Source organism: Nicotiana tomentosiformis, chromosome 1 (genome assembly GCF_000390325.3).
Source record: "Nicotiana tomentosiformis chromosome 1, ASM39032v3, whole genome shotgun sequence".
Lineage (NCBI taxonomy): Eukaryota > Viridiplantae > Streptophyta > Magnoliopsida > Solanales > Solanaceae > Nicotiana > Nicotiana tomentosiformis.
Window position 1 is genome coordinate 3252016 of NC_090812.1, and position 72089 is coordinate 3324104.

Consider the following 72089-nt stretch of genomic DNA (forward strand, 5'->3'; position numbering starts at 1 on the left):
TAAGTTAATAGCAAGTTTTGTCTTTAATTGCACTTCCACAAACTTGATTGATTTTTCTACTTCTAACTTTACTCTAAAAATTGCAATAATTGAAACTAAGGACAATATTTTTGTTGTTGTTTATCAAATGTTTAAAGAGACTAGGGTAGTGACTTCTACTTAGGTGGATATCTAACGGGTAGCAAAATCTAGGGCAAGCTTGATTAGTTGGGATTGTAATATAGCTATCACACCCGGATACTCAATCTATACCTCTCGGTAGTTTGAGTGATTTTGCCCAGTTTGGCCTTTTCAAGTCCAAATGGGTATCCATGCAAATCAAGTGATATTAGCTCAAGTTTGGTATTACTATCTTTAGGTTTATCCCTTTAATTGGGGCTATCAATTGCTTGAGTTCACCCTAATTCCTTGTTAAGCCTAGTTTTCCTAGCCTTAGTCCCTCTTTCTCAAGTAGAGACTAAGTCATAAAGGCATGAATCAATGTTTGCAACCATTAATTCATGAGTTCTAGCAAGAACTAGGCTAAGTATCACTAACCCATTCACATTCAAGCCCTAAAATCAAATACCCATTAAATACCCACACTAGGGTTGGGTCACAACCATAGCTATGGGTCTAGCTACTCATGGAAATAACAGAAATTAAAGATGAATTGAAGATAAAATCCATAATATTAATTTATGGAATGAAAATCTAATGTTAAGAAGTAAATCTAGTACAAACATTTCTGGAAACAGTAAAACCAGCCATCACAGGTGCTCATACAAAACATAACATAACCTGACTCACCCTAAAAATGACAAAAAATTCTATTTATACTAAGCTGAAAATATCTGACAAAAAAGTCCCTGCGGAGGTTGTGCGGCCGCGTAATTCTGAGTGCGGCCGCACTCTTGCTTTAGCGGCCACATAATTCTGATGCGGCCCGCGTTCTTCTCTTTTGGATCTGGGAACTTTCGCGGATCGCGTGATTCTAAGAGCGGTCGCGCTCCAGATTATGCGGCCGCATAAAAGTGATGCGGTCCGCGTTCTTGAGTTTGGCTTGAAATCAACTCTCTAATTCTTCATCTTGCAGACCACATAATTTCAATTACGGCCGCACAAGGGACTTCCGCGGCCACGCATTTCTGGTGCAGTCCGCACTTCTCTCTTTTGCTCAAGTTGTGAGCTCTCTGAATCTCAGTCATCGCGGTCCGCGTAATTTTAATTGCGGCCGCACAAGAACTTTCGCGGCCGCACATTTCTGGTGCGGTTCGCGCTCATCACTTAGCTCAAAATCACATTCTCTGGATCTCCCTATTGCGGACCAAATAATTTTGATCGCGGCCGCGTCAAAGCTTTCGCGGCCGCACAATATTTGTGCGGTCCGCGCTACAAACCTCTTTGCCCAGCCTTGGTTTTTATTCAACTTTTGACTTCTTTGTGAGTTGATTTTGATTCATTTGGCTCATTTTGAACAATTCCTTCAAGCAAGCATATTTCATTAGTTTCCGGGAATACCTTCAAGCATTTTTGACCTAAAACACAAGTAAAAAAGAGAAAATAATAGGTTAAAATCCCTACTTATCAGGGAGTTAAGGAAATGCAGCTGAAGCTGCTGCTACTGGTGTAACCGTGCCTGTGGAGTGGGAACAGCAGGTGCGAGTTCGCAGAAGCGACGAAGGAGCCGCAGATGCGGCCAAGAAGGAACTGGGCAGGAGCCGCAGGTGCGAAGATTTTCCCGCACCTGCGAGTCTCGCAGATGCGGGCAGCTGGGCGTAGGTGCGAAGGATGGCTGCAGGTACGATGTATTCCCACACCTGTGATAGGCGCAGATGCGGTCTTGGGACCGCAGGAGCGAGGTCAGGATTTTTAAGTGAAATTCGCACCTGCGATAGAATATCCGCAGGTGCGGCGTCGCAGAAGCGACAAGAGGACTGCAGGTGTGGTATTTCTGGGCAGAAAAATACTAGCTCGAGGGTTGGACTTTCATTTTTGATTTTGGACTTGGGAAGCTCGGGAGAGAGGCGAGTTTTCGAGGATTTTCAAGGAAAATGTTGGGGTAAGTAATTCTAACCCGGATTGGTCTAAATTTCGTGAATGTATGGCTTTCTTCATCACCTAATTTGGGAATTGGAGAGTGAACTTTGAGGTTTTGGAGGGGAAATTAAGGTAGGATATTTATAAATTTGGTATGGTTAGACTCGTGAGTGAATGGGCTTTCGGGTTTTGTTACTTTCGTCGGGTTTCGAGACGTGGGCACGGGGGACCGGGTTGAGCCGATTTCAGATTTTAGGCTATATTTTAATAGTTTTCATGTGAAATTGATCCTTTTAACCAATATCGATTATCTCGTACTGCTTATGGCTAGATTCAGAGCGTTTGGAGATTGATTCGAGGGGCAAGGGCATTACGGAGTAAGATTTTTGCGTGTTTGAGGTAAGTAACAGTTTTAAATCTGGTTTTGAGGGTATGAGACCTCGAGGATTGGTATGATGTGAGTGCTTCGAGGTGACGCACATTCTAGGTGACAGGCGTGTGAGTGTGCACCATGAAGGATTGTGACTTGGTCCGTCCCGTGAGACTCTAAAGTCGAATAGCCATTGTTATCACTTATTTTTCCTTGCCTTTGAGCAATTGACTGCCTTTCATGTTAGAAACCATGCTTAGGCCTTATGATATAACTGTTGGGACCCGCAGCGGTCGTATACTTGTGGAATTGATTGCTAATTGCTATCTTTTACTCAGTCACAGTCTTACTTGTGTGTTATATCTCTGTTCCCTCTCATTTCTTGTTGATACTTGTTATATTCTCTGTTTGGGCCGATTATTATGATATTCTGTGAGCCCGAGGGGCTGGAGAGGTTAGTGACTGAGATAGGGCATGAGTGCCGAGCTATGAACTATGTGAGGGTATATGGATCGGGTTGCATGCTGCAACGAGCCTTATGGCTATTTATGGACTGTGGATCAGGTTACACGCCGCAACAAGCCTTATGGCTACTTATATGATTGGGTCGGGCTGCACGCCGCAGCGATATAGCACTTGGGCTGGAAGGAGCCCCTCAAGGAGTCTGTACACCCCCAGTGAGAGCAAGTACCTATTGAGAGTGTGTATTGAGGGCTAAGAGCCGAGAGTATGAGCTGATGAGATGAGTTGAGTGACTGCTGCCTTGAGAGGCTGTACTTGCTTTTATTTATTGTTGCACTTAGTTGCTATCCGATGTTGTTGTGAAATTTCTGGAAGATTCAAATCTGTTTTACTTGGGCTCGAACTGATTTGACTTATACCACCGGATTTGAAAGCATGTTCACACTTTACTGAAAACTTTTGAAATGATCTGTATTATTATAGTTCGTTACTGCTTCTCAGTTCCTTATTTAATTCTGTTACTTGCTGAGTTGGTTGTACTCATGCTACACCCTGCACTTCATGTGTAGATCCAGGTGTGTACGATTCTGGCGGTCGCTGAGTTCGTGCGCATGCTGATTATCGGAGACTTACGAGGTAGCTGCCGGCGTCCGCAATCCTTGTTTCTCCTTTCTTGTTATCTTTTCTCTCTTGTATTGGCATTTGGCACACACTGTAGAAGACTCTGTTTCTAGATTGGTTATTAGATGCTCATGACTTAGTGACACCCCGATGTCGGGCTATTTTTTCCTCACTTATATTTTATTTGGGTTTTACCCCCGTCTTTATGGAAAAACTCCGGTTATTTTAAATGTCTTAATTCATTTCTATTGAATTTTGAAAGTGTTTTGGAAAGGTCGGCTTGCCTAGTATCGATAGGCACCATCACGACGGGTTAGGTTTTGGATCGTGACAATGTGAAAGATTTTTTTTTCTCGAACTCAACAAGAGAGATATTGGTTTCTAATTGATAGTTTCTATAGCGATTTTTAAGTGTAACAAAGAGTATATGTTTTTTAAAAAAATTGGTATGATGTGATTTTTTTAATGTAAACAAATTATTTCGGAAAAACTCTTTACTTTTTTTTTTACTTCAAACATAATAAAAAGATAAGATATTTTTGAACATTAGTAGAGAGATTTTAAAATTATTATAATAGAAGTCATATCATGGATAAACTCAAAAATATGAAATCTTATGGAATATTTACATAAATATCCGGCCAGATTTATTGTTTACTTTTTATAGATAATATAAATAGATGATATACCGACAACACACGATTATACACATATTATATATGAATTATATATAAATTACACATCCTTCAATTCTTTAATTTAAGTAGTCGGGTGAGCACCTATTTAGGCTGACTAGATAAAGCCAAAAGAAAAATATTTTTGAACATTAGTAGAGAGCTTTTAAAATTATTATAATAGAAGTCATATCATGGATAAACTCAAAAAACTGAAATCTTATGAATTATTTACATAAATATCCGGCCAGATTTATTGTTTACTTTTTATAGGTAATATAGATAGATGATATACCGACAACACACGATTATACACAAATTATATATGGATTATATATAAATTACACATCCTTCAATTCTTTAATTTAAATAGTCGGGTGAGCACCTATTTAGGCTTACTAGATAAAGCCAAAAGAAAAATATGAAAGAATTTCAACCAAAGACTAAAAATATAAATAAATTTTTTATGTAGACAATTTCTATTAAAACTTATCCTTTTATAGTGAAATAAATTAATTTTTTGTAATAAAAGAAAAAATGAAATAAAAAATAAGATAAAAGAAAATAAATATTGAAATAAAATGTATGAAAGATCTAAAAACCACAAATAAGAGATGACAACGAATTTCTTCTTATGTTTCATCTTTGTTGAATATAAAAAATTTGGAAGATAATATCATCAATTTCAAATATTATTTTCAACTCAAATACATAGATTATAAGATAAGGATATATTAGAATATTTTTTTATTTACATTGTGTGTCGTTTTTAAAAAATCACTATTACTAACAAACTGATATGATATTCGAATTTGAATTTAAATACAATTTGAGTAGTTTGCATTGAGGTTAAGCCAAGTATAGTATCAAAAAATAAACTACTTGGCAATTTTAAGACAATATATGCAATGTTATATTTTTTTTGGTGCGAATATATGCAATGTTATATAATCACAATCAACTAATTTAACATTTAATGATTCAAAGAACAATTTTTTTTTTTGTATATATAGGGTATTAAAAATTCAAAATCTCTGGCTAGAGATATCGATAAACTTAAAATGGAGTCATACTGAAATAAAGTTTTTCCGGCTAAAGAATTATTTAAATTTTTAGATAGCCGATTAAAGTGAATTTTAAATTAAGGATAATATCTTCACTTGCATCATTATAAATATAATCATTATTGAAATATATATAAAGTTTTAAAAATTGAAATTTCAAAATAGAAATATTTTTTGAAAGATAATATCATACCAAATAAGAGTTCAAGTCGTAGTAAAAGCGTCACGTCGTAACCAAAGAATCGTTTATATTGTGTCAACCTTTGTGCTTTGAGATAAATATGAGTTATTATTTCGCTTTGTGCCTCTTTTTAGGTTCTAATGACACCAATGAGAATAGTGCAAACATAAAATTATCACTACGAGATTTGAGAAAATATTAATCTTTTTTCCTGTAGTGTTTCTTTATTAATATCTAACGATTATCTATAATTATTTAGAAGGCTTAAATTTTAAGGTTATTAACATATAATTCAAATAACTCAGATATTTAACATGGTTAATATCAAATATTAAAATGGAGTCATACTGAAAAAACAATTCACTGGCTAAAGAATTTTTTAAATTTTTAGATAGCCAATTAAAATGAGTTTTTAATTAAGGATAATATTTTCACTTATAAAAGTTCAAGTAGTAGTAAAACAGTCAAGGCTTATCTGTTGATACTTAATTTCGCCCTCATATTTTTTAAATATTATATATACTTTCAAAATATAATTTTGCAGTTTACAAGGGTTATATAAGTATTTTCTATAATTTTCTATAATTTGTAAAGCTTTAAAATTGATTTTTCTTGCATTTTAATTGTTCAAAATATTTATTACTCCTTCAACTTATTTTGTGATGACTTAATCATATAAATTTATTATTTACACCAACATGTATATTTTAAAATATTTTTACTTCATTTCACATAATTATATTTGTATTTTTGAGCTATTTACATAATTTTGCAATAATAGCCTATATTCTATACATGATCGTATTTATTATATTATTTATACTAAAATAGAATTTCTTATATTTTTATAATATTAAGCTATTATTTTTAAGTATTTTACTGCATAAATAATATTTTTTTATTATCTACTAATAATTTTTATAATTTATTTTGGATGCATTTCGTGTATTTAATTTGTAGCCCAATTTTGAGCTAATTTTCGGACCAAACAAACCCAAATCACTGACCCAGAGATCCCATATCCATGACCCAATCCCTTTAGCCCAAAACCAAAAGACCCTTTTAACCAAACCCGATCGCGATCCATTAAACCAACTCGCCCCGCTCGATTTTTAATCTTGGCCGTTGATCTCTCAAAATCAATGGCCCACAACTACCCTATCACTTTTAATTACCCCAACCCCAAACCCTAATTTTCCTCATTTTCCTAAGACCGCCGCCCCCGTTTCCCTCGTCTCTCCTCCTCCCTCCTTCAGAAACCCTAGCCGCCTTCACCAACCTTCTCCGAATCCAATTAATTCATGGATTCCTACCGTGATTCACATACCTTTTATGGATTATCTCGTTGTTCCTTACAAGACTAAGGTATTACATAGTACTTGCCCCATTTTTGGCAAGTACCAATCTTCCGAATCAAGAGAAATCAAACTTGCTCCTCAAGATTCAGACAATTTTTCGTATATATATATATTTATGGCAAGATTATATGGGTCTGATTTACCAAGATTCTTCGGTCTATCTGAGATTCTGGGCAAAAGTAGGGTTTGCCTGATTTTTCTCCTAATTTGGTTCTAAATCGATTTTGCATGCTCTCCTTTCCTTATTTTGTGTTTGATTGATTATGTTTCCTTGTTTGTTCGTTTAATTTTGCTACTATATAAACCCTTCCCCAATCCCCCTAAAACGGACCTCATTACTACGATTACTCTTACTATTCTCCTCTTTCACTCACTCACTTACTCTGTTACACTCGAATATTTTCTAAAACTGTTGAATGCTTGGCCGGCTGAAAGCCAAGGCCATAATATCATTAAACGACCTCCTCCGGTGCAAGCACTGCTCGGAGCCCTTCTCGAGACTCTTGTGAACTCTGAAGCATCGGGGATTTGGGGTTCCATTGTCCTCTTTCAATTACTGCTACTGAATCACTACTAATATTCTAAGTTCCTCACTCTTTTGCTCGCTTAACTTTGCTACTGGTTAGTGCCTCTGACTCTTACAGTTTTTACTGTTTCCCTTTCTGTTTGTCTATGACATGTGTGTTCTATGTGTGAACACTGTTTGAACTTTTAGACAAGCATGCCTTAAGCTTCTTTGTTATTTGAGAATTCCCAGCACTGTATTATTGTATGCTTTTTGTAATTCTATTGTCTCAATGATATTCTGCAGTTCCATGTTCTCTAGTATCGAACATGATAGGTTTCAACACGTGTAGTATACCTTCACTCTGTGTAATTGATTCAAATGGTTTCTGGCCTTCTTAGATTCTGTCTGATTGGTCATGCTCATGTTAGCCTTGATGTCGTGTCTTTGGCCTGTTATGAGTTCACATTCATACCTTGGATTTCTAGGACTTTTGTAGAAACTTCCTGCCCATAGTCTGCTTTAATGAACCCCTTCCTACTAGATCCTTCATGTGTAATCTTTTGTTTCATGCAAACTGATCCTTGACTTTCCTATATTATAGCATTGTCTTGATTTCTAGCCAAGCATGTTAGTTTGTGATTTGTAACTCTGATAATTATGTTCCTTGACCTGTCAATCCTGTACTCTTAGCATTTGATTCTAGGATAAATACCAATGTGTGGTTTTATCTCATGTGGGGTTGACTGACATGAAGTCTGCTTGTCCTGTTAGCCTATAATTGACATGTGAGTTCTTTAGAATCTTTGTGCTATAGTTAATGTCCATCATGTTAAGTTTCATGATCAACTAAGTGATATGTTTGCCAAATTGTGCCCACTAGCATGTTGTTATGCTTTTTGCCACCACATTCTCTCAAGGTTCTCATGTTAAAACCTTCCTATAGAGACTGCACTCCACCTGCTTCCTATTTATATTTTTGTTAAACCATCACCTAAAGGTCTTTAGGTTGTTTCTGATTCATGCTTTACTTTGAAACTCTTTGAAATGGTTTACTGTCCTATGATGGTCAATCTTATCACTATCAAACTTTGTTTCTGGAATTACAAAATATAAGCTTGCCTCATATGTGTCTTGTGTGCTTTTCCATTTAGTATAATCCTTTTTATATGTCTTGGCTAGATGGTTAAAGCTTTTAAGAGCTAAGCATTTAGGTTGTTTTTCTTATGAGTATTGTGTCACTTGCATAGCTCAATTTAGCATCCGTTTGGGTAAGTAAGTTATTCATTGGGCCTAGAAATGGGCCATGTATGTTGTTGAACCTGGGGCACTTGATTCATGTGCACTCTGATTGACTTGTGAGCCTGTGGTTTGGGCCTGCTATTTGTCTGGCGAGTAAGACTATTGAAGGCCTGGGATAACCCTGGTTTACTTTTGTGTTGGGCCTGTAATTGCAATTTAGCGGGCTTGTATTCGTTCCAGCCCATGTTTTGTCATTTTCTAGTCAGTATTATTTCATTCTTGGTCCTGTAATAATTTGTTAACAAATAATTGGGGTACTAGTGAAATTGAGAAAACGGGTATATTCTAATATTTGCATTGAAAGGGTAAAGAACCTGCCTATAGGGTCTATGTGTTATGTTTGGCTGTTTCGTTCAGCATGCCATGTTTTTTATTTTGTTTGGTATGTGATACACTCATAGAAATCATGCCTATAGGGAATCACGCACTTCACTTAACTTGTCTAATACTTGTACACTACTCAAAATATGTTAGTTTAAGCATTTGCTGTACTTGTTTCTCGTTGCGTATATTTAGACAACATGCATATAGGAAGTATAATGTATGCTTTGATGATCTAGATAATATAACTATAGGACTTTAAATAATCAATTGGTCAATTTCTTTCATTACTTTCAAGTGTACTGCCCATATAGAAATCATGACTATAGGATTCTAATCTTTTAATCAATTATTTTCGTTGATTTTATTACACTGCCACACTTAGACGACATGCCTATAGGGATAAAGTATATAAAATCAATTTCAATTATCTAGAAATCCTGCCTATATGACACTATCACCTGCCTATGAAACATGTCTATAAAATCAGTGTCTTAAACCCTGGGTTTTCGAACAGCCTTGCTGCCTCATCGCACAAACAATGTAGATGTCATGCCTAGAGATTTGTAATACCTTTAATCTGCCCATACGATAGTCCATAAACTGCAGCACTACCTATATAATGTTGGGATCCATAATCACATAGAAATCATGCTTATAGGACTTAACGACTATAATGCGTCTTAATCCTAAAAATTATCTATTATTGAATCTGCTCGCGTACATTTATTGTTTATGTGTGGAGGCTAACTTGGGCCTCTAATTGTCTTTATGTGAAGTCTTGATTGTTTTGAATGTCGCCTAATTTTTATCATTTTGAGTAACCTAGGAGAAGTCTAGAACCACACAAATAGAGGTCCAAAGCCTCCTGGACCATAGGTATGGGACGGGTAGTGCATGCATAGGATACGACCTAGAATTGAATTCGAATGCTTTTAGGTAAACAACTTCAACATAGTAATCGGGTAGCAGGAGATGATAGTCTGTGCCCGCTGAATAATATGAGCAACTCCTACCTAAAGGAAGTTGCGAAGTATTATTTATGTTGCACGGGGTGATCCTTTAGGCTTAAAAACTTAGGATCCCCCCCCCCCCCCTTTTTTCCCTTACATGCTTGCTAAAGGATTGAGTCATTAAGTATAGACCGACTGAGTTGTAACCCTTAGTGGTCTTTAAATCTGTACCAATTATTCATATATCTTATTTTCCTTGCACTGGTTTATGCTATAATGGGACTTTCAACTTTCATATCATTCTTTATGTGCTCGCCTAGCTTAATCATATAATCTACATATTATAAAATTCGGTCGGGACCCATAGTTGTGGACCTCGAATAGTGGTTAACACCTTCTCTTTGAGGTAATTTGAGCCCTTACACGATCTTTGGTGACGTAGATTAGTTAAACATAGTTACTTGCAAATAGGTGCCCTAACGCATCTCAAATTCGTTAGGTGGCGACTCTTCTATTTCAACACCTATTTAAAAGAGTTATCACACGTCGAAGCCCACTTTCGCGAGAAAATGAGGTGCGACACTATCCAAAGAATCATTCATAGTCTCAGCATTTGATTGATTTTTCATAAATATGAGTTATTATTTTGATTCCTAACTATTTTTAGGATCCAATGACACCGGCGAGAATGGTATCAAAAAAGAAAAATAGAAGAAATGGTTAATTGTTTTCATGTAGTGTTTATTATCAATATCCAATGATTATCTATATTTACTAAGAAAGTTTAAATCTTAAGATTATATACATATAATCTAAATTACTTAAATATTTGACATGATTAGTATCCGCGCATCCGCGCTGGTGCTAATACTAGTAAAACAATAAAGACAAGAATTAAATTCAGAAAAAGGTAAAAGGTTTCATTTCATTAGATACTATGAATACAATGGTTGGGGCTCTAAATAGCATAGAAAATGACAGTTAAGAATGTAACAACCGAGCTAACAAAATGACAATTGTCTAGTCTTTCTAGAACGTACAAGACAAAAGGACTTAATTGAAAAGTAAAAGACTATGGGACAAAAGTAATAATAACAAGACTTAAGGGTGTTCACAGCTGATAATAACATAGCATCGTCCGATGCTACGTTCCATCCCCCTTAAAAAGATCCTTGCTGCAATCAAGGATCAAAATTAGGAAATTGGCTCTTCTAAAATGAATACTCCTCCCAAGTAGTTTCTTCAGGTGCAAGATTTGCCCACTGAACTAGAACTTCAACCACAACTTTTTTTTTCTTCTTCACCATCATGCGATCCAAAATCTGGAGTGGTTCTGTCAAAATTTGTCCATCATTGCTGCAATATGGACGATATTGAATAGGAAGTACCTTTTCCCCGATTTTCTTTTTTAGCTGCAACACATGGAAGACCTGATGGATTTTTTATCCTTCTGGTAGCTTAAGCTCGTAAGCTACTGGTCCAATTTTTCGAGTCACTTCATATGGTCCAAAATAGCAAGCAGAGAGTTTCAGATTCTTACGAACGGCCACTGATGATTGACGATAAGGTTATAACTTTATGAATACCCAATCACCAATTTCAAAATTGTGATCTTTTCTTTTCCCATTTGCCCAGACCTTCATTCTTGCTTGTGCTATTTCCAAATTGTCCTGTAACACTCTGATCATTAGTTTCCTTTCACGCAACACTACATCTGTTGCTTTTATCTTGGATTGAGCAATCAGATCGAAGGTTGGCTGGGATGGATCGTAGCCGTACAAGGCCCTAAAATGAGTCATGCCGATTGTTGATTGAAAATTAGAGTTATACCAGTAATCTGCAAGTGATAAGTTGTGCTTGGCTTGAGATGAACCTTCAAACCCTTAAACAATTCTTTCCAAGAATTGCTCACAAAAATGGGGTCTCTATCAGAGACAATTGAGCTAGGCAGTCCATGTAATTTGCAGATATTATTCTAGAATATTTGTGCAATTTGGGTGGCAGTATATGTGTTAATGCAAAGAAATGGGCAAACTTTGTATACATGTCAATTACCATGAGTACTGGATCTTTCCCATGTGATTTAGGCAATCAACTAATAAAATCCATTGCTATATGTTCCCAGGCCCTCGATGGGATTGGCAAAGGCTGTAAGAGTCCCGGATAGGCTACTTTCTTCTTTATTTATTTAACAGGTTTCACAATCAGCCACCTGCTTATTCACATCTTGTAAGAGTGTAGGCTGGCATAATAATGCTCTTAGTCTATATTGTGTTCTATGTACTCCTGAATGACCACCACAGAGAGTTGGCTGAATCTCATTAATAAATATTTGGTGGAGGGAACCATGGCTCCCAACCCACACCTTATCATTCTGCCTGAGAATACCACACTTCATTTGCATACCTTAAATTGCATCAACATCAACACTCAATTGAGTGATGAATTCTTGGGTCACTAGGTCATCTTGGTAACTATTAATTACATCTTCAGCCCATCTTGGCTGAACCACTATGAGCCCATCACATTCCCTTTCATCAAGCTTTCTGGAAAGAGCATCCGCAACTATATTTTCAGCCCCCTTGCGATACTAGATTTCATAATTGAGACCTAGCAGCTTGGTAATTCACTTGTGCTGTAGCGATATAGTAATCCTATGATCTTTCAAATTTTTGAGGCTAAAATGATCAGTCTTGATGATAAAATGGTTAGGCTGTAAGTAGTGACACTATTTTTCCACTGCATATAATAGTCAATTAGCTCATTTTCGTATGTGAAAGTCCCAAGTCCCTAGAACTCAATGCCTGACTGATGAATGCAATAGGCCTATCATTTTACATTAAGACTTCCCCAATTCCTTTCCTGCTAGCATCAACCTCTACCATAAATGATATTGAAAAATTAGGTAATGCCAATACGGGTGCCTGACACATAGCTTACTTCAATTCTTCAAAGGCTTGGGTTGCTTCAGTGTCCTAGTGAAAGTTTCCCTTCTTTAATGTTTAGTCAGAGGTTTGCTAATAACGGCAAAACTTTTGACAAACCTACGATAATACCCAGTAAGGCCTAAAAATTTCCTTAACTCCTTGACAGATTTGGGCCTGGCCCAATTTAGTATGGCCTCAACTTTAGCATCATCAGTACTAACCCCTTTACTAGAGATAACATGTCCCAAGTACTCGACTTGATTTTGGCCAAAATTACACTTTGATTTCTTAACGAACAACTAGTTGGACTTTAACAAATTGAACACCATATGTAAGTGTTTGACATGTTCTTGTAATGATTTGCTATATACTAGTATATCATTAAAGAACACTAACTCCAATTGCCTAAGAAATGCCCCAAAAACCTCGTGCATTAAGGCTTGAAAAGTGGCTGGAGCGTTAGTTAGCCCAAAGAGAATGACTCTAAATTCCCACAATCCATGATGAGTGGGAAAAGCTGTTTTGTATTCATCCCACTTCTTCATGCGAATCTGGTGATAGCCCGACCTTAGGTCCAATTTGGAGAAATTTGAGCTCCATGTAGCTCATCTAACAGATCCTCTACCACTGGTATGGGGTACTTGTTTTTAACAGTGATATCATTCAACTTTCTGTAATCGACACACATTCTCCAACTCGAATCCTTTTTTTTACTAAAAGAATTGGGGAAGCAAAAGGAGAAACACTCTTGGTCACTATCAAGCCCCGAACTCGGGGAGCGCGACCGGTGCTCAACCGAGTGAACCCGATCAAGCAAGCATGTCAGATACTTTCTATCCAAACTCACTTATGAATAAATATAATATATATTTTCTTTAATTAGACCATAAAGAGATTATTTATACAATACCAATTCATTACCAGTAGTTACTTCCTTTTAAGTCTCAAATTACGCATACTTTCATAGTTTGAAGCGGAAGATGTAACACACATACAACATTACTATCTTGACTTTACCAATACCAATACAACCCATACAATGTCTACGGAGCCTCTAATAGATACAAAAGAGTACTATGATAGTGCCGGAAATAAAGCCCCGATATACCTCAAACACAATACATAAGGAACAAAAGATACATGACCCTGAAATGAAGTGGGGCTCACCAAGTCAGCTAGGAAGAGGTTGTACTGCTATCACTGATCAATGTCTCCTGCTGTGGAACCACCTGCATCTATTGAAGATGCAGCGCCCCCGACAAAAGGGACGTTAGTACATATGGAATAGTACTAGTATGAATGACAAAACACCAAACCTCAAGTTAGGACCAAGACAGTGATCAAATAGATTTCTATATTTTAAGTTGGGAGATATTTAGTACCAATATGCCACCTATCACAATACCAACACCACCGTACTTTTAGCACGGAGTCCGATCACGACCCGATCAGCTAGGTCATCTCATTCTAGATATCAACCACAATCACAATTTCAATTATAATTTCCAACACAATCACCACCATGTGTGCGGTATGGTATCCGATCATGACCCAATCGGCTAGGCCGTCTCACTACAATGATGTGTGTATCGACATCATCCTTTTCAACCAATCATCTCATTTCATACTACTTTCATATCTTTTCATTTTATTAGCACTAGTGGCTACAATAATAAAATCATTCTTGGTACGTCGGTCGTATTTAGTATTTCATGCTTAACTTTTTCACTTTCAAACATAATCATCATCATCAACAACAAGGCATTACAAATCAAGGTTTTTAATACACATGTGAGAAATTGAGAGTCTTAGGCACATAGAGATTTTTCATAAAATTTGGCATAACAGCCTTCGTTTGAACTTGACTTGAAGTCGAAACATATTTATTGCACAGCCCATACTTTGAACACATTCTCAAATGATAACATAACATGATAAAAGCATTTGGGATACATATTGAACATATATCTTTCAACACAAGCTTATTCGGAATAGCCAATTTTATAATGAACAACTCGGGACTTACATAAATTACATAAATACCGTGAGATTCAATTCAAAGAGAGGAGTTTAGCCAACATACCCCGATTTGATCTTTCCTTAAATTACTACAACGTTCCGAAAATCCTACCAATCCCAATCTATTTTTAGACATAACAAAATTGAACTCAAATTAGGAAGGTATTCATGGTTTCAGCTCATTTGAGCATTTTATCAAACATTAGGTGTGCAAATTTGGCTAAAAGGTTCTTCTACAAGATTTTCTTCATTCCACAACCCAATCTTTACTTATTTGAGCTCAACAATCTTTTGATAAACCTTATTGGTACATGCACATATACATAACACTCTCACACCCAAGAATCATACTCTCAATCACCCATCTCTTACCCCCAAACTCGAAATTGAAGAATTAGGCGAAGAAATTCTTACCTCTTTGAATCCCTAGCAAGATCCATGTGAAATTTTCAAGCCTTGATCAAGAATTGATGAACAAAATGTCTAGGTTTCCTCTTTCTCTCTCTAATATACTTTCACCTCTCTCTAAAAATATCAGATGAAACCCTTAAAAATGACCCCAAGGACTTTTTATAAAAATGAGATCATGTAAAATTTCCAAAACTTAAACTTTCCAAAATGGGGTCTGCGATCGCAGACCGTGACGCATAATGACTGCAAAAATGATGCCCAAAAACTGGACTCGCCTGACCCAGTCTGCGACTGAAATACGGTCCGCGAAGTGCATATGCAATCGCATAATGGACCGCAGAAATGACCTTCGAATTCAACAATCTCCCTGTTTCAATTTGCGACAGATCTGCGGTCCGCATATCAATTCTGCGACCGCAGAATGAACCGTAAAAATGCCCTACGCTTTCGAAGATTTTCATCAACTCCCCAACGCACTATTCAACCCAAAAGGTCCGAGCCGCGACGAGATTTCTACAATCCGCAAACACGTAAGCCTACCTCGGCACCACAAAACTTTAAATTCCTTTATGAAATTTTACGGGGCCTTACAGTCACTGTTTGGACTTTCAACATTTTAGCAGTAATCTCCTCAATTGCATTTTTCTGTTCAAATGAATAACGGTATGGCCCTAGATATTGGGCTTTGGACCAGGAAGTAATTCAATTGCACGGTCACACTCACGAGCTGGAGGCAAGCTTTTGGGCCCCTGAAATAATTCTTCATGCAGGCCCATTAATTTCTCCTCTGTTTGGGGTATCAACTCTTTACATTTACCTGCACAAACTATCAGGAACATCTGGGCTATAAAGTTACATTGACCCTTGCTAATTAACTTCGAAATAACTCTTGTGTCCACATTAGACACACTTCCCTCCTCATGATTACTCATCAAAGTCATCCATTCAGAACCATACACGAAGGATATGCTATGAGAACGAGTGTGTAAATATACTGGGGACACTGTATCCACCCAGTCTATCCCTAGCACAATGTCACATCTACCAACTTTGAGGAATCCAAAATTAAAGTTGAAACTTAAGTCCTGCATTTTTAATTCTAAATTACGGCATTTTTGCTTGCAACGTAAGTATTGACCATTAGCATCTTTGATTCGCATGGGCCGGCCCAGGTCCTCAATCAATGCTGAGCATGATTTTTCCACTTGTGGGTCGACAAAACTATGAGTTGATCCACTATAAATTAATACCACCGCCTTTTGTACTTGGTCCTCAACCTCCCCCAACTCATGCTCTACTATCTCTTCATTGGCATCTACGAATTTCTCATTTTCCATTGCATTGAGAGCTTTATTTTTACATTGGTACCTGGGTGATACCTTTCATGACACTTATAGCATAGGTTTAGTTCCCTCATCTTCTCTAGTGTCATATTCTTTGGGTTTTGAGTCCGGGTGTTAACCACTGTTGGGTTTTTGGACAATAGGTTAGGGACATTGGGCTTATATGTATACGGGAAGTTTTTGGGCCAAGGTTTGCTGGTAAGTTATTTATCCATTTTCTTATACAAGGCATTAAAAGAGCTTTCATGTAGCTTAGCACATGTGTAGGCTTCTAGTAAGGTTTTTGGCCTCGCAAATTTCACCAACGGCCTAATCTCAAGTTTAAGGCCCCCAATAATACAAGACCTAAAATGTGGTTCCCTTAATGCAGGGTTGATTAAAACCATTAAACATTTAATTTTATCAAAATTTTATTGGTAGCTCTCAACGTCAGTGAGATGATCCAATCTATTAAATTCTTGCACAATCTCGTCTGGCATATTGTTACCAAATCCTTCACAGATGTCGGTACAAAATTTGGCCTACGAGACATAACCTCCATGATCTGCCAAATACCCATCTAACCAAATTGCCACATACTCGAACCTTTCTTCATCGGCTACTTGATATAAATCAAAAAATTTCCCACGAAGGCGAAACCAACTTCTAGGATTGTTAATATCAAATTCTGGAAAGATTAATTTAGCTTTAGGAAGTTTAGATGTTGAATCATTGGATCCAGGCCCAACGTTAACATGGGGAGTCCAACCTATAGTGTGATTTTGGAAGGTTCCAAACAGAATGAGGTATGATTGTGATGTTGGGTTAAATATTAATAGGTAGGTAGTAGGCTAGTTCATTGGGTTATTGAAAAAAGAGTTGGTGGGGTTAGTGAAGCTAGGGTTCATCGACATCGGGTAAGATTGGGGGTAAATAAGGTTGTGTGGACATTAGATAAGAATTTGCCGGAGGAAAAATTATTTGAGGAGTTATAAGATAAGAGGTTGTTTGAGCATTATACGTTGTGAAACTATAGGGGTCAAAATGGGATGAGATCTGGAAGGTGGTCGGAAAGCGGCAGTTGAAGGGTTCAATGGGGTGGTAGAAGGAATCTCAAAAGAAGGTTTTGAGCGAGTAGGTAAGCTACCCAGCTGTAGGGGGTAATGGGAGAGTTATGGTTCCATATGTTAGCTCCCACTAAAGATTGGCCTGTTTCTGCCGGCGAGTCACCATGAACTCCGGCGACAAGAGGCCTCTCCAAGATAGAGGGTTCTTCCCTGTTTTGAAAAGTAATCGCAACCAGCATCTCTTCGATTCGCTTATTTGAACTCGAAAATTCCTCTATTTTGTTTTCGAAGTTCTCATGTTTATCTTCCAACCTATCCATCTGTTTCATTGATTCCTCCATGAAAATCTGCAGCTGAGCTTCTACTCGTTTTAATCCATCATTTGGGAGTGAACGTTTTTATTTATGTACCATCTTTGAGTACCAAGAGCGTGGCTCTGATACTAAATTGTAGCACTTAGCTACTATGAATCAAGAAAATAATAAAGACAAGAATTAAATTCAGAAAAAGGTAAAAGGTTTCATTTCAGAAGATACTCTAAATATAATGATTGGGGCTCTAAATATCACAGAAAAGGACAACTAAGAATGTAACAAACAAGCTAACAAAATGACAATTGTCCAGTCTTCTAGAACCTACAAGACAAAAAGATTTAATTGAAAAGTAAAAGACAATAAGTGATAATAACCAGACTTAAGGGTGTTCACAGCTACTAATAACATAACATCGTCGAATGCTACAGTTGAGCTCAGTTTGGTAGAGCTTTTGCCTCAAATACAATTACAAGTATCGGATAAATCAATCTCATTACCTGTGCAATAATAACGATTAAGAACCCCAAGCCATTTGATCCTTCAATTGTCACAACTTCCTAGCATAAGCCACCAAGGAATGTGATTAAACCTATTTGTATTTGCTACAAAGTTGTTGAAGCCTAACTGCCATGGAAATTTCTCTCACTGATTCCATCCGTTAATTTTAATTATCGGATTAGGGCTCAAGTTAACGGGAACAACGAGAAATACTTACTTTTGATAAAATTAAACGACTAACTCTTGCAAGCTTAAAGGACGATTTTAGACACATATATTCCCTGAACATAAGGGCCACTTTATGTCATCTTCTCGAATTAAACCATATCCTTGGGTTTCATTGCAATATCTACAAATTCAGTCACTTCGATACATCAGAAATCAATTGATACATTATTACCCATACGTTTACCTACATTCGGCATCTACCCTCGTTTACAATCCGTAGATACTAGGAGAGAAATATGTTGTACTTCCAAACCATGCAATATGCCACAATGAAAAATTGATGCCCAGCTAAAACATGAAAAGAGATGTCTCTATTAAATAAATGGGATAAAAAAAATATTTATGCCCAGTTTTAGACTATGCTATTCTTTTATCCCCAACAGAAACTCAAGATACAGAAATGAAGCGAACCCAACATAAATAGCACATTCAACTAAAACCAAAAGACATAAGCCAGAATTGTGCCAAAAACAATCAATCAAGCATACCTTAAGACTTCTAAAGAAAATCAAACCAATTTGGCAGCTTTAAGATGTTATGAACTTCTCAAACGACATAATTGCAACTAGGAACTGAAAATTGATCTTTCATTAATAGAAACTCAGTACATGAAAATAGAGAATAACAAGATAGACATTAACATAACCAAGATAGGAACAGAAAGAAAGATAGGGGAGAGACAGAGTCACAGAGAGAAATAGACGAGGGAAAGAGCAACCAGAGAGAGTGGAAGTTTCTACAAAATTCAGCCCATTGTACTACTGCTACCATTCTCCTATTTAACTATTCATTATAATGTACCCAACCCGTCAACTCGGATCCTAGATATAGCCCAAAAGCCCTTTGTGGTGATCTTTTAGTTCTTCTGCTTCTCTTAGTTGGCTCAATAATTGCATCTTCAGACAACCTAATATCCTTTTTGAGCCCAAATTCCTCATCTATCATGACATTACCCCCACCCTCAATAAGGAGCTTGTCCTCAAGGTTCTAGTAGAGAAATATTAATGTCATAGTAGTGAACTTATGAAGAGTCAAATAGGGAGCAAGAGCTCCTTCATGCTCTTGTAGTAGATTGCAGACAACTCCAATTGCTGCCTTCCCTTTAACCTTGGTGGCCTCACCCTAAAAAATATTGGCCAATTCTTTATAAGGGTCAAACAAATAGATCAAACCATCAACTCCAGGATCCCAGATTAATCTCATAGTATATAAGTATGTCATAATACGGCCAGAGATTATTAAAGCAACAATTGCTCTAAGGCCAAGCAAGGAATAGAATCTTTTAGCCTCCTTAACTGTAGCAACACAAAGATTTTCTTTATCTCCCTCACTATATGGAATGGTGTACTGTATCATAAGAACTTTGTAGTTGGTATCTTCAAAAGAACCTTGTAAGAACATTATTAACTTGTCTCTGAATGGTATAGGAAAGCCATCATCAGGAATGGGTAAACCCTTTGTAGTGTAATTTTTCCTTGATAGATTTGTGCAGTCCGCATCTTTGTTTTCTACCCAGTTTTACCAGCTTGTTCGATATTCTTATATCCAATCATATCCACAGGCAGTAGCCACCCTTCCCCTGTTAGAACTACAGTCATCGCGTTAATGATTTCACAACCATTCATCTTATCTAAAACAAGATTAAGTTCACTTGCTCCATTTCATTCACATGATCTTTTAAATGAAGGGTCTTTGTTGCCAATCTCTACAAATGCCTGTTGGATTTCCCCATGTGGCAGGATATCAATCGAAATGTAACTTTACATCGTGAACCATGTAGTGAGGATTTGGATGTACTGATAAGCACAGCTCCACCCCAAATCATCAAGTCTTTCATGGATGTAATTGTGGTACATATAAGAATCTCGAACTAGAGAAGCCATACCTCCAAAACAGAAAGATCACTGAAAGTTTCATCTAAAGCTGCAATTAGGCCCGTAACTTTTGGGACTCTGAATTTACTAGAAATAACTTCAAATCGAGGAACTAAAATAACGATAGCGGAAATAACAAGTCCACTTGCAAGTTATAAAATAATATTTGTGACACCAAATGGAGCATTCACACACACGTTTATAATAGTATAACCCACCTTTTTCCTTGTGTCAGCAAGTAATTGGACAGTAGACGGACAATTGCTATCCAAAACAAGACCAAACTTGGTAATTGCCCAAACAATGATGATGCATATACGTATCTGCATAAGTTTCTTAGGAATTCCAACAATAACAGAATAATTAGCATAATAACCACCCATAACAATTTTTATGAGAACACTTTTACCCACACAGTTTGTGTCCACCCAATTATATGCATCAACAGTATTTCACATATGAAGTTTCAAGGGTGTAATGCAAGAATTCCACAAGGTTGACATTATTAACTTATCAGAACCCAAGTCGCTCGAAGAAGAAGAAATAACACAACTTCTTGTAACGTTAAGGAATTGGTAAGCGAACTAGAGCCAGGATCAAATGGAAACTCTAATCTAAAATGATTAAGTGTAAATTGATGAAAGGATAAAATAAGTTTAGCATGAGCAAGACCACTTAAGTAATCAAATATACCGTTGTCGAGACGTTAGATGTTGCTGCAAGCAGAAAGGACACAAGGCAATGCTAGTTGATTACCAAACATGACATGGTCAGTGTAAGCAAACTTAACTACAGAAACTGTATGAATCATTTCGTCAAACACCTGGGTTTCATTCTTCACTGAATCTTCAACTTTCATGTTAATTTTCCTATTGGGTATTTCAACGAACATTATGCAGGCATAGCTTTTTGAATTTTCCTCCTCGTTATTTTTAGTTTCCACCATCTCAATAAGTACTTAGGAATCATCCGCAGGGCTAGAGCATCCGTTATCCAAATCACAGTCAACATCTATTGTTGATATATACTCTGGTTCGCACTTATGGTCCAAAGGCACAACCACATCCCGATGTGCAGACGTTTTGGGGATCGTCTTGGAAGAGGCATACAACTTGTTCTCAATGTTGCCGAGAATTATCAGCATACAATTGTTATTGTCCATCATCGCCATCATCAGTCCCTGGATGGCGTCGAGGTGATAATTGATATTAGTAGAAGAGTAGAGATCCATGGAGTCCAAACCAATGAAAGTACCAATGTTATGAACTTCTCAAACAACACAATTGCAACTAGGAACTGAGAATTGATCTTTGATTAATGGAAACTCAGTATATTGAATTAAAGAATAACAAGATAGACGTTAACATAACCAAGATAGGAACAAAAAGAAAGATGGGGGAGAGACAGAGTCACAAAGAGAAATAGACGAGGAAGAGATCAACCAGAGAGGGGAAGTTTCTACAAAATTTAGCTTATTGTACTACTGCTACCATTCCCATATTTAACTATTCATTACAATGTACCCGACCCGTCAACCCGGATCCCAGATATAGCCCAAAAGCCTTTGTGGTGATCTTTTAGTTCTTCTGCTTCTCTTAGTTGGGCCAATAATTGCATCTTCGGATAGCCCAATATCCTTTTTGAGCCCAATTCCTCATCCATCATGACACAAGACTTGACAACAGGATCCTTAACCGATATGAAGAACTATTTTCAATAACTTTGCATCCAAAGTCGCTATGGCCGAGTGGTTAAGGCGTGTGCCTGCTAAGTACATGGGTTCCCCACGAGACTACGAATCTCTCAGGCGACATAAATTCTTTTATGCTCTTCCTATTTCTCTATATTAAATCCATTTGCGACGTAATTTTTTTTTCCTTCCTATTTCTCTTTATTAAGTCCATTTATTAACTTGTTATTTTCCTCGAACCGGATCATCAGTGCCAAAATGGTACTGCTACTGAAAAGGAACGTTTGGCTATAAAAAAAAATTGTTTCATGCAAATATTAGATGGAAATGCATAAAGTTGTCCTACATTTCATTTGTATATAAGTATGTAAAATTACAGAATTGAGAACACAGCATGGAAACAAGACATGACTGAAAATTGAAACAATAGAAAAAGGACTTATTTTGCTAGAGAACTGGAAACCGGTTATAATTAATTAGGCAGGAAGCTTAGAAGCTTCGAGATCGGCAGCTTGTTTGATCATATTCTGGTCACTATCATCAAGAGCCATTTGAATCGGCGATGATCCAAGTCCATCGGCGATCGCCAGCATAATCTTCCTCATCTCATTCCCAAACTCCTGTCGGTCAACGGTGCCGTTGTGATCACAATCGAACTTCTCGAATATGGAATCGTAGAGGCGGGTGAGTTCCTCCGGCGAAGCGGCAACGTCGACGCCGAAGTGAGCCTCTATGAGGCGGAGAGACTCGAACGCTTTGCGAAGCTCAGAACGGGATAAAACGCCGTCGTTGTTGAGGTCCAAATCGGTGAATCCTTTATCGATTGCCTTTGCAAAAGCTGCTTCGTCGTTCACGAAGTCTCGAATTGTTGATCCGTCTATGATCACCACTCCCATTTTTTTACTGATTCAGAAACTACTCTGAGGTAGTGCTTGTGAATTGGGAACAGGATATATGGCTGGGGAAATGGAATTTAATTAATAATGTAAAAATTACGCTAACATTTTAAGATAAGATATTTTTGAGAGAAAAGCTAGTCGGTGGATACCTTGTCATTGGAGTACGGAGTTATCATTTTAGGGCACGTGGTGTCTCCATTTGATTTTCTTATTCTTTTTTATAGTCTGAATCTATGAGTAAATATATTTTTTCTAAGAAGATGATGTGACATACAAGGTGTTTACCTTCAAAATCGGATAACAATTAAATTTGTAAGTGATTTTAAGGATACATGATTTAATCTGATACAAAACGACAAATTAGACTGCAATTGAAATAAGATGAAAAAGTAAATGCAAACCACACGAATTGAACAGTCTTAGCCGTGGAGAATTAATCACCCTCGAACCAGGTACTTCGATCGATATCAAGACACAAAAATGAGAGCTTTAAAGAGAGTAGTAAAAACTTAAGGAGAATAATATTGTATTGCTTTGGAGTGCGTGTTACAATCTATTGAATAAATTATCAGATTTTCTTTTTATAGTAGAGGAGTCCTACTCTAGGTACATTTTCATAAAAGGTAAAAGTCTCTTGATTCGTTGATTGTCGGTTCCTTACAGATACGTGTCGAGATTTCCGCCGCAATATCTGATCGGTCACGGATATTTCAGTCTTCTGTTAGTTATCTCATCAATGTTTCTCCGAACTCATTCGAGGCTAAGGTCGACACCGGACTCACTGCTCCTCGAAGGCAGGCGTTCCGACCTCGGGTTCTAGCTCGGTGGGACTCGAGGTCGATCTTCGGTCCTTGGTTGCCACGTTCCAAGCCTAATCTACTAAGTTGTAGGCGAGCTCGATTTCGACCGTATACAGCTAGTCCCCTCGTTTTTTGGAGAGTAGATGACGAGAAACGACATGAATTTTCGATCCTCACTTAGATATTTTGTGACAGAAACGACAAAACAGTCAAAACGTCTCGTTAGTCAAGTCTTAATGGCATTAAATGCCCGTCAGTTTCCGGTCGCCCACTCCTAGATGTGAACAGTCACTGAGAAACTATAAATACCCTCTCATTAGTTCATTCAAACTTTACTTTCAAACCTTGTGACCTCGTACCTTAGAAATTTTAACACTTCCAAGCATTGATTTTCTGGTTACTCTGAAATCCTTTTATAAGAACTTATGTTCTGTCTTTATCCCAAACTATCAAGCATACTCTTTTAACTCCTTCTTTTTCCCTTATTTTTCAAAGAATTGGCGAAGACTTCAAAGTCTGTTCCCCAAAAAGAAACTCTCTCTTCCTCGTGACCGGCTACCGAGAAAATCCTCCCGCGCACTGCCATCGAGGAACCGGCACCAGAGCCTCCTCTGAAAATGTTTATTCCCGGGGGGTGCCCGGTCAATGCCGGTTTCAAGGTTGAAAAAACTTCTTTTGTACTAGGTCGATGTGAAGCGGTCTCGAGGTACATATGCTCGATCACCTAGGATGTTCTCTCTGAAGTCAAAAAGGATTGCAACTGGGTTGACAAGCATGTGGTAGTTCCCGAACCTGATGAAGCCATCACCACCCACGTCGAGGGATTTTAAGTGTTTACACTTATCCCTTCACATTGGGTCCCTTTGACCCGGTCATCATCAACTTCTGCAAGAGATGCGATGTAGCCCTCGGTCAAATTCACCCCTATTTCTGGAGAATCGTAATCCTCCTCTGTTTCTTTGTGAGCAAGATCGAGGGGTGCCCTTTCACGATCGATCACCTTATGCATTTATACAGTCCCCGACTCTACCGGGGAGGACTGATCAAGCTCGCCCGTCGGGCTAGTAAAGCTGCATTCTCAGTAGAGATCGAGGATGGCTAGGCCATTTCATCCGAGTAAGGACCTCACACTTGATCCTGGCCGAGCACATGTCATTCCTTGAGAAGTGGAATATGAAACATAAGTATATAATTTTGCTTTCAAAATTTTATTTATCACCATTTTCCTTCCTTCTTATCGGTGTTCTGTGACGGTGCAGCCGTTGCCCGGATCCCGAACGCAGTTCCTCGACTCAAGTAGTAGGTCGAGGGCATTGTATCGCAAAGGCCTTATTCTGAGCGCTCGTGGCGCGAGATTTCAAAGGGACGATGGGAGGCCCGTTCGCATGGTGAGATCTCTTTCATAAGTGATATTTGGTTTCCTCTTTGCAGGATTGAGTCCTTTTTTTATTTCTTTTTGCAGGTTTACCCAAGGATGTCCAAATGAGGCCCCCATCTGGTAGCGATGATGTACCCACCAAGTCCCCTGCCCCGAGACAGGGTGAAGAGAAGAAAAGAAAAAGGGCTTTGGGTTCTCCGAGCTCGGAGAAAAAGAAACCAAAAAGGAGGCTGATCCGCGAGCCAAAAGAATCCTCCAGCTCTCGAATACTTGATTCGGACTCCCTCCACCGGCTCAGGGATGAGTATGAAGAGGATGAAGTTTTAGTGGCCCGGGAGCCATCGGTCCCTAAAGAACGGGCATTAACTAGGGGACGATAGAGGCCAATCCCTCCCAAACTCAAGAGGTCGATGCATCAGTGGGGCTGAGGACCCTCAAGATGCCGGTTTCGCTCCACTCGGTATCATCGATATAACAAGATCGCCTTTGTTCACGGACTCGATATTTGGTGAAGCTCAAGCGGCGATGGAGCGTTCAAATGAGGGGGTCCAAGGAGCGAACGATCCCCTCCAAAGCATTTTTGATGGCGTGGATTCTATCGTCACGGAGAATGTCACCGGATTGGGTGACATAGAAGTACCAAGAAGAAGTCTGCCCTCGGGGATAGGTAGATCTAGCTCGAGCCCGAGGTTGATCAACTAATTTCTTGCTCTGAGTGTCGATCCTGGTCGAAAGCGGTCACTCATTATCTCTGTTTCGGAGGACGCCCGGGTCCTTTCCGTGTCTGTCGGGGTAGCTAGTTACCTCCGGTGCCTGGTGACCGAAGAAGACCAGGCAAAGATGAACGAGGTGGAATCCCCATGCTTGTTCAACGAAGCACAACATGCATTTAATCGGGTTAAGTGTTTACCAAACCTTTTCGTTTTCCAGCTTTGGTTACTTAATTATCTTAATATTTTTCCTTGTATTCGCAGGCCTCAGTGCTTCACCATGAGACCTTCCTCCGATATCGAGAAGAGCTGAGTCTCCTTGAGGCGAAAGCCAAAGAGCTTATTGAGAAGAGAGAGATGTACAAACTTCTTATTGAGCAACGCGAGGGGGAGGTTAAGAGCCTCCGAGCTGAGTTGAAGGTGGCTCGAAAGGAGCATGATGACTTGGTCGAGCAGGTAAAAATATTTGAGCTTAGTGATGAAGAATTAGACTTGGTAACTAATGATCGGAATCTGCAGGTCCAACAGAAAATCGACCAAGTTGCCCAACTTCAAGTTGAAATGGACGTTGTCAAGGCCGAGATCGACGAATGGAGGGATAAGATGGATCGTCTGGTCTCGGAGAAGGAGGTTGCTCGGGCGCAACTGACTTTGGCTGAGGTCCAGCTTCGAGAAGCAAAGGAAAAGGCCGAGGCACGTGCAAAAAAGGTCGAAGAGCTCCAGTCTCGGCTAAGTTCGGCTGCCTCCTGTGAGCATCTAATTTTTGACTATATTTGAATTTTTATCACCTTCTACTATGTAAATATTTTCAGAATGTAATATATATTTTTTAGCTTATTATTAATAATTTAAAAGGTTAATTATTACTATTAGTATTATTTTTATTATTATTTTTGTCTTTATTTTTAAATAAAATGAATTAAAAACCAAAAATAAATAAAAATTAATTATTAATTTTTTTTAAAACAAAATTTTGGATGGGAATTAAAAAATAGGAAAAGTAGAAATATAAAATTAAAAAGTAAAAGTAAAAGTAGGTAGAAATTGTTTAATAAAAAAAGTAAAAGAAAGTGGAAAATTAAAAAAATAAAAGTAAAAGAATGTGAAAATTTAAAAAATAAAAAGTAAAATAAAGTTGGAATTAAAAAATAAAAGTAAGGGTATCTGATTTTCTTTTTTAAAAAAAGGAAAAGTAAGTGGGAAATAAAAAAAGAAATGGCAAATAAAAAAAAAAAAGTAAAAAAAGTGAGAAATTAAAAAATAAAAGTAAAAAATAACTGTAGCTTGATTTAGGCGCGATTAATAATAAATCATCGTGACTATGGGTACGGTTCATGTGGCATAGTCATGATACGCAAACCCCAATTCAAGTTCGCGTTTCACGCGACTTGACCATAACTTCAAATAATAATAAGGATAAACATGTTGTAAATCGCGGGTGCGTTTCACGTGGCGCGGTTTACAATGTGTACCAAAATGACAAGTATGCGACATCGCGACTTGTTCAAATAAATTCCATAAATATTAAAAAGCGGTAAAAGACAAAAATGCACAATAGGTTTAAAACATGAATAAATCAGATAATTACGCCAAGTATTAATTGTTAAGCGACCGTGCTAAAACTACGGAACTCGGGAGTACCTCACACCTTCTCCCAGGTTAACAGAATTTCTTTCCCGATCTTCTGTGTTCGCGGACAAAAAATAAGAGTCAAATTTCCTCGATTTGGGATTCTAAAATAAGCCGGTAACTTGGGACACCATAAATTATTCCAAGTGGCGACTCTGAATTAAATAAATAATCTCATTTCGATTAATGTCACTTAAATTGGAAAAACTCCCTACCCCTACCCCCTCAGGAAAAAGGAGGTGTGACAGCTCTGGCGACTCTGCTGGAGACCAGAACCCAGAATCTTTGGTTCAGGGTTCAAAATTCGAGCTTAGAATAACTGTTATACTTGCCTTTTGTTTATTATCTAATTTTTACCCTGTTTGAGCTTAATGTGCTAAATGTTATTTTTTACCGCTTTGATATTATTTGAACTATATATAAACTGTACGAAACCATCTTCTCTCTGAGTCTTCTGAATCTTCTGGGAACGGTGCGCTTCGCGTGGCTTCTATACTGTTAGAGGCATATCCCAATTTTAGAACGAGGTTCGGACAAGTTGCATAGCCGGTGAAGTTTCTGTATCCCCGGTACGCTGCCCCTCCCTCCCCCCCCCCCCGGCTCGAGTTGTCCGCTCGAGTAAGCTAGGTCTAGAACAATACACCCAGGATTTAAACTTAGAATGACATAACCTCATGCCGGATCCCTAGTAGGTACATCTGTTTGCATCACGTGCATTTGACTTTGGGGACTCAACACAGGGGTTGGGTCCGTCTAGGACAGGTGTACCCAAATCAAAAGACCATCCTGATGCATTGTTACGTGCTACTTGTACATTTATTTGTTTCGGCTTGCATGTTGAATGATTTCTAGCATAGGGAAAGAAAATCAAGAAAAACCAAGAGTGAGGCAAGAGAGAGAAATTTACCCGATTTCTGAAAATTCAGGTATTTGAAAAATACTGAAACTCTAAAAAAAAAAGAAGTCATTTTCATAATAAATCGTGTTTTCCTATTGCTCCAAAATCTACCGAACTACGCGGGTCTGATTCTCACCGGATATGAGATACGTAGGCAAACCTCATCGGTTCCGGCCCCAATTTTTAAAAATTCAAAAAATATTTTCCTTTAATTCATTCTTTAGGAGTCTTTTCTTAGAAAAATTCAAACAAATAAAAGATAAGAAAATTTTTAAACCCAAAAATATTTTTTCTTTGTAGAAGTCTTTCATTCGAAAAATAAAAAAGAAAACAAATCAAATCAAAACCCAAAAATATATTTTCCACCATTTTTAGAAGTCTTTTGCCCAGAAATTCAAAAAACAAATCGTAAATCAAAAATCCAAAAATATTTTCTTTCTTCTTTAGAAGTCTTTATTTCGAAATTTTTTAAAAAAATAAATCAAAACAAAAAATTCAAAAATATTTTCTTTCCTCTTTAAAAGCCTTTCCTTCGGAAATTCCAAAAGAAGAAAAAAACAAAATGCAAAAATAAATAAATAAATAAATTATATTGTTTTTCTAAACGCTCTCACAGTTTGAGTGTTATAAAAAGTAAGTAAAAAAAAGTTAGTTTATTTACTCCATTCCTGATTTTTTCGAACTACGTAAGATCTGATTCATGCGGCGTCATGATACATAGGCAATTCCCATCGTATTCGATCATTGACATCAAATAAAGTGAGTGAAAACAAAAAAAAAGGAGGAAAAAAGAAAAGAAAAGAGTGACCAAAACAAAAAAAGCAAGAGTGAAAAATCCAAAAAGAGAACTCTGTGTCCAGAAAATCACTGAATGTTTTTGTGAATATGCTGTCAAATGCGCGAGCAAGCCGCCAGGGTAAATCCTCAAATGGACGAAGCATAAATGGCTATGGTTTTCCTAAAGGCCCAAGAGGCGGATTACTTCTAGAACATGATGTCCGCTATGGGTAAGTCGTTCGATGAGGCTATCAAAATTGGGGAAGTGGTTGAAAATGGTTTAAAAACAGGTCGAATCTTGAGTCATGCTGCTTTTAAGGACATATCACAGGCTGCTCAGAATGGTTCGGAGGGTTTGATGACCAGAAATGAGAGAGAAGAGGGAGCCATGATGGCTTCGAGCTCGAGGGGGTCCGCAGGTCATTCAGCCAATCATATGTGCTTCCTAAGGTCCCATCACACTATTATCCCTTCAAGATGCTACTTATGCCGTGGCACCGCCTTCCTATGCGGTGATGAACGCGCAACCTTACACACGGTCGCATCATTATACACAAAACCACGCTCCACCTCCCAGAAATGCCCATCCTTACCGAGCTCCATATAATCCTCAACCAAATGTCCCCTAGTACAATCCTCGCCCAAGAGATCCTTTTAGAAAGAATCAGTTCACCTCTATTGGTGAATCGTATTCAAGCTTGTTCCAAAAGCTAATCAGGCTAGGTCTGCTGGAGCCAGTGGCCCCGAACCGGCCGAACCCCGAGTCCCCCTCGCACCAAGCTGATGCTATATGTGAATACCACTCTGGAGCAGTGGGACACAGTACGGAGGACTGTTGGACTCTAAAAAGGGCAGTTGAGGACTTGATTGAAGCTGAAAGAATCGTTCTTCGGGACGAAGAGGCTCCTGATGTGATGAACAATCCTTTGCCTGCTCACAACAATCGGCCAGTAGTCGGAATGATTTGTGAAGATGAGAAATTTGATCCGGCACTGAAGGCCATTGGAGCCATTGCCGAGACAGAAGAAAAGCCAAAAAATGGTCGCCAAGCTTGAATGTTCCCCATCAGACGGGAGTCTCGGTAGCCAGTCTTTCTATCATTTCTGCGTCCGGAATATCTCAGGGTGTGATCCGGATGTTTTACTTTATTGTCTTACTTTCCGATGTAAACCCTTCTATCTTTAAAATTCAAAAAACAAAAATTCAAAAAAAAATAATATCAAATGAAATTAATATTTCATTGTCCAGGAATGTCTTTTTTCTTAATTTTGTCACTTCTTTTATTCTTTCTTCGGTTCTGTTAAATGCAGATTTCAATAACATGACATACTTGCGGACTTCATGCTCAGACCCTAAAACGTTATCAAACTCCGAAATAATGATTCAAGAATCAGAATGCAATCAAGATAGGTTTAGTAGGTTTTACCTCGAGGCACATGGTTCGAGATGACCAAAAGAAGAAGTCTCAATTCAGAATAAAAGCAAAGAAAAAAAATAAGTGAATCCAAAATGCAAAAGCAATTGAAAAGATGTGGAATGCTAAGATATGACTGAAGCCACGAGTATTGGAGTCCTGTTTTTATTAGAATAAGCTATAGAAAAATGAACTAGAACCTACAGCTAGCGAGCATCAAGGTTTATATCAGAGTCTACATGAAGAACCAGTCAAGACTCAAGATCAAGTTTCTGAAGACTCATAGATAGGAATCTTGTAACTCATAACTGATAGGCTTGTTTAATTTCTTTTTTATATAATAGCAGGACCGCGGACCGTAGCCTCGACGGAACCTCACTCGACTCCTCAACTCATCATTCCACCATTCTCCTTGAACTACACGTGACCTGATTCCCCTATAACCCGGGATATGTAGGTTGTCCAAAACCAGGGCTCGGTTGCACCTTATCTTTTATTTCTTTTCCTTTTGAATAATGGGTTAGTAAGAAATTAGTCACGTGGCTCACCTAGTATTTGCCTGAAAACTCTTCATATTTCCAAGCAAAGAGGGGCAGGTGTGAGCACCTAAATAAAATGAATTAAAAACCGAAAATAAATAAAAACTAATTATTTTTTTTTTTAAATAAATTTCGGATGGGAATTAAAAAATAGAAAAAGTAGAAATATAAAATTAAAAAGTAAAGGTAAAAGTAAAAGTAGGTAGAAATTATTTAATAAAAAAAGTAAAAGAAATTGGAAAATTAAAAAAATAAAAGCAAAAGAATGTGGAAATTTTAAAAATGAAAAGTAAAATAAATTTGGAATTAAAAAATAAAAGTAAGGGTATCTGATTTTTTTTTTAAAAATAAAATTAAAAGTAAGTGGAAAATAAAAAAAGAAAAATAAAATAAAAATAAAAAAAGAAAAGTAAAAAAGTGGGATTTAAAATATATTAAAAGTAAAAAAGTGAGAAATTAAAAAATAAAAGTAAATGAAAGTGGAGAATTATTTTTTTTAAAAAATAAGAAAAATGGGAAGTGAAAATTCTTTTTAATTAAAAATAAATAAAAAATAAAAATCTGAAAAATCCGAAATATTTTTCTATAAATAGAAGAGAAATGTGATGAAAAAAAAGGATAGAGAGAAAGGAAAAAATAGGGAGGAAGGAATTGAGAAAAATTTATTTTCTTCTAGGATAAGGAAATTTCTACTCGTGTCATTCTTTCTTCGGCTTTCTTTCGAAATATCCAGCAGCTTCACCGCCCCAAAATCACCAGCCCTTGACCACTTTTGAGCCATCATTAACCCAAAAAAAAAAAATATCCAAAAATAGCCACTAAATCATCAGTTTTGCAAGGTCGATTGAGGTTGCAAGTTGAGATTTGCCGCTCGAGTTTTCCGTGGTCCGAAGGGTCCAGTTGAGAGCTATCCTATTATTTAGTGGTTGTAATTTAAATCCACAATCATAAATACAAAGGTTCACTTCTCTTTCTATTTTATTTTTTCTCATTAATGTTTTGGGCCACTCTGTTTTAATTTAACTTTGAGTATGATATGATCGAGTTTGCATCTGAGTGTGCTAAGATTAATTTGTTCTCATGTTGAGTATTCTTTAAGATTAATTTATTGTCCTTTTTAGTAGTTCATATGATTAATTTTATTGATGAATATGTATTAATTCGTTACTTTTCTTGTTTATTCAATGAAGTAATGGCTTTCCATTTTAGCATGCTTTAGTTTCATTTTGATCTCCTATCTTAGTGACTATAATTGGTCCTGCATGTATCAATCTTTTCCTGCCATAAATTTAGTCCAATTTCAAATATTGGTTAGAAGTAAAACTATAAGAGATTAGGTTGGGTCATGATTGGTGTAAAACTTTAATTGGACTTCCCTAGCGTATTTATGGGCTAATTGTTGCACATGACCAAAACCAAATAAACATTCACAAGCTAGCCAACTTTTTCCATAATTAATTTACTTCATTTCCTCCATAACAATATACATACCTCATGACCTTACAATAATGTCAAAATTAGTAATTGAATAATATTCAAACACCGTAGCTTGATTTAGGCGCGATTAATAATAAATCATCGTGACTATGGGTACGGTTCATGTGGCATAGTCATGATACACAAACCCCAATTCAAGTGCGCGTTTCACGCGACTTGACCATAACTTCAAATAATAATAAAGATAAACATGTTGTAAATCGCGGGTGCGTTTCACGTGGCGCGGTTTGCAATGTGTACTAAAACGACAAGTGTGCGACATTGTGACTTGTTCAAATAAATTCCATAAATATTAAACAGCGGTAAAAGACAAAAATGCACAATAGGTTTAGATAATTACGCCAAGTATTAATTGTTAAGCGACCGTGCTAAAACCACGGAACTCGGGAGTGCCTCACACTTTCTCCCAAGTTAACAGAATTCCTTACCCGGTCTTCTGTGTTAGCGGACCAAAAATAAGAGTAAAATTTTCTCGATTTGGGATTCTAAAATAAGCCGGTGACTTGGGACACCATAAATTATTCCAAGTGGCGACTCTGAATTAAATAAAGAATCTCATTTCGATTAATGTCACTTAAATTGGAAAAACTCCTTACCCCTACCCGCTCGGGAAAAAGGAGGTGTGACACCTCCGAGCGGAAAATTATGGACAAGGAGCTTGAATTGGCCAAGTTAGTGGTGGCGGTGGTTAAAGTTGACGCCGACGAGATGGTGGCCTAATATAAGGCCGATGCCGAGGTGGCCCAGTATCGCTTGAAAGATATCGTTGAATACGAGAAGCGACAGTCATGAAGAGAGGCCCTCGAGGAGGTCCATGCTCGGAGTTTCGATCTATCGACCGAGATCGAGACCGCTAAGGTGCTCGAGGCCGAGGCCAAAAACTTGGACTGCCCCGAGGAAAAAGAAGAAGAAGACTCTGATGGTCCCGATGGAACTGGGGATGAAGAGGACCAGGCTGTTTAGACGCCTGTGTAAATTTATTTTGCCTTTTTGTTGTTTTTTTGTACTCGTGTATGTTTGTATTTTTGTTAGAGCCATTTGGCCTTTGCAAAGATTGTATATACTATATGAGGCTTGTTTTCCCCTTCGGCAGTTTATATATTATGTTTTCCTTTGCTTTATTCTTTATGTTTGCAAAGGTCGAAATACCTTAGCATAAAATAGTTAGGTCATGTCAGGAGGTTCAAACAGGCCTTGCCTTCAATATTATTTTGTTTAAGGCATCGTGGGGGTTCGACATGATCGAGAAGTTTATTTCCTAAAGTAATTATGATTTTCTAGATTGTAGTTTGCCGAGGGTAGCCTTTAGAACCGGTTATGAAATTTTTGAAGGCCTTGTTTTTGTTACGGGTATCGGACGTCTTCGAGCCGTTTTAGTATGGCCATAGCCTTTTTAGTTCGGGCGTCGCATAATAGGTCTTGTGCCCTCGGGCTTCGATAGCCCGAGCCATCCGAGTTTGTTTTTGAACGGTAGTCCCCGATTTGGGTGATCGTTTGAACCCAGTTAAGGTAGCCCTTGGGCTTGATACCTTTAGGGGATCGTATGTAGGAAATTCCTTTACGAAAAGAAAAGTTTTTAAGGGACAAGATATTTATCCGCAAGGTAGAGACTTTATTCTTGTGCGTAATAGTTACACATGTGTACAAATTTTGTGCCAGGGCTCGATCAGTCTATGCGGGCACGATTCATTTGATCGTTTGACCCTTACAATAAATCCTACCGATCGAGCCGGGACCATTGAATCATAAAGTTTCATTCCTTGCTAAAGTTGTTATCCGAGGGTGATGCCCCTGGTGTTTGGGGCCGATCAAAGAGAGTCCTCGAATACTGTTGTGGTCTTCGATACCAATTTGTAACCGACCTTCAATTTTAAGTTAGCACGATTTACTTGTTGCCACGTTAAAAACCTTTCCGGAAAACCCATTTGGGACAAAATTGGTTCAAGGAAAAAAGAGTACAACACGTGTTTTCAGGCCTAAAGGTTGTATCGTTCTTTGATGATTTCCTGCAAGTGTTAGTTCGGAATGTAAATAAATAAAAGGAAATGAATGGGATCGTACCTTAGCAATAGTATTGCTTCAAGTGATCTATGTTCCAGTTGTTTGGTAGTTTCTCACCGTTCATCGTTCAAAGTTTGTACGATACTTTATCGGTGATCTCGCTAATTTGATAAGGGCCTTCCCACTTCGGCTCCAACTTTCCTTCATTCGGGTTTCGGGTGTTTAGTGTAACCTTCCTTAGTACCAAGTCCCCGACATTGAAGTGTCGAAGGTTGGTCCTTCGATTGTAATATCTCTCGATCCGCTGCCTTTGGGCGGCCAACTGGACAAGGGCTGCTTCGAACCTTTCATCCAATAAATCTAGGCTCGTGTTCATAGCCTCGCCGTTCAATTCCTCGGTTGCATATCGGAACCTAAGACTTGGCTCTCCGACTTTGACCGGTATTAGAGCTTCGACGTCGTAGACTAGTGAGAACGGGGTGGCCCCGGTACTTTACTTCGAGGTCGTTCGGTATGCCTATAAGACTTCGGGCAGGATTTCCTTCCATCTTCCTTTGGTGTTAGTTAACCTCTTTTTGAGGTTTTGGAGTATGTTTTTGTTGGTCGATTCTGCTTTTCCGCTCCCACTAGGGTGGTAGGGCATTGATAGGATCCCTTTAATTTTATGATTTTCGAGAAACTTTCTTACCTTGCTGCCGATGAATTATTTCCCGTTGTCGCACACGATCTCGGCCAGCATTCCGAATCGGCATATGATATGATCCCAAATGAAGTTAATGACTTCTTTCTCCCTGGCCTTTTCGTATGCCTAGGCTTCCACCCACTTAGAAAAATAGTCATTCATAAACAATATAAATTGAGCCTTACCGGGTGCCCATGGAAGAGGGCCAACAATATCCATTCTCCACTTCATGAACGGCCATGGTAATAAAACCAAATGCAGCAGCTCCCCGGGTTGATGAATCATCGGAGCGTGTCTTTGACATTCATCACATTTTCGTATGAATTCCTTCGTGTCTTTTTCCATATCGATCTAGTAATAACCGGCTCTGAATATTTTTCGAACCAATGATTCGGCGCCTGAATGATTTCCACAGGTACCTTCGTGGATTTCCCTCAACACGTACTTAGTATCCCCTGGCCCTAGACATATTGCAAGTGGGCCATCGAATGCTCTTCTGAATAGGGTTCCGTCTTTGGACAGGCTGAACCGAGCTGACTTTATACGCAGGGCCCTTGATGCTTTTGGATTTGAGGTCAGTTTCCTAGTCTTCAAATATTCTACAAATTTATTTATCCAGTCCCAAGTTAGACTCATTGAGTTGATCTCGGCATGGCCTTCTTCCACCACTGATCTCATAAGTTGTACGACTTCCCCCGAGTTGAACTCATCGTCCTCGACCGATGACCCTAGGTTAGAGAGGGCATTAGCATCACTGTTTTGATCCCGAGGTATGTGTTGCAAAGTCCATTCTTTGAATCGATGTAATATTACCTGCAATTTATCCCGGGACCTTTGTATTCATTCTTCTCTGACCTTGAACTTCCCATTAACTTGGTTTACCACGAGGAGGGAGTCGCGCTTAGTTTCAATTACCTCTGTCCCAAGCTTTTGGCTAGTTCGAGACCTGCAATCGTGGCCTAATATTTAGCCTCATTGTTAGTCAATTTCATAGTCCTAATAGATTGTCTAACTACATTGCCTGTATATGGCTTCAATACGATGCCAAGTCCGGACTCTTTTGCTTTCGAAGCGTCGTCTGTGAAGGGGGTCTAGATCCCCGAGGAGGTTCCTGAGTTGATTAATAACTCTCTTTCAACCTCGGGTATTAGGGCCCGCATAAAGTCAGCCAGAAAGTCTGGCAAAATTTGAGACTTAATGGCGGTCCGGGGTTGATATTCAATATCGTACCCACTGATTTTCATGGCCCATTTGGCCAATAAGCCCGTGAGCTTGGGCTTATGCATAACATTCCTCAATGGGTAAGTAGTCACGACATATATGGGGTGATACTGGAAGTATAGTTTTAGCTTTCTAGAGGCGCTTAACAAAGTGAGCGCCAGCTTTTCTAGGTGAGGATACCTAGTTTCGGCCTCACCCAGGGTCCTGCTAACATAGTAAATTGGAAATTGCGTACCTTGCTCTTCCCGGACCAGGACTCCACTTACCGCTATCTCCGATACTACCAAGTACAAGTATAGTTGTTCGTCTGTCTTCGATGTGTGGAGCAGTGGTGGGCTTGATAGATACCGCTTGAGTTCCTCCAAGGCGCGTTGGCACTCCGAGGTCCATGAGAAGTTATTCTTCTTCTTCAATAGTTTGAAGAACCGATGGCTCTTGTTGTAGGACCTCGAGATGAATCGTCCAAGGACGGCTATGCACCCGGTTAATCTTTGCACGGCCTTCACGTTGTCCACAACCGTGATATCTTCGATGGCTTTGATCTTGTCAGGGTTGATCTCGATTCCCCGATTGGATACCATGAATCCGAGGAATTTACCTGACCCAACTCCAAATGCACATTTCTCCGGGTTCAGCTTCATATTGTATTTCTTTAATATGCTGAAGGTTTTCTACAAATGTTTTAAATGGTCCTTTACTCGCAGGGACTTAACCAGCATATCGTCAATATAAATCTCCATTGATTTTCCTATTTGTTCTTCGGACATCCGATTTACTAGGCGTTGGTAAATGGCACCGATGTTTTTATCCCGAATGGCATCACGTTATAGCAGTAGGTGCCGTATTTAGTGATGAATGAGATTTTTTCTTGGTTACCCGAGTCCATCTGTATTTGGTTGTACCCGGAGTAGGCATCGAGAAAACTGAGGATCTCGTGATCGGTCGTGGCATCGATCATGCGATCGATGCTGGGCAAAGGGAAAGAGTCCTTGGGACATGCCTTATTCACATACTTATAGTCTACCTACATTCTTAATTTATTCCCTTTTTAGGGACTACCACTACGTTCGCTAACCAATTCGGGTATTTAACCTTCCGAATGGAACTTATTTTAAGGAGTTTAGATACCTCATCCTTGATGAAAGCATGTTTGATCTCGGACTGGGATCTCCTCTTCTGCTTCACCAGATGGGACTTCGAGTCCAGGCTTAGCTTATGAGCGGTTATTTCCGATGAGATCCCTGTCATGTCAAGGTGGGACCAAGCGAAACAATCTATGTTAGCCATAAGAAACTGAATGAGTTTTTTCCTAAGCTCAGGATTTAACCCCGTGCCCAGGTATACCTTTTGATCGAGTATATGTTTGACCAATATGACCTGTTATAGCTCCTCGACTGTCGATTTAGTGGCGTCGGAATCATCAGGGGCTATAAAAGACCTGGTTACCCCGTAATCATAATCATCGTCTTCATCAGTCCCCTGTTTCTTCGGTTGGGTCGGAGCTAATGTCGGTAATGCTATTTAGTTTCTGTCTTTATGACCAATCTCGGCCCCTTTGTCGTTGCAAGTATGGATATCAGAATCGCTTCTTCGACCGCAAACATCTCCTTTGCGGCTGGCTGTTCTCCAGTGCATCATTGTGGGGCTATACGATCCCTTCCGTGTACTCGTCGTTGAAAGACAAGGTTCCTTCCGGTATGTAATCTTGAGTTCGTTTCTCCCTCGTGATGGACACTTTGGTTTGCTTCAACATCGGCCCCTACGGGACATTGACCCCACAAATGATCACGTTAATGACGTGTTGAGGTTCTTCTTGTTTGGTCTATTTGTTAGAATCCCTATTTCTGAAATGATTCTTGGCTTGGTCGGTCAGGAATTCTCTAAGTTTCCCGTTGTTGAATAGTCGGGCTACTTCCTCTCTCAATTGTCGGCAATCCTCCATTTTGTGGTCGTGAGTGCCATGATATTTACATATCTGGTTAGGATCCCTTTGGGTTGGATCAGATTGTATAGGTAGAGGCCATTTGGTATCTTTGATGCATCCGATAGCTGATACAGTGGCGGCAACATCGACATTAAAGTTCTATTCTGATAACCTCGTTGCTTATTTAGGCCCGATGAACCTATCGAAGTTGTTTTTGCTCATGAGTCCCCGGTTTCTTTGTCCTCAATTAATTCTCATTTAGTTTCTCATAGAGTTCCGCCCGGACCCACTACTTCTTCAGTCTCCATTATACGGCTAGTACCGATCCCTGTTTGGTCTTGGTTCACGTTCGATATCTCTCTTGACTCTGTCGATGTTTCTATTACACCCGGTGCATCACAAGGTGACGTAATGAATATGAGACTTGTTAATCATTATTTAAATGATTTTAAAGTCATAATATGGCTGTATATGATGTTTGGATAGAAAATACAAAGTTTGGGTAAAATAGGATTAAAGTTGCGGAAAAGCCGACTAAGGATTTGCCTTATAATAGAGCTGTTTCAGCAATATGTTTCGTCTGCTATATGGGGTCCTTTTGGGACATATTATATACCTAATTGAAGATCTATGAGTCTAGTTTATAACGCATTAAACCGTTTGTCGATACAACATTGGAGTAGAGAGATATCCTTGTTTTTGCGAGACTGCACAAGCAGCTCGGTTGGGACCCGCTTGCGATGGCCACTGACCTTACGTCTTTTAAACGATTTTTCAGCCTCATTTCGGGTCATTTCTCACCAAACTTTCGTCCAAAAGCTCTGCAAAACCTCCCTAACATATCCCAAGATCCCAAGAACCAAACTCAAGGGAAATAAACTCAAATCATCATCAAAGGTGTTAAAGACTACACGAGAATGCTTCAATGATGTTGTGGTGTGATTGAGGGCTATTGTGAGCTAAGTTGAGATATGGTTTCGAGTTGTAGCTGCTGTCCAAGGTATGTATAACATCTTCTTGATTGTGCCTAAGGTTAATCTTGTGTTGGTTGTGTTGTTTGAGTGAAAAACCATAAGATAGCACTTGAAAGAACATGGGATATGGTTGTCTTTTTGGTTGGACTGTTTTGTGGCTAAATATATGGTTTGTGGTGGCTGGAAATTGTGAGAAATAATTTGATAATGTTATGGCTGATGTTATTAAGTTTTTTCTAGGTGTTAATTAAGTTGATTGAAGAAGAAAAGATGAAAAACAAGTGATTGACGATAAAAATTAAGGTGTTAGACGTATGACTCTTTTTTGGAAGGAATTTTGTGGATGTTTTGAACTAGAAATAATATAGTACATATAAATATGATGTTCTGAAGGTTGTAAACTAATTTATAGAATAAGATTTGGATTAAATTTATATCTTGTTCTGAGCAAAAACGAGCTTCCCTCTCAATATGATTTTTAAGATAATCAGAGAAACTTATATTGGATTATATTTTTGTTGTTGCTATTGGGTTTTGGTACGATATGTTTGTATACATATAAGGGTATGACGGGGCCCAGTCCCATCCTTTATACAGTTTTACACTATATTAGAGGTCTGTAGATAGTCATGTATAGTTGGATAGTATGTGGCCTTGTCGGCTCGCCCTACTGTATTCCGCATGTATATGTATATATGTCTTTTGAGTATGTCTCCTCACGTATGTTATTCACATGATTCAGCAGTTTAGGGGCAGATGTTATGCATGACCTACACTTATTTCATGTTTATATCTTAGATGTATGCTTAGGGGTGTTCGGTAGGTAGAACTCGGGCACTCGTCACAGTCCATCATTTTGGGTCGTGACAAAAGTGGTATCAGAGAAGTTCCATCCTAGGGTTGTCTATAGACCTTGTGTAGTAGAGTCTTGTTTATGAGTGTGTTGTGAACCATATTTATAAACAGGAGGCTGCAGTACATATAGGATGTTACCCTCCCTTCTTATCTTAGATCGTGCGATATAAGAATTCATTTTCCTAATGTTATGTTATGTTTTCAGCGATGCCCAAGAAGGCTACAGCCGCCCAGAAGGGCAAGTCCGTGGATGATGAGACTACAAGTCAAGCTCCACGAGTTACCAGGGCTCGAGGAGAGTGACATAGTGAGACTCCATCTCAGACTTCACATACCCTACCCTCTCTGGAGGATATCCGAGGGGCACCATCTCCAGCGCCAGCCCCACTACCCCCAGTTCCTCAGCCGGGAGATAAAAGATGCTATTCATCTATTGACTTGATTAGTGGCCGCACATGCTTAATGCCAGGAGGTAGGTATCGGTCATGCAGATAGAGCCATCAGTGCGAGGGTTTGCGATTTCATTAATTTGGACCCTCCCATATTCACCGGAGCAGATCCAAATGAGGACCCTCAGGTATTTATTGATAGGATGCAAAGAACTTTGAGGTTAATGAAGGCCACTGTGACCGAGTCAGTTGAGCTAGCTTCCTATAGACTTCAGGATGTTGCAGTTAATTGGTACGAGTCTTGGGAGTTGTCCAGAGGTGAGAATGCCTTTCCAGCAGTATGGCAAGAGTTTAGGGAGGCTTTTCTTCGTCATTATTTGCCACTAGAGCTTAGACGGACCAGAGTTGATAGGTTCTTGACCCTTCGGTAGGATAATATGAGTGTTCGGGAGTACAACCTTCAGTTTGATTCTTTGGCTAGGTATTCTCCCACTATTGTAGCTAAGATGAAGGATCGGGTTCACCAGATCATGATGGGGTTAGAGCCTCACCTACTTAATGACTATATATCGATCTCACTTCAGCCAGACATAAATATTTCTCATATTCAGGCATACGCTCAGGGTGTAGAGGAGTGTAAGCAGAAGCAGAGGGTGGATCATGAGCATGATAGGGGCCAGAGTAAGAGAGCGAGATCTTCAGGTCCTTCTAGCGAGTTACGAGGTGGTCAGCGACAACAGTACCCGAGGTATCTAGCCCAGCCATCGGCTAGTGCACCCCCTCAGTTTTCCGATAGGAGATTTGATCGTTCCACATATTCAGGGCCCAGTCAGGGTTCCAGGGCCTCTAGTTCTCAGTATAAGGGTGAGTCAAGTCAGATGAGGCCACATTTGCCACGATGTGCTCAGTGTGGTAAGCAGCATGTCGGGCAGCGCCTTGTAAGGTTGGGTGTTTGTTATACTTATGGTTATCCAGGCCACATTATGAGAGATTATCCGATGAGAGGTGGTGCAGGTATATTTCAGTCAGCGAGATTTGTAGCCAGTTCGTCATCATCAGTACGCCCCTTGGGCAAGGTTCACGGGCACCAGCTGGTCGTGGTAGAGGCAGAAGTGGAACATCTAGCTCGAGCGGTCCTTTGAAATGTATTTATGCATTAGCGGGTCGATAGGATCAGGAGTCATCACCTGATGTTGTTACATGTATATTATCAGTCTCCTCATATGATGTATATGCATTAATTGATCCAGGTTCCACCTTATCGCACGTCACTCTGTTGGTTGCTAGTAAGTTTGGGATAGAACCTGAGTTGATTGAACCTTTGGAGGTGTCTACACATGTTAGGGATCCAGTGATAGCTAGACATGTATATAAAGACTATATAGTAGTAGTTCATAGTCGTTCTACAAGAGCAGACCTGATTGAGTTAGATATGGTGGAATTTGATGTTATAATGGGTATGGATTGTTTGGCTTCTTGTTATACTAATGTTGATTGTAGATCAAAGATGGTTCGGTTCCAGTTTCTAGGGGAGCCAATTCTGGAGTGGAAAGGTAATACTGCATCACCAAGAGGTAGGTTTATTTCCTATCTCAAGACAAGAAAGATGATCAGAAAGGGCTATATTTATTACTTAGTTCGGGTACAGGATGTGAAATCAGAGTCACCGACCCTTCAGTCTATCCCGGTGGTTAATGAGTTTCCTGATGTTTTTCCCGATAAGCTTCCAGGCCTTCCGCCAGAGCGGAAGATTGAGTTTGCTATTGATACATTACCAGATACCCAGCTGATATCTATTCCTCCATATAGAATGGCACCTGCAGAGCTGAGACAGTTGAAAGAAAAACTGAGGGATTTGCTTGAAAAAAGGCTTTATCAAACCTAGTACATCACCGTGGGGAGAGCCTGTAAGAAATAAAGATGGTTCTTTGTGGATGTGTATTGATTACAGGCAGTTGAATAAGGCGACGATCAAGAATAAGTACCCGCTCTCGATAATTGATGATTTATTTGAGCAGTTGCAGGCTGCCAGGTGTTTCTCGAAGATAGACTTGAGGTCTGGGTACCATCAGGTAAGGGTTAAAGAGAAAGATATTCCGAAGACATCATTTAGGACCAGATACGGTCACTATGAGTTTCGAGTTATGTCGTTCGGGTTGACCAGTGCCCCAACAATATTCATGGACTTGATGAACCGTGTGTTCAAACCCTTTCTAGATCATTTCATGATTGTATTTATAGATGATATTTTGGTTTACTCCCATTCAGAGGCTGAGCATGCAGATCATTTACGTACTGTACTCAGAGTTCTACAAGAAAGGAAGTTGTATGCAAAATTCTCTAAATATGAATTCTGATTGAATTCTATAGCCTTGCTTGGTCATATTATTTTAGGTGAGGGTATCCGGGTTGATACTTAGAAGATTAAGGTAGTGAAAACTTGGCCTAGACCCACGACACCGACGAAGGTTCGTAGCTTCCTGGGTTTGGCAGGTTATTACAGGAGATTTGTAGAGGATTTTTCTTCTCTTTCAGCACCATTGACAAAGTTGGCTCAGAAGGAAACTAAGTTTCAGTGGGCTGATGCTTGTGAGTGGAGTTTCTAGGCATTGAAGGACAAATTGCCTTCAGCACCGGTTCTGACACTTCCAGAAGGGACCAATGGTTATGCTATCTATTGTGATGCTTCGGACGTTGGATTGGGTTGTGTATTGATGTAGCATGGTAAGGTTGTCGCTTACGCTTCTAGACAACTAAGATACCACAAGAAGAATTACCCGACCCATGATTTAGAGTTAGACGCAGTGATTCATGCACTAAAGATGTAGAGGCACTATTTGTATGGCATTCATGTTTATATCTATACGGACCATAAGATCCTTCAGTGTATATTCAAACAAAAGGAATTGAATTTATGTTAGAGGCGACGGTTGGAGCTACTTAAAGACTATGATGTTGATATTTTATACCATCCAGGGAAGGCGAATGTAGTAGACGATGCCATCAGCCGTAGATCTATGGGTAGCCTATCATATTTACATCCAGAGAAGAGTGAGATAGCTCATGAGATTCATTAGCTAGATAATCTTGGAGTTCGATTACTAAATTCAGGTGGTACCAGAGTTACTATTCTGGACACTGCAACATCCTCTCTAGTAAGTGAAGTGAAGGAACGCCAGTATGAAGATCCTATGCTAGCTCACTACAGAGATACAACCCCTCAAAAGTAGAAGACACTATTTGAGATTACAGGAGATGGAGTCCTCAGATATCGAGGTCGATTATGTGTTCCTAATGTGGCAGGGTTGCGCCAGTAGGTTATGGGAGAAGCTCACTATTCTCGTTATTCTATTCATCCAGGAGCAACAAAGATGTATCATGATATCAGGGGAATATACTGGTGGGACGGAATGAAGAAGGATATAGCAGAGTTTGTTGTTCAGTGCCCTAATTATCAACAGGTTAATATTGAGCATCAGAAACTCGGTGGATTATTGCATACTATAGAGATTTCGACTTGGAAATAGGAAGTGATTAATATGGATTTCGTCATAGGCTTACCTCATACCCAGCGTAAGTTCGATTCTATATGGGTTATTGTTGATAGACTTACAAAATCAGCTCCTTTTCTACCTGTCAGGACTACGTATTCAGTAGAGGATTATGCAAGGCTTTACATTAAGGAGATAGTACGACTTCATGGTGTCCCTATATCTATTATCTTAGATAAATGGGCTTTGTTTACTTCTAATTTCTGGAGGTTCTTCCAAAAAGGATTGGGGACTCAGGTAAGTCTTAGTACAATATTTCATCCCCATATAGACGGTCAGGCTGAACGTACTATTCAGACACAAGAGGATATGCTACGGGCTTGTGCGATGGACTTCAGGGGTAGCTGGGATGATCATCTTCCACATATTGAGTTTGCATATAATAATAGTTATCATTCCAGCATTCAGATGGCTCCACACGAAGCTCTTTACGGATAGAAGTGTAGGTCTCCTATCGGATGGTTCGAGATTGGGGAAACTAAGTTAGTAGGACCATAGTTGGTACAATGGGAAGTTGAGAAGATTAAGCTTATAAGGGAAAGGCTATTAGCAGCTCAGAGTCGTCAGAAGTCCTATGCAAAAAATCGATGGCGAGACTTAGAGTTTCAGGTAGACGACTGGGTATTCCTAAAGGTATCACCGATAAAAAGCGTTATGAGATTCGGTAAGAAAGGAAAGCTTAGCCCTCGGTACATTGGACCTTATAAGAGTATACGTAGAGTAGGCCAAGTAGCATATGAGTTAGACTTGTCTTCCATCTTGAAGTCTGTACATCCAGTCTTTCATGTATCTATGCTCCGTAAGTGTATTGGAGATCCCTCTAAAGTCATTCCAGTTGATGATGTTCGGGTTACAGAGAAGCTATCATATGAGGAAGCTACCATTGCTATACTAGATAGACAAGTTCGGAGATTAAGAACTAAGGATGTAGCTTCGGTTAAAGTACTTTGGAGAAACAATAATGTGGAGGCCATGACTTGGGAAGCTAAGAAGAAATGAAGACTAGTTATCCTCACTTGTTTCTGCTTCTGGGTGAGGATCGGACTGAGACAGCAAAACCTTTAGGTACATATATAATACTTGATTTTTATGTTAGTTATTGATATTGGTCGTGTGAAGCCATTGGTGTTATTGATGATTGTGGCTCTGTGTGGCTTTGCATGGTTGGGTTTGCTGTGTGACAAGTTGGTAGTAGTACCGTTACAGAGGAGTCTCTGCCAAAATTTCTATAGATTTCTGGGAGTTTAACATTCGAGGACGAATGTTTCTAAGGGGGGAGATTGTTACACCCGGTGCATCCCAAGGTGGCGTAATGAATATGAGACTTGTTAATCATGATTTAAATGATTTTAAAGTCATAATAGCTCTATATATGATGTTTGGATAGAAAATATAAAGTTTGAAAAAAATCGGATTAAAGTTGCGGAAAAACCGACTAAGGATTTGCCTTGTAACAAAGTTTTTTGAGAAATACATTTTATGTGCCATATGGGGTCTTTTTGGGACATATTATATACCAAATTGAATATTTACGAGTCTAGTTTCCAACTCATTAAACAGTTTCTCGATACGACATCAGAGTAGAGATATATCCGCATTTTTGCGAGACTGCTCAAGCAGCTCGGTTGGGACCCACTTGAGATAGCCACCGACCTTACGTGTTTTTAAATATTTTACAGCCTCATTTCGGGTCATTTCTCACCCAAATTTCATCAAAAATCTCTCCAAAACCCTCCCTAACATATCCAAAGATCCCAAGAACCAAACTCAAGGGAAATAAACTCAAATCATCATCAAAGGTGTTACAGACTACACGAGAATGCTTCTATGATGTTGTGGTGTGATTGAGGGCTATTATGAGCTAAGTTGAGATAGGGTTTTGAGTTGTAGCTTCTGCCCAAGGTATGTATAACATCTTCTTGATTGTGCCTAAGGTTAATCTTGTGTTGGTTGTGTTGTATGAGTGAAAAACGATAAGATAGCACTTGAAAGACGCATGGGATATGGTTGTGTTTTTGGTTGGACTATTTTGTGGCTAAATATTTGGTTTGTGATGGCTGGAAATTGTGAGAAATAATTTGATAATGTTGTTTCTGCAGTTGTTAAGTTTTTTCTATGTGTTAATTAAGTTGATTGAAGAATAAAAGATGAAAAATAAGTGATTGACTATAAAAATTAAGGTGTTAGACGTATGGGGCTGTTTTGGAAGGCATTTTGTGGATGTAGTGAACTAGAAATAATATAGTACATATAAGTATGATGTTCTGAAGGTTGTAAACTAATTTATGTAATAAGAGTTTGATTCAATTTATATCTTGTTTTGAGCAAAATCGAGCTTGCCGCTCAATATGATTGTTAAGATAATCGGAGAAACTCATATTGGATTATATTTTTGTTGTTTCTATAGGGTTTTGGTACGATAATTTTGTATACATATAAGGGTATGATGGGGCCCAGTCCCATCCTTTATATAGTTTTACACTCTATTAGAGGTCTGTAGACAGTCATGCATAGTTTGATAGTATGTGGCCTTGTCGGCTCGCCCTACTGTATTCCGCATATATATGTATATATGTCTTTTGAGTATGTCTCCTCACGTATGTTATTCACATAATTCAACAGTTTAGGGGCAGATGTTATGCATGACCTACACTTATTTCATGTTTTTATCTTAGACGTATACTTAGGGGTGTTCGGTAGGTAAAATTCGGGCACTCGCCACAGTCCATCGATTTGGGTCGTGACAGTTTCTGACGGGATAAACAGACCCCGAAGGGGCCCCGGGTTGATCATCTTCCACTCTGATCTTTGATTGATACCGATTATGCATGTCATCCCAGGTAACGGTCGGATATTCTATCAGGTTTTGTTTCAATTATTGTGAAGCCACCGAGCTTCGAATATTGAGCCCTTGGGTGAAAGCCTGAAAGACCCAATCATTACCGACAGGTGGCAAGTCCATTCGTTCCATTTGAAACTGGGACACGAACTCTCTGAGCATCTCATTATCCTTCTGTTTTACTTTGAAAAGGTCCGATTTCCTGGTCTCGACCTTGATGTCCCCGGCATGTTCTTTCACGAAAGAATCCGCAAGCATAGCAAATGAACCAATAGAATTAGGTGGTAAGTTATGATACCATATCATAGCCCCTTTTGACAGGGTCTCTTCGAACTTCTTCAATAGGACAGACTCGATCTCATCATCCTCCAAGTCGTTCCCATTGATGGCACATGTGTAAGAGGTTACATGCTCATTTGGGTCGATCATTCCATTATACTTAGCAATCCCGGGCATGCAGAATTTCATAAGGATCGGCTTCGGAGCCGCGCTTGGAGGGAACAATGTTTGCACGTACTTCTTGGAATCCAGGCCTTTCAATATTGGTGGTACTCCTGGGATTTGGTCTACCTTGGAATTATAAGTTTCCACCTTCTTGTTGTTAGCTTCGATTTTCTTCTCCCCTGATCCTATCCGTTTTGTCAACTCCTCGATCATCTTTATAATCTCGGGGTTAGCCCCCGATTCATGTTCAATTGACCTTTCTACGACCGGTTCATCCCTACAGGTGACTTCCCGGAGTGGATTTCGTCTTTTCCAGGATCATCCGTAAACTGATCCCATCTCCTCCAATATTTTGTGTGTTTTGAGTTGCCAATCAGGCTCCATCACGGACGCTATTCTCGGGATCAGTAGGCAAGTTTGCGTTGATAGCCACATGTGAACTAGCGTCAATTGGGCCTGCGGCCGGAATTCCGATAGGATCAACGGGCGGTACCTTGTCACTGGGCACTATGTTGTTATTTTCACTGTGATGGCCGGACTCGTTGTCAACATGTAGGGGTACTGATTGAGAGTTCAACATTTTGAGTTTTAACCTGAAATTAAATACACTTCAAAGAACAAGTGTAAAGTAGTGTGTTATGGAGATTTGTATCAAATAACTACCATTATCCTTAGCCCCACGGTGGGCGCCAAACTATTTATCCTCAAAATCAGATAACAATTAAATCTGTAAGTGGTTTTAAGAATACATGATCTAACTTGATAAAAAATGACAAATTAGATTGCAATTGAAATAAGTAATGGAAAAGTAAACGCAAACCACACGAATTGAACAGTCTTAGCCCTGGAGAATTAATCATTCTCGAACCAGGTACTTCGATCGATATCAAGACAGAAAAATAAGAGCTTTAAAGAGAGTAGTAAAAACTTAAGGAGAATAATAATGTATTGCTTTGGAGTGCATGTTATAATATGTTGAATGAATTATCAGACCCCCTTTTTATAGTAGAGGAGTCCTACTCTAGGTACATTTCCATAAAAGGAAAAAATCTCTTGATTTGCTGATTGTCGGTTCCTTACTGATACGTGCCGAGATTCCCGCCGCAATATCCAACCGGTCACGGATATTTCGAACTTTTGTTAGTTATCTCATCAATGTTTCTCTGAGGCTGTTTGAGGCTAAGGTCGACACCGGACTCACTGCTCCTCGAAGGAAGGCGTTCCGACCTCGGGTTCTAGCTCGGTGGGACTCGAGGTCGATCTTCGGTCCTTGGTTGCCACATTCCAATCCTAATCTATCAAGTTGTAGGCGAGATCGATTTCGACCGTATACATAAGTAACAAGCACAACCACTATTTTTATTATCATCTAATTTCATTTTCTTACAATTTGCTTATTTTAATGCGTGTATTCTTTAGACCATAAATAATACTATATTTCATTGTTTGTAAATGTTACAATTCATATTTGAATATACTAATTTGATCATAATATGATAAGTATTTTAAGTAAAATATTAATTTTTACATATCAGCTTTGCCACTATTTGAGTCGACCTTAACAGACTTAAAAAGTGTTGGGACATGTGATTGTCAGATTCAAAGCAAAGCTCGAAATGCCATGTCCTTCTTCCTATAGGTCAAAATCTACCCTTAGAATATTTAAGACAAGATAATACTAAGAAAAGAATTCTCGAGTCGTCATTAGTCGAGATGGCCCAAGAAGCAGCAAAATCCATAGTCGAAGAGTCGGCGAGAGCCGTGGCCGAGATGTTAATAAGGATCGAGGTCGAGCACCGTTGATAGAGCTCTAACGGCTAGTTTTCAAGATACAATATTGAAATAGAATATTCTATTGGATATTCCCTGCACTTGTACTATTACACGTCCCATATAAATAGAAAAAAGGGACAAAGATAAGAGAGGGTGATATTCATTTGTAAAGAGGACACTTTGACTAATAGATTAGGCTCTCTCTCTCTCTCTCTCTCTCTCTCTCTCTCTCTCTCTCTCTCTCTCTCTCTCTCTCTTCCTTGCTAAGATACAAACACCACATTTTCACTAAGATTCTTGTCTATACTTATCCATAGATCCGAGAATAACACAAAATATTCAAGTATTTGCCTCTCATTTATCATTGTTAGGAGGAACATCCGCATATTCCATCCTTTATTGGGTGAACCATTCCTCTTATTTACTTAAATGTCATTTATTGCTATTTATGGTTATTGAATGCTACATGATTGCTCTTACTTTCTAGAACAATTATCACATATTGTTTCCATTGTCTGACCGGACCACCCATATTTATTGCATCTATGAAAACTCCATCTAGGGATATTATTGTTAACTAAGATTAACCCTTAATTACACAAATTTAATTATTTGAACCAAGATCCATAATTTTTGGTCAAACAATTTGGCGTCGTATGTGGTGATTTCTTAGTTAAACTTTTAGTTTCTTCTAGATCTACAACTAGCACGAGTCACTAATGTAAAAAAAAAAGATCTCTTTTCTTTGTGTACACAAAATCCAACATGGCATGTAACCGAGAAGAAATGAGAATAACAAGTGACCTCGCAACCAACCTCATGAACATCATCAACGAAAGCTGTGAAACGACAGACGAGGGCGCGACGCCCAGTACTTTCCCTAGATGAGATGGGTCACCGCCCCCTCACTAAAGCATAATAAAATCTCGCGGTAAAGGAGCTTCCACATCTGTGGAGGAAGAGACGCCCCCGGCTGTGAAAGAACTCCTCGAAACGTGGCTAACTGACACTCTAACAAGCATCCTCAACAAGCTTGCTCAGGACTCGACTACAGAAAATGCAAGGACTTGCACGATACAACAAATAGATGAGCAATGCAACTAACTATCTCCTCCAACGACAGGTATTACTCATAATGTCACTGATAGTGCAGGTGATAACACCCAGACAACCATTCTAAAAAGGATGGAAGAAATGGAGAATGAAAACAAGGCGCTCTGAGATCAAATGAAAGAACACCAAGAAATGGTCGATAAAATACCGGGTGCTCCTAAGCTGTTGCCGAAGAGGGACGCCGGCCGGTTCGTCGAACACCGTACAGTGATGATGCAGCCCCATATGCCATACCAAAGACCTTCAAAATGCTGCCCTACCTCAGGATATATGATGACACAGCCAACTCTGAAGATCACGTGACTCATTACGTCACCGCCATAAAAGAAAATGATCTCGCCAAAGAACAAGTATCTTCCATTTTGCTAAAGAAGTTTGGCGAAACCCTTACAGGAAGGGAATTAACATGGTATTCGTAGCTGCCAGCACGTTCCATAGAGACTTTCGAGGAAATGGCCGACAAGTTCGTAACGGCCCATGCCGTAGCCAAGAAGGCCGAGGCAAGAGTGAAGGACATATTTGCTATTAACCAGTCCCTGGGAGAGGGACTAAGGGAGTTCCTTGCCCGATTTAACCGAGTGAGGATGACCCTACCAAACGTATCTGAAGGGATGGCAGTCGCAGCCTTTCAGAACGGGCTGAGTAGAGATGGTTCAAGAGCAACTAGAAAACTGTTGAGTTGGTTGATGAAGTATCCTCCAACCACTTGGGACGAAATCCACAATGCTTACTGTGCGGAGGTCCGTGTAGATGAGGATGACCTTATCAGATTAACTCACCGACTAACCTCGGTACAAGCAAAATCAAGAAAATATCGAAGAGACAATGCCAAAAGAGATCATCCAATTCCACGACCTAATAGGGAACGACATCAACCATATATCAGAGCGGCCATTGCGCCCTCCCCCCTCTACGAAGAAGGTCCATCCAGACCAAGGATGGGAACTCATCGGAACGAGCGAGCTATGCCTCTTTTTTTATCTGCTCACAATTTTTGTGTGTCACCTACAGAGATAGTCTACACTCTAGAAAAACTAGGACCAAAAGTGAAGTGGCCGCCGAAGATGACATTGGACCCGAACACTAGAAAGTCCAATGCCCTGTGTGAGTTCCACCAGGAATGAAGACACAAAATTGAAGATTGTATCGCCCTGAGGCAAGAAGTCATAAATATGTTGCGACAAGGGCACCTCAAAGAGTTACTAAGCGATAGGGCAAGAACCAACTTCGCCAGGGGACGCTTACACGAAGGGCCGCCAAAACCACCCTCACCAGCTTATACCATCAACATGATAATCGGCGGCAGCGATGATGCCTCTATCAACAGCGTGAAGTTCACCACTACCCACAAACTTAAGCGATCTATCACCCGCGAGCGGTATGACGAACTCAAAGAGAGTATCATCTTTGACAAGCCGGATGCCGATGGTTTGACCTTTCCTCATAATGACACCCTTGTTATTGCTTTACGTATTTTAGATATCGATGTTAAATGCATTACGATAGATAACGGGAGCGGCACGTGCATTATCCATCCCCGAGTGCTTACCCAAATGAGGCTCAAAGATAAGATAGTGTCGCGCTGAATCACACTAATTGGGTTTAATAATGCAGTTGAACAGACATCTGGGGAAATTTCACTCCCCGTTCTATCCAGCGGCGTAACTCTGGAGACAACGTTCCACATCATGGACCAGGCCACCGTGTACAATGCCATAGTGGGACGACCATGGATACATCCCATGAAAGTCATCCCCTCCAACTTATACCAAGTAATTAAATTCCCAACTCCATGTGGGATTTTCGGTATACGAGGAGAAGAGAGCACATCACGAGAATGCTACGGCATTGCCTTAGATGGCACGGCCACCCAACAGAGAAAAGACAAAAAAAAGAAGAAGGCATAGCAATCAACAAGGTCGAGGTTGGAGAAAGAGAAAATAGAGAACGTCATCAAGGAACCAGATACGGCCGAAGCCGCTGGTTCGACCATAGAAGACCTCGACCCCGTTTGGTTGGATCTCAATGACCAAAGCTAGAAGGCCTATATCGACTGCAAGCTTCGGGAACCAGGTAAATTCAGTCAATTCTTAACAACTGACGCAGATTTGTTTGCGTTCAGCCATGCAGATATGCCGAGTATCCCAAAAGAAATAGCCACACACAAATTAAATGTCGACCTACTCCACCCCCTAGTGAGGCAAGTCAGGCGTAAATTTAACTCTATAATTAATGGCGCAGTGCGCGATGAGGTGAAAAAATTGCTGGAAAATGGTTCCATCAGGGAATCGAAGTACCCCAAATGGGTCGTTAACATAGTGATGGTCAAAAAGAAGAATTGAAACTGGCGAATGTGCGTGGATTTCACAGATCTGAGCAAAGAATGCCCAAAGGATTCTTTCCTATTGCCACATATTGACCAACCTATCAACGCAACGGCCGGGCACGAGCTACTAAGATTCATGGATGCATACTCAGGCTATAATCAAATCCTTATGGATGAAGAAAATCAGGAAAAAACACGTTCATCACCCACCAAGGAACGTATTGCTACATGGTCATGCCTTTTGGACTAAAGAACACAGGAGCTACTTATTAAAGGTTCGTGACAAAGATGTTCAAAGATCAGCTCGGCAAAAAAATAGAGGTATATATAGACGACATGCTGGTCAAGTCCAAAAGGGAAGAATATCACATCGATCATTTGAAAGAAAGTTTCGACATATTCCGACGGTACGGAATGAAACGGAACCCAAAAAACTGCGCATTCATTGTAGCCTCGGGAAAGTTCTTCTATTTTATAGTATCACAGCGAGGGATTGAGGTCAACCCTGACCAAATCAAAGCCATCGAGGGGATACAAGAACTCTTGACCACCAAGAAACAAGTCCAAAGGTTGATTGGTCGCATCGGCGCTCAATCGAGGTTCATCTCGTGGTCGTCGGATAGGTGCCATAAATTCTTTGGCGTACTCAAGAAATATAACGGACTTGAATGGACTTCTGAATGCATCCAGGCCCTGCGAGAACTAAAGGCATACCTATCATCTCCACCTCTACTTTCAAAGCCCGAGCCGGATGAGCGCTATTCATCTATGTGGCCGTATCTGTGGTAGCTATAAGCGCAATCTTAATAGAAAACAAAGGTACACAATATCCCATCTATTACATTAGCAAAACACTCATCGATGATGAGATGAGGTACCCACACCTCAAAAAATTTGCTTTGGCCTTAGTCGTAGCTTCATGAAAGCTTAGACCATATTTCCAATATCACTCCATCTCGGTCGTCACGACCTTCCCCCTTAGAAGCATTTTACATAAACCTGAACTATCGGGAATGCTGGACAAGTGGGCCATCGATTTGAGCAAGCATGATATCACCTATCAGCCGGGAACGGCGATAAAGTCACAAGTACTCGCCGACTTTGTAGCCAACTTCAGCGCAAAGATAATGTCTAAATTCGAAAGAGAGGCCATCCAAACCTCCCTCCAAGCACAAGACCTCTGGGTCTTATATACAGATGGCACATCCAATGTGTCGGGGTCCGGACTGGGACTTGTACTCGAAGTCCCAACAGGTGAAGTAATTTTCTAGTCCATATGGCACCCGGATATGACTACCAATGAGGCCGTGTATGAGGCCGTAATTATAGGTCTAAGACTACCACTCAAATATGGAGCAAAACGGTTGAAACTGCGATGCGATTCCCAACACGTAGTCAATCAAGTAACGGGGACTTTCCAAATCAAGGAACAAAGGTTGCAAAAGTACCAGACCAAAATTTGCAAGCTACTGCCTGAGTTCGACGAATGTCAGCTCGACCAAATCTCACAGGCAAAGAATGTCGAGGCAGATGACGTCGCCAAACTAGCTGCAGCCACATAAAGCATCGCAACCGGAGACAAAATGTGGTCCACCTCCTCAACTCATCACTAGACCAAACCGAGGTAAGAACCATAAACCTAACTTGGATTTTCCGCAATCGTATTTTGACATACTTGCAGGACGACACACTCCCTAATGACAAAAAGGAGGCCAAGACACTAAGAATGCAAGCGGCCAGGTACAATATCTTCCACAACGATTTGTATAAGAGGACCTACGGCGACCCTCTAGCAAAGTGCTTGGGCCTGAACCAAACTCAGCACGTCCTTGAAGAAGTTCACGAAGGCCATTGCGGGGCTCATTCCAGCAATCGGGCACTGGTCAGATGCCTCGTATGGGCAGGATATTACTGGCCCACCATAAAAAAGGATGTTGCAGACTTTGTAAAGCGATGTGAGCAGTGCCAAAAGTACGCCCCAATAATCCACCAAGCAGGCGAACATATGCACTCAGTCACATTCCCTTGGTCGTGCATCAAATGGGAAATGGACATCATGGGCCCCTACCAGCGGGGCGAGGTAACGTACGATTTTTTTTATTTTTAACTAAATATTTATCTAAGTGGGTGGAAGCAGGAGAATTCGCAAAAATACAGGAACATGAAGTAATCACCTTTATATGGAGAAACATCATTTGCCGATTCGGCCTTCCCAAAGAAATCGGGTGTGACAACGACCTCAATTCACAAGAAAGAAAACCGCTGAATTCTTCCAGAAATGGCATATCAAGAGGATACTCTCGATCCCGTACCACCCCACTGGTAACAGAAAAATAGAATCATACAACAAGTCAATACTAAACATCATGAATAAGATGCTCGAAGATGCCAAGGGACTGTGGCCCGAAATACTACCAGAAGTATTCTGGGCCTACCGAATAACTCTGAAAACAAGCACAGGTTAGACGCCATACTCTTTGGTCTACGGGATTGAGGCAGTAATACCAGTCGAGGCCAGAGAACCCAACCTAAGGTACTCCTATGAGAGCGGCACGAGTAACAACAAGAGCAGAAGACATGAACTCGACGAAGAGATATGGCCTACATAAGAATGGTCGCCCAAAAGCAACAAGCAGAATGCTATTACAACAAGAAAGCAAAGGTCATGCCGCTCAATGTCGGGGACTACGTACTGAAAGCTAAAACATAAGCGATCAAAGATCCTAGGGAAGGCAAGCTAGGAGCAAATTGGGAGGGTCCATATAAAATCACAACCAAAGCAAACAAGGGTTCGTTCCAATTAGAGACAATGGAAGGAAAGCTACTACTAGACAATTGGAATATCATCCACCTCAAATACTTCAACTTCTGAGAGAAAAAGCATCCTACAAGCCGTACTCTTTTTTCCCTCACTTGAGTTTTGCCCCCTTTGGGTTTTCTCAAGGAGCTTTTTAACGAGACGGCGAAGGGAACGTTTTGAGTCGAAGTACACGAAGTTAGGGACGTGGTTTCTATTTCATTGCTCGACCTCTCACTATTCGCCAGATCGACTAATGAAGGGACTAGATAGACCGGGACTGGGACTGGAACGCCAACCAACACCCAAAAATATGTAAATTCTCCAAGTATGTTACAAAAGCAACAATGTCAAGGCAATAAACTTTACACTTAACAACACATATTTCTCACATTCAGGTTATGTTTGACCTTGCTCGAACTAACACTTACCGGCCTTCGATCGTAATTAAGCTCAGGTTGTGTTCGACCTTACTCGAACTACAAACCTACCGGCCTTCGGCCGTAATTAAATTCAGGTTATGTTCGACCTTGCTCGAACTAACACCTACCGGACCTGGGCCATAATTAAATTCAAGTTATGTTTGTTCGACCTTGCTCAAACTAACACCTACCGGCCCTCGACCATACTTAAATTCAGGTTATGTTCGACCTTGCTCGAACTAACACCTATCGGCCCTCGACTGTAATTAAATTCAGGTTATGTTCAACCTTGCTCGAACTAACACCTACTGGCCCTCGGCCATAATAAAACTCATGTTATGTTCGACCTTACTTGAACTAACACCTACCGGCCCTCAGCCATAATTAAATTCAGGTTATGTTCGATCTTGTTCGAACTAACATCTACTGGCCCTTGACCGCAACTTAAAAGAAAGGTTACGTCCGACCTCGCTAAAACAAACACCTTACGGCCCTCGACCACAACTTAATGAAAGTATGTGTTCTACCCCACTTGAACAAACACCTATCGGCCCTCGACCACAATTTAACAAAAGATCACGATCAAATAATTCGACGCCCTCGGCCATATCTCAACATGCAAAAAGGAAAAAAGGAAGTAAACAATGCGTAATCAGCTCCAAGGCCACGGCAAGCAAAACACAGCACCAATGAAGGAAAGAGCAAAGGCAGCCAAACAATTGAAGCAAAAAACATACAAGTACAGAAAATAAACCATAGGAAAAGAAGCAGATGCAGAGAAATACTTTGGCATTTCATACTTAAACTATTTTTTTACAAAGGATCGTAAAGAAGCCACCAAAATACACAAAAGTTTACAAAAAAAAGAAGAAAATCTATTGATCACCACCATCATGATCTTCTGTGCCTTCACTGCCTTGGCCACTGATTCCCTTGACATCATGATCCCACTCGTCATCGTCTCCTTCGCCCTACAGATATGCAGTATCATACCGGGCGTCCTCCTCAATCTGATCTACACCCTCATCGTCACATTCGATGGCCTTAGGTGTAGCATAATCATACCCACAAGCGACTCAATCTTCGCTAGCCTTCACATGAACACCTTCAAGGGCAGCATTAGAGACGGACCCCGCAACATAAAAATCGCGAAAGATATCTAACTGCGCCTCGGTATGAATCCACTTCTCATATAAATCCCGAGGAATATTGGGAATATTCAAAGTGTGGGGAGAGGACAGTTGTGCCAGTAATTGGGCCTTCTCGGTCTCCAAAGCAACCACTTGATCATGGAGAAGAGAGGTCTCTCTTTCCAACTCCTCGATCCTTTCATCAAGTCATTCTTCCTTGAGCCTGGATGTCGTTAAGTCATTCTCCTGCTCATAACGGAGAGTTCGAATCACCACCTCAAGGGACTTCGCCTTATTTAGAGCCTCCGACCGTGCCGCCTCCGCCTTCTCCAGCTCTTCCAGTTTTTTGGCGACCTCACCACCAAGGGTTTCCACCCTGAATTGGCACTCCTCGAGCTGGTCGCGCAACGCGACTACATGAGCTTGAAGGTCGCTGCACTGAACCTCGACCCCCTTGCTAAGCTCGAGTTCTTCTTCTTTGCTCCTTAGCGTCCCCTCCAGAGTGCTACGCTTCCCCACCATCCGCACCAACTACTCGTCCCTGGTCTTCAAATCTTCCCTCAGTTGACATACATTGCCGCCTTCACGGAGCTGACACCTCAACTCCTGATACTTCTCAAGGACCCTGAAGTACTTGTCCCTCAACTTCACATATATATCTTTGCGACTCTGCTCCTTACGAGCACTCTCAATCTCTAGGATAACCATCTACAAAACAAGCAACGAAAATTAAGAAAACTATAAAAGAGAAGGAAAAACAACCAACAGCAGAGATGCTTACCCGAAGGGCGAGGCCGACAATATTGTTTGACAAGTCGCGTTCATTTATACTCTTGAGGGCCATTCCCTCAATCTCAAAATTGATAGGGACAAGAGAGGGAATAATATTCTTGGTATCCACTAGAAGATTACGGTCCATCGGGATCGTAATAGTTCTCAAACCCCCATCCAACCTCACTTAGAGCTGAGTGATGCCTCATTAATTATTCTCAGCTCTTCTACATCCATGTCGGAATCGGATCCGACATCCTCATCAGCAACGGCCTCGCCTCTGTCACCGGCCAAATGAGGCGCATCCACCACAACACTGGAGGACGAGACCTCATCGCGACCTAGAACAGAAGGGCTGTGACAACCTATCACATCTTCGACCATATCCTCAATAGGTCAAACATCTATATCCTCCAGCCCAACGACCTCGGGATTAGCCTTGGGGCTCTCCCCGATGATCACTGTGGCCGTCTCCTGAAGGTTGAAGCCACAATCTCCTACATCAGCAGCCATCAACCTTACTCTCACGATGTCCATAACCCTCCTTTTGCGAGGCATCAAGTCCCCATCGTCAGGAAACTACTCATTCTTCATCTATGAGATAGTACAAAGGAGAAATTAAAGGCTCTATAGATGAAGTATCCATAACTAAAGAAGGAATAGACACCAGCGTAGCAATAGGATGAATTGAAACATGAACAGGATCAGTCGTAATCATAGAAGGGGCAGGAGTCGAGGACGCAATAGCTTTTCTCTTACGGAAGGACGGTGTGGGAGCTTGATGTCGTCCACAACACTCCTCGATAAGAGATATAATACGGTCGTATGCAATATAAATTACCTAACTATGAGTCAGGGTTGAGTCCATAGAGAGTTATGAGGGGTGTTAGGAGTATATATTTGAAGCAAGCGAATGGACTACCTAAAATTGCACTTCCATAGCTGAGTTTTGATTTCTACTTTTACTATTACTCTAATGATTCTAAGCTAAGGAAAATAGATTAGAGATGAATATTTTTTGTCTTTTTCCAAATAGTTTAAAAGCCTAGGGATGTGACCACGACCTAGGTGTTTGCCTAATGGGTTAAATACGTTAATACTTGTTTTGTTGATTGAGGTGTATTATAGCTCTCAACTCTACATTACCCACTCAATACCTCTCGGTCAGAGAGTAATTTTGCCTAATTTGGCTTTCTCAAGTCCAAATGGGTATCTAACAAAATAGTTGATATGAGCTCAAGTCTGGTTCTTACTATATCTTGTTTGAACCCTTTAATTAGGCTAATCAATCTCTCAATTAACCAAATTTCTTGTTAGCCAAGTTAACCTAGACTAGATCCATCTTTCTCAAGTAGAGACTAAGTCGAAAAGGCATGAGTCAATGTTTGCAACCATTAATTCTAAAATTGAAGCATGAACTAGGCTAAATAATCAACACCCAATCATAAACAAGCACTAAATTAAATACCCATAAGGTTTATACACAAGGGTTGGGTAACAACCCTAGTAAGAATCTAGCTACTCATAATGGAGATTAAAGAAAATAAAGAAGAAAATCTAATTAAACTCATAATGAAAGATTAAAATGATGAAATCTAATATTTAAACACTAAAATAATCTAAAACTTCCTAAAATGGTAAAAAAGAAATGGCTACTACAGCTTTGAACGTTTAAACTTTACCTAAATTTGTGAAACTCGTCTATTTATACTGGGCCAAAAATCGCTGGAAAAAATACCCCTCGGGAGGTTCTGCGGCCGCACAATTCCATATGCAGTTCGCAGATTTCTTTAGTTGGAAGGAAGGAGGATTCTGCAGCCGCATAATTCTGGACTGCTGCTATGAAGCAACTTTTGTGGCCGCACAATTCTTGTGCGGTCCGCACTTCTGAAAAGCGTCAGGACTTGGTCTTCTGCACATTCTCTGAACTTGAAAATATTTGTCACTGCAGACCCTGTTTTGCAGCCACACAATTCATGTGCGGTCCGCACATTTGTCAAACTCTTGTTGGTCTCTTTAGCTTGGGTTGCGGCTGCAGATGGAATTCTGCGGTCCTCAATTTCTTCTGTTGCCACATAATTCCTTCTGCGGATCGCACATCTCTGCTTCTTCACCCTTTATTGCCTTGTGCTTCGGAACACTCCTTTTTGAGTTTATTTCATCATGGGAGACCATACTTCCAGTATTCCTACAATTTGCATAATTTCATTAGTTTCGGGAATACAATTCAATACTTTCGGACTAAAACAAAAGCAAAAAGGTGTTAATAAGCAGACAAAATCCCCATTTATCAACTCCCCCAAACTTAAGCCTTTGCTTGTCCTCAAGCAAATAAATTAGTTCCCACCTCCTAAAGTTAAGGGTCATTTCAGTGAGTCAAAGGTGAGCCACTCATACATCAGTTGGGACCAACAATTACCCACACTACTCATTCATTATCAACAAGGCGACAAGTTAAACATTCATGCACATATAGTTCTATCAAGAATTGACTTTACTCATCAAGGACTCTTGCTCTATCATGTAGGCCATGGTTGACCCCAAACTCTTCCTCCTCTACTTTCCATTTACCAAGCTCACTTTAAGAAGTTAGCACTCAATCCGAAGATTCATGAAAGGTTCACTCATCTCTCACAAGAGAATCTCACAAGTACGGCTTCAAGTACCATAGGATTTCCCCTCATGTAGATCGCCATTAATGTAAGCTCACTCAGTTTGAAATCAAGTAGAACTTCTTTCGAGATGTAATGAAGGTTTTTAGGTTAGGGTGGCATACCGTATGGGTAATTGGTTACATCTTTCCTTAAGCACTCCATCTTTCATTTCTCGGCTCACACTAGCCAATTCTTAGAGGCACTTTCTTTTCATTGGGGACTAGAGAGCCTTAACATCACTCTTTCTTGTTCATTTCATTCTTTTTATACCTTTTTAATTTCTCAATGCTTGGGATCATTACCTCTTTTTGAATCCAATCAACCCTTCCATTTATTCACTTTTTGCATTTTTCTTTTTGTTCTTTTTTTTTCTTGTCTTCTCTTCTCATAGAGATCATTTGTTTTCACTTTTTGTGCCATTATACCTTTTTTCAAATTCCTCATCTCTCCCCCCCAAACTTATATTTTAAGCCATTTGTTTCACAAGAGTGTTAAGGAAAGTCAGGGTGCCAAGAGAGGGTTATGACAAAACGGGTAAAGGCATGTAACATGGTTATCAAATGAGAAAGGCTAGTGACTCAAAGGGGTTGACTAGGGATAATTACATTGGTTGGCAATAGAAAACTCAAACAGGCCAAGGAGAGCCTACAATCACTTCTCAAACCAAGTAAAACTTAGGATTTCTCTTTGAAACACATTCGGGGCAAGTTCTAGATCCTTTGTACGGATACATGGACTAACAACAATTGATCTCACCCCTCATGCAACTAGATTGTAAAAGAGGATAGAGTTGAGAGCCTACAACGACCACATTCAAGTTTAAATATCACTATGGTCCAATTAAACCACTCGATGATTACAAAAGTCAACATAAGAGTCACAAAGTCACTAACTAGAGCTATTTCTTTTGAAAACCTTGTCTATAACCTTAAGCATGTAGTTAAGAGTGTTGATGCCAAATGAAGCATGGTTGACTCTTCGAGCATGACTTAATTAGGTCTATTTATGCATTACTACTACTATTATTACCTAAACACAAAAAATAGGCTCATTCCCTTAAGAAGGTTGTCACGCCATCCATCGTTGGGACGAGTCACCTGGTTCACACAACAACTACTTTTGGAAAGAACCGTGGCATTTAGAAAACCAAAGGCTTATTATCTACTAAAACACAAAAAGAAGCTACTAAACAAAACAAGAACTAATACGCTACTAAAATATAAAAAGAAGCTAATAATCAAAAACAAAGATAAAGAATCTAATGAGCAAAACTACTAAAGATAGAATGAATATACATAGTAAGAGAGAGGGAAGATATATACATACAAATAAGAAAAGAGATAATATCATCAAATTACTACAGGCCAAATGTATGAAAGTACCAAATGTGTCAATTAAACTCCACCCCTCCCCCCCCCCCCCGAATAAAAATAAGCATTGTCTCCAATGCTTAGACAAATAAGAGTAAAAGAGGGAAAAGGTGAAGAAAACTTCATATGGCTCCTTGGACATCTCTGTGTCCCCAGCAATGTCATCGCCCTCAGGATCAGCCAACTGAATCTCATCATCCTCAACTCTAGGTGTGGCTGGGTTGGCGAACATCTGACGCACTGGCTCAGCAGTGTCATCAGCAAGGTCTGGCTCATCAGACTGGCCAGCTGATGCCACCGGTGCAGATGGTGCTGAAGGATCTAGGGCGGAATGGTATGGGTCAAGCAGTATATCAAAGGGGAGATCTCCAACTGTAGAAATCTTGGTCACCTCTCTCCGGAGCTTGTACACTGACTTCTTACTGGCCTGGGACTTCCTCATCTTCTTTACTTCCTTTCCCAGCTCTTCATTCACCAACCCGTGTTGTACCAAGGTGTCACCATGATAGTCTTCTGATTCTCCAGAATCTTCTTCAATGTCTTCTCAATGTATGAAGGAACCTTTGATGCCTGTGAGGTGGACTACGCTGCAATAGTATAGGACAAGTCAGACAGCTTTACAATAGCTGCCTGCATCCAGTTGTTAAGACTTGCCAATGTCTAGGAGATTTACAGTGTAGATAATGGGTGAGTAGTCATGGGCACTAGCTTCAAAGTTGAGGTGGCAGTTATGGCAGGAGTTGCAGTAGAGGTTGTGGATAATGGAAAAGTATAGTTGCGGCACTGGAGGAAGGCTCTGCCGAAGTGGATGGAACATCAACTGTCTCAGGAGCTACCATTACTGGCTCATCAGACTGTCATGTAGTGGTAGGAGGCTGAACTTTCTTCTTTGGGTAGCTCGCATCCATTAGTGAGTACCAAGTAAAAGGCTTCTTCGGCTTCACCTTGAGGTTACGTACTTTGGTTACCTTCTTCCTCTTTTTTATATGGGCCACATTGGCATAGAATTCACGGACTAGGTACTCTTTGGAATCCACTACGCTCTGGGTGAACCACATCCACCCCTTGCGTTCCTTGAACTATCTTAAAACGCCTGGGTTGTACCTCTCCAAATATGTCAATAGGAACTTTCGCTCAAGAGTTAGCAACCTCGCTGGCCACCACACACAGAAGCTGATGAAGGCAACTAGGCTAACAAAGCGGTCCTCCCAAACCTCTTTCTTCTTTGATCTTTCAAGGCCGACAACCGTAGCATCTCCCCCCATGCCATCATCGGGGATATCATGAATTGTTGCATCCTGTGCCTCAGGGACTGGTGTAGCCGATGGCTCAGAAGCCTGACTACCACTCTCCGATCCCTCGGAAGTGCTATGAGATGAGGAAGCTTCGTCCTTGAGTTGGTATCTCCTTTGCGGCCTTGACTGTACGGTCGGATGCTCTTGAACAGAGGCTGAGTTTCCCTCTGATTCTTCCCTAGACGGAACATATGAGCTCGTCTCGGAGACATATGCACCTCTCCCTTTGCCGATTGCTTCTTTCTTCCTTATTGTCTTTGGTTGGACAAGGGTTAAGGCACTCTTTCCTCGACCCCGGGAAGGTTCACCTCTCCCTTTTGAAGTGTCGCCTCGTCCTCTAGATCAAACCATTGTATGTATCAAGCAAAGGCGATTGTTAGTTACAATTCAATGTTCAAACATACACATGAGACATACAAGTAAAGGATAACAAGAGTACACAGTGAGGGTGTTCAGTTAGATCATGCTTGCAGGGAACAAGATCTGCGGTCCACATAATTTGTCCTGCGGCCGCAGATGAGGAATTGCGGACTGCACATTTTTATTGTGCGGCCGCAAAAGTGATGTATGGACCGCACAATTTCACTTGTGGCTGCAGCTCTAAAACCCAAAAATGCCAACTCTCTGATGACAGAGAATTGGCTAATGTGCAGTCGTAATAGGATTTCTGCGGTCCGCACAATTTAACTTGTGGCCACACATTGGAGTCTCAAGGTAGGGACTCTCTGATGACAGTAAAAGTGTTGTTCTGCAGCTGCGATGGGAATTCTGCGGTTCGTACATTTTAACTTACGGTCACATATCCCTTATTCACTAAGTTGCCCTAAAATCAATATTTGCAGACCACACAAATTCAAGTGCGGCCGCAAATGTCAAAAGTGATGCACAGATCAGAATTTTCCACTTAGGTTTTTTAATTTCGTGCATAATTTAACATGGAAACATTATAAAAACTTAAAATTACACTAAGCCAGTCACCATAGAGCATATATCAAGCTAACCCATTACAGATTTACCCCACATGGACACACAATTGAACTTGAATAACAAATGGCCTAAAAAGAACTAAAAATCTAAAAATTAAACTAACTAAGAAGATTAATGCAAAATTTGAAGCATATCACCAAGAAATAACCAAGAAATTTCAACAGAGCACTATTGTTTTGTTCAGAGAGTGAAAAAACGTAACAATGACCCTATTCCTCTATTTATACTACTTGTTTGCTAAAGGAGAGAAGGGCGAGTGCTGCCGCACATTTTCATGTGCGGTCTCACTCTGTTACCTGAAGACCTCATCGCAGCATTTCACCTGCGATCCGCACAATTTCATGTGCGATCGCAGATTTCCTATGCGGTCGCAGATCAACCTCCTCTCTAACAGGGTAAAACATCAGAGAGTTGGTATTTTAAACATCTCATTTGTGCGGTCCGCAAGTTAATTGTGCGGCCATACTGCTCTTTTGCTACAACACCCACAAATGTGTGGTCTGCACAAATCAACTGTGGTCCACAATTCTTAGAACACTTAGCCAAAGTTTTGGTCCACAATTCCTATAATTCACACTCAGCCCTGTAGCACACTTCATATATAATTAGAACAAAAATAATACCTAACTACAAAAGAAAAAGGAAAAGAAACATGGGTTGCCTCCCAAGAAGTGCCTAATTTAATGTCGCGACACGATGCAGAATACCCTCAAGTGAAATGAATGATTGCCACGACGTGGCTATCTCCAACTTTTCCCAAGTAGCGCTTCACCCGGTGACCATTGACTCGGAATACTTTATTGTTTTTGTTCTTCAAGTCTAATGTACCAAAAGGAGTCACACCCACAATTTCAAAAGGACCACTCCATTTAGATTTTAGCTTCCCAGGAAACATCCTCAACCTTGAATTGAACAACAATAAAAGATCACCCACCTTCAACTCTTTGTTCCAAATGTATTTGTCATGAAAATATTTAATCTTTTCTTTGTACTAGGACGAACTTGCATAAGCATGGTACCGGAACTCATCCAATTTATTCAAGTGTGCCACCCTCAAGTTAGCGGCTACATCCCAATCAAGATTCAACTTCTTTAGAGCCCACATGGCCTTGTGCTCTAGTTCCACCAGAAGATGACAAGCTTTTCTAAACACCAACCGGTATGGCGACATTGCGATAGGTATTTTGTAAGTCGTCCAATAAGCCCATAATGCATCATCAAGCTTCTTGGACCAATCCGTCCGATTAATATTCACCTTTTTGGACAAAATACTCTTTATTTCCCGATTGGAGACATCCACTTGCCCACTAGCTTGTGGGTGATAAAGAGTCGTGACTTTGTGAGTAACACCATACTTGCTAAGCAAAGTGTATAAAACAATGTTGCAAAAATGTGCCCCCCCCCCCCCCAAATCTCTTATAATTGCACGTGGAGTACCAAACCTTGTGAAAATATTCTTCTTCAAGAAAGCCACCACACTTCTCGCTTCATAGTTGGGTAAAGAAATGGCCTCAACCAATTTGGACACATAATCAACCGCGACCAAGATGTAGGTGTTTCCACAAGAACGCACAAAAGGGCCCATGAAGTCAATACCCCACACATCGAAAATATCAATCTCCAAAATGGTTGTGAGAGACATTTCATTCTTCTTTGAGATTCCACCGGCTCGTTGACATTCATCACATCTTTTCACTAGCTCAATTGCATCCTTGTAAAGAGTGGGCCAATAGAAACCGCAACTAAGCACTTTGGAAGTTGTTCTTGCTCCACCATGATGACCACCATATGGTGAAGAATGACAAGCCCTAAGAATTTCACCTTGCTCTTCCTCCGGTACACATCTTCTAATTACTCCATCAGTACAAATCCGAAAAAGGTATGATTCATCCCAATAATAATCTTGACGATCCCGTTTGAGCTTCTTCCTTTGGTTTGAAGAGAACTCATCCGGAATGATTCCACACACAAGAAAATTTGCTAGATCCGCGAACCATGGTACCTCTTTCATTGAAATTGCCAAGAGTTGCTCACGGGGGAAGGAGTCATTGATTTCAAGGCCATCATGCGGCCTCCTTCCTCCTCTAAACTAGACAAGTGATCCGCCACTTGGTTTTCACTAACTTTCCTATCTTGGATGTCAATATCAAACTCTTGCAAAAAGAGAATTCATCTCATCAACCGAGCTTTGGAGTCCTTGTTTCTCATAATATAATGAAATGTCGCATGATCCGTGTGGACAATGACTTTTGCACCCATCAAGTATGGGCACAACTTCTCAATTGCAAACACAATGGCAAGGAGCTCTTTTTCTGTAACGGCATAGTTGACTTGGGCACTATTCATGGTCTTACTAGCATAGTAGACCGGATGAAAATTTTTATTGATGCGTTGTCCCAAAATAGCCCCAACCGCTACGTCACTTGCATCACACATGAGTTCAAAAGGGACATTCCAATTTGGAGCGGTGATGATGTGAGTAGTTATCAACTTGAACTTCCACAAATCAAAAGCTCTCATGCAATCATCATTGAAGTGTAACTAAGCATCCTTCTCAAGAAGCTTGCACAACAGATTCACCACCTAATAGAAAGCTTTAATAAAGCACCAGTAAAGACCTGCGTGGCCTAAGAAACTCCGCACACCCTTCACCGAAGTTGGAGGTGGAAGTTTAGAAATCACCTCAACCTTTGCCTTGTCAACTTCAAGTCTATTCTTTGAGATTTTGTGGCCAAGGATAATGCCTTCCTCAACCATGAAATGGCATTTCTCCCAATTAAGCACCGAATTTATTTCTTCACATCTAGCCAACACTTTATCCAAATTTGCAAGACAAACATCAAAAGAATCTCCAACCATCGAGAAGTCATCCATGAAAACTTCAAGGTAGTCCTCCACCATGTCCTTGAAGATAGCCATCATACACCTTTGAAAGGTCGTCGGTGCATTGCACAAACCATATGGCATCCGCTTGAAGGCGAAAGTACCATAGGGCATGTAAAGGTTGTTTTCTCTTAATCTTCCGATGCAATAAGAATTTGGTTGTAGCCCGAATACCCATAAAAAAGCAATAGAAAGCACAAACGACCAATCTATCGAGCATTTGATCTAAGAAAAGAAGTGGAAAGTGATCCTTCCTTATGACTTTGTTGAGCTTGCGATAGTCCATACACACCCTCCATCCGGTCACCGTTCTTGTAGGAATCAACTCATTCTTGTCATTGGTGACCACCGTCATGTCCACCTTCTTTGGGACACATTGAACAGGAGAAGACAATGAACCATCAGAGATGAGGTAGACAACCCCGGCATCCAACCACTTGATAATCTCCTTCTTGACAACTTCATGCATAGCATCATTGAGTCACATTTGATTTTCAATAGATGATTTGGCTCCATCCTCCAACTTTATCTTATGCATGCAAAAGGCGGGGCTTATCCCCCGAATATCCGTCAATGTCTACCCAATAACCTTCTTCCTCTTTTGTAGCACCGCCAATGTGGAATCTATCTGCACGTTAGTCAAACCAGAGGAAAGAATAACTGGTAAAGTAGAACAAAGGCCAAGTAATGCATACCGAAGATGTAAAGGCAATGGCTTCAACTCCAAGGTAGGAGGCTCTACAATAGAAGGCTTTGTAGGAGGAGTTGTTCTATTTTCAAGATCCAAAGATAAATTTTGGGGTGCATAGTTGTACAACCCATTCCTTGCAAAGAGTTCACACATTCCATGAAGCCATCCATCTCGTCATCATCAAAGTTGAGAAAGACGTACTCCAACATATCACCAACATTGATTATAGCACTTGTTTCATTAACAATAACATCGGTCACCAAGTCCACAAAAGAACACACCTCATTTCGATTTGGTTGCTGCATGGACTTGCACACATGGCATACCACTTTTTCATCACCAACCCGGAATATAAGTTCTCCGGCTTCAACATCACAAAGAGCCTTCCTCGTAGCAAGGAAAGGTCTCCTAAGAATATTCGATATTTCATAATCAACCTCACAATCTAGAATGACAAAATCCGCCAGAAGAATGAATTTATCAACATAAACCAAGACATCTTCAATCATTCGCAAGGGCCTCTACATAGTACGATCGGCCACTTGCAATATCATAGAGGTGGGTCTTGGTTGCCCAATTCGCAAAGTCTTCAAAACCGAATAGGGCATCAAATTGATACTTACCCCAAGATCATAAAGAGCTTTAGCAAACTCGACACTTCCAATTGTACAAGGAATCGTGAAAGCACCGGGATCCTCCAACTTAGGAGCCATTGAATGCACAATTGCACTCACTTGATGAGTGACTTTTATAGTTTGAAAATTCATTGAGCGCTTATTTGTCACGTGATCCTTCATAAACTTGGCATAACCGGGCATTTGTTCCAAAGCTTCAAGTAATGGCACATTGATTGAGGGACTCTTCATCATTTGAATGAACTTCTTGAATTGATTCTCATCATTTTGCTTGGAAAATCTTTGAGGGTATGGAGGTAGAGGCTTAGGCAATGGTGCCTTAGCCTTTTGCACTACCGGCTTCGGTATGTCAATAATGTGTTCCCTAGACGGGTTCACCTCCTCTTGAGTATCTTCCACACTATCATCAATATCAATCTGAACTTCATTATTAGATTGTACCATATTGTTCGGGATCTCTTCTTCTTACACCACTTGCTCATCATCCACAAGTTTCCTTTGACTTGAGGTGGGTATATTCCCACCTCTTCCACTTCTTGTAGTAACGGCTATAGCATGCCCCATGTTGTTTCCACTTTTTGGGTTTACTACCATGTCACTTGGTAGTGCCCCCTTAGGACGAGAATTTAGAGCTAGAGAGATTTTCCCCATTTGAACTTCTAAGTTGCGGACTGATGTGTTATGTGAAGCAAGTTGGGCATCCGAATCGGCATTTTTTTCCATCATTTACTTGAATATATTTTCAATACGCCCCATCTCGTTGTTTGAAGAACTTGAACAATGGGAAGGATAAGGAGGCGGGTTGCTCGGTTGTTGATACATCGGGGCCCTTTGAAAACCCGAACCCCAGTTGCCTTGATTGTTTTTCCATCTGCCTTGATTGTTACCCCCCCCCCCAATTTCCTTGATTATTTCCACTCAAATTTCCTTGATTGTTGTTGTTATGCCAATTCCGTTGATTGTTGTTTCCGCTCCAATTGCCTTGATTCTTAGAATTCCAATCGTCTTGATTGTTTTGAGGTCCCCATTGTTATTGGTTTGGGCCTTCAATCAAGACAATTGGAATTCTAACAATCAAGGCACTTGGAGCAGAAACAACAATCAAGGGAATTGGCATAACAACAAAAACCAAGGAAATTGGAGTGGAAATAATCAAGAAAATTGGGGGGGGGTAACAATCAAGGAGGATGGAACAACAATCAAGGCAACTGGGGGTCAGGTTTTCAAAGGCCCCCGATGTATCAACAACCGAGCAACCTGCCTCTTTATCCTTCCTATTGTTCAAGTTCTTCAAATAACGAGATGGGGCATATTGAAAATATATTCAAGTAAATGATGGAAAATAATGCCGATTTAGATGCCCAACTTGACTCACACAACACATCAATCCGCAACTTAGAAGTTCAAATGGGGAAAATCTCTCGAGCTCTAAATTTTCGTCCTAAGGGGGCACTACCAAGTGACACGATAGTAAACCTAAAGAGTGGAAACAACATGGGGCATGCTATAGCCGTTACTACAAGAAGTGGAAGAGGTGGGAATGCACCCACCTCAAGTCAAAGGCAACTTGTGGATGATGAGCAAATGGTGCAAGAAGAAGAGATCCCGAACAATGTGGTGCAATCTAATGATAAAGTTCGGATTGATATTGATGATAGTGTGGAAGAGACTCAAGAGGAGGTGAACCCGTCTATGGAACACATTATTGACATACCAAAGCCAGTAGTGCAAACGTCTAAGGCACCATTGCCTAATCCTCCACCTCCATACCCTCAAAGACATGCCAAGCAAAATGGTGAGAATCAATTCAAGAAGTTCATTCAAATGATGAAGAGTCTCTCAATCAATGTGCCATTAGTTGATGCTTTGAACAAATGCCCGGTTATTCCAAGTTTATGAAGGATCTCGTGACAAAGAAGCGCTCAATGAATTTTCAAACAATCAAAGTCACTCATCAAGTGAGTGCAATTGTGCATTAATGGCTCCTAAGTTGGAGGATCCCGGTGCTTTCACGATTCCATGTACAATTGGAAGTGCCGAGTTGGCTAAAGCTCTTTATGATCTTAGGGCAAGTATCAATTTGATGCCCTATTCGGTTTTCAATACTTTGCGAATTGGGAAACCAAGACCCACCTCTATTAGATTGTAAGTGGCCGATCATACTATGAAGAGGCCCTTGGGGGTGATTGAAAATGCTTGGTTCGTGTTGATAAATTCATTCTTCTGGCAGATTTTGTCATTCTAGATTGTGAGGTTGATTATGAAATGTCTATTATTCTTAGGAGAACTTTCCTTGCTACGGGGAAGGCACTTTGTGATGTTGAAGCCGGAGAATTTATATTCCAGGTTGGTGATGAAAAAGTGGTATTCCATATGTGCAAGTCCATGCAGCAACCAAATCGAAATGAGGTATGTTCTTTTGTGGACTTGGTGACCGATGTTATTGTTGATGAAACAAGTGCTACAATCAATGTTGGTGATATGTTGGAGGCCTTCTTTCTCAACTTTGATGATGACGAGATGGATGGCTTCATGGAATGTGTGAAATCTTTGCAAGGAATGGGGTTGTACAACTATGCACCCGGAAAATTATCTTTGGATCTTGAAAATAGAACAACTCCTCCTACAAAGCCTTTTATTGAAGAGCCTTCTACATTTGAGTTGAAGTCATTGCCTCCACATCTTTGGTATGAATTACTTGGCCTTTGTTCTACTTTACCAGTTATTCTTTCCTCTTGTTTGATTAACGTGCAGATAGATTCCACATTGGCAGTGCTACAAAAGAGGAAGAAGGCTATTGGGTGGACATTGACAGATATTTGGGGGATAAGCCCCACCTTTTGCATGCCTAAGATCAAGCTGGAGGATGGATCCAAACCATCTATTGGAAATCAAAGGAGACTCAATGAGGCTATGCATGAAGTTGTCAAGAAGGAGATTATCAAGTGGTTGGATGTCGGGGTTGTCTACCCCATCTCCGATGGTTCGTGGACTTCTCCTGTTCAATGTGTCCCAAAGAAGGGGGCATGATGGTGGTCGCCAATGACAAGAATGAGTTGATTCCTACAAGAACGGTGACCGAATGGAGGGTGTGTATGGATTATCGCAAGCTCAACAAAGTCATAAGGAAGGATCATTTTTCACTTCCTTTCTTAGATCAAATGCTTGATATATTGGCCGTTTGTGCTTTCTATTGCTTTATTTATTGGTATTTGGACTACAACCAAAATCTTACTGCTCCGAAAGATCAAGAGAAAACAACCTTTACATGTCCCTATGGTACTTTCGCCTTCGAGCGGATGCCATTTGGTTTGTGCAATGCACCGACAACTTTTAAAAGGTGTATGATGGCTATCTTCAAGGACATGGTGGAGGACTACCATGAAGTTTTCATGGATGACTTCTCGATGGTTAGAGATTATTTTGATGTTTTACTTGAAAATTTCGATAAAGTGTTGGCTAGATGTGAAGAAACAAATTTGGTACTTAATTGGGAGAAATGCCATTTCATGGTCGAGGAAGGCATTATCCTTGGCCACAAAATCTAAAAGAATAGAATTGAAGTTGACAAGGCAAAGATTGAGGTGATTTCTAAGCTTTCACCTCCAATTTCGGTGAAGGGTGTGCGGAGTTTCTTAGGC

At 40.1% G+C, this 72089-nt stretch overlaps 3 protein-coding genes across 3 annotated transcripts; 2 read left to right on the top strand and 1 right to left on the bottom strand.

Annotated features, from left to right (window-relative positions):
- Positions 1–22508: 22508 nt before the first annotated feature.
- On the bottom strand, positions 22509–23164 carry LOC104121022 (uncharacterized). Its single transcript, XM_009632917.4, has one exon. The coding sequence runs from the start codon at positions 23074–23076 to the stop codon at positions 22657–22659; it is 420 nt and encodes a 139-aa protein (XP_009631212.1). The 5' UTR covers positions 23077–23164; the 3' UTR covers positions 22509–22656.
- Positions 23165–24973: 1809 nt separating this feature from the next.
- LOC138895694 (uncharacterized) lies at positions 24974–26744 on the top strand. Its single transcript, XM_070180430.1, has 3 exons — positions 24974–24995; positions 25342–25577; positions 26232–26744. The coding sequence occupies exons 1-3, from the start codon at positions 24974–24976 to the stop codon at positions 26742–26744; spliced, it is 771 nt and encodes a 256-aa protein (XP_070036531.1).
- Positions 26745–44138: 17394 nt separating this feature from the next.
- Positions 44139–45317, top strand: LOC138895743 (uncharacterized). The gene is made up of 3 exons (XM_070180493.1): positions 44139–44228; positions 44295–44555; positions 44952–45317. The coding sequence occupies exons 1-3, from the start codon at positions 44139–44141 to the stop codon at positions 45315–45317; spliced, it is 717 nt and encodes a 238-aa protein (XP_070036594.1).
- The last annotated feature ends 26772 nt before the right edge of the window (positions 45318–72089 follow it).

Bases quoted from the DNA above. Each gene is read 5' to 3' on its own strand.
- LOC104121022 (XM_009632917.4), bottom strand. From the start codon at position 23,076: ATGGGAGTGGTGATCATAGACGGATCAACAATTCGAGACTTCGTGAAC.
- LOC138895743 (XM_070180493.1), top strand. From the start codon at position 44,139: ATGTATCATGATATCAGGGGAATATACTGGTGGGACGGAATGAAGAAG. The intron at 44,229-44,294 runs GTTAATATTGAG...ACTTGGAAATAG, and splicing joins AGTGCCCTAATTATCAACAG to GAAGTGATTAATATGGATTT. The intron at 44,556-44,951 runs GTAAGTCTTAGT...GTATTCCTAAAG, and splicing joins AAAAAGGATTGGGGACTCAG to GTATCACCGATAAAAAGCGT.
- LOC138895694 (XM_070180430.1), top strand. From the start codon at position 24,974: ATGGCTAGGCCATTTCATCCGA. The intron at 24,996-25,341 runs GTAAGGACCTCA...TTCTTTTTGCAG, and splicing joins GGCTAGGCCATTTCATCCGA to GTTTACCCAAGGATGTCCAA. The intron at 25,578-26,231 runs GTTTTAGTGGCC...TTGTATTCGCAG, and splicing joins ATGAGTATGAAGAGGATGAA to GCCTCAGTGCTTCACCATGA.